This window comes from Sylvia atricapilla, chromosome 22, assembly GCF_009819655.1.
Source record: "Sylvia atricapilla isolate bSylAtr1 chromosome 22, bSylAtr1.pri, whole genome shotgun sequence".
Lineage (NCBI taxonomy): Eukaryota > Metazoa > Chordata > Aves > Passeriformes > Sylviidae > Sylvia > Sylvia atricapilla.
The window spans coordinates 4251023-4322840 of record NC_089161.1 but is presented as its reverse complement, the minus strand read 5'-3'; the positions used below and the strand labels follow the sequence as shown (position 1 = coordinate 4322840).

General features: G+C 42.4%; 2 protein-coding genes across 3 annotated transcripts; one reads left to right on the top strand and one right to left on the bottom strand.

The window, feature by feature from the left end:
- Nucleotides 1-24653: 24653 nt before the first annotated feature.
- On the bottom strand, nt 24654-38137 carry LRRC38 (leucine rich repeat containing 38). The gene is made up of 2 exons (XM_066334125.1): nt 37464-38137; nt 24654-24984 (listed from the first exon to the last, which is right to left on the bottom strand). Exons 1-2 carry the CDS (start codon nt 38089-38091, stop codon nt 24731-24733), a joined length of 882 nt encoding a protein of 293 aa, XP_066190222.1. The 5' UTR covers nt 38092-38137; the 3' UTR covers nt 24654-24730.
- A 17888-nt stretch (nt 38138-56025) lies between these two features.
- PDPN (podoplanin) lies at nt 56026-69840 on the top strand. 2 transcript variants are annotated; one of them, XM_066334309.1, is made up of 6 exons: nt 56026-56360; nt 67001-67086; nt 67514-67607; nt 67833-67868; nt 68229-68340; nt 68878-69840. In XM_066334309.1, the coding sequence occupies exons 1-6, from the start codon at nt 56291-56293 to the stop codon at nt 68882-68884; spliced, it is 405 nt and encodes a 134-aa protein (XP_066190406.1). In that variant the 5' UTR covers nt 56026-56290; the 3' UTR covers nt 68885-69840. The 2 variants fall into 2 exon arrangements, with proteins under 2 accessions (XP_066190406.1, XP_066190405.1); XM_066334308.1 differs by having other exon boundaries at nt 56225-56360; nt 68229-68334.
- Nucleotides 69841-71818: the final 1978 nt, after the last annotated feature.

Here is a 71818-nt window from a genome sequence, read left to right as displayed (position 1 = left end):
TACTTGCCAGCTGACACAACCACCTAAAACTCCTGGGCCAGGGATACCTTCCCCAAAATACTGGTGGAATCCAGGACTTTGAAGAGGGGCAGGATATCTGCAAACCACCAGACAACTGGTGAGAGCCAGAGGAGCCAGGGATGCCCCTGTGTAAACTGCTTAGGGTGATCTTAAGCACTGCTTAATATAGCTGGCTGCTGGTGGGAGCTGCTCCGTGCAGAAGGAATGAGAATTAGGTTATACAGGCACATGGCTTTAGACCAGTTAGAACAAGTTGCTGGGTTACATCCTGACCTGCAGGTGGTCAGCACTGTTTCAGAAGATATTAAATCACCGAAAGCAAATTTTCATCTCTTGGTTTTTTTAGTCAATAAATAGTTGCAGTGAAAAAAAACCAACCAAGGCAAAACACAAAACAAGTGGGATAGAACCTGAAAGGACATAAAACTCTTAATTGCTTTGCCCTCTGGTTTTGGTTTTTTTAAATTATGGTTATTTTTACACAGCTTCCTGTGAAGAAAGAGCAGAGAAGAACCCTGTGTTATTCCATAGCATGCCTGAAACATCTCAGATTAAAGCAAATGTGGGGAGCAGCTGCACATCCAAGGACAAGGTGAAGCAAGGTTCCTCCCCGTGCAGGAAGCAGGCAGACCTTGATTACCCTTGGCTTTACCCAGGGAAAGCACTTAACGCCAGATAAGCTGCAAAGCAAACTACATTAGCTGACCTTGCATTACCAGAGAGCAAACCTGGAAGAAATAGCTCTGAGGGGCCTTTCCCCCACTGGACAGGCCACCCTGAGACTTTGCTCCCATGTAAGAAGTACTGGTACAAGTCCAAATTCTTATTGCTCCAGTATGCAACTTGTGCATTTAAATCACAATTTGGCCCAGAACGGAGATCTGCAAAGCTCAGCTGCTCTTGTCTGAGGCTCAACAATAAACCTGCAGCAAGTTAAAGGCTTGCATTCAATATATCTGGAATTAATGTAATGCAATTCATTTATTTTGCTCAGGATTAGCAATCTTATAATTATTTTTAGGAACAGATAAAGCATATACCATAGTCTCGGTGTGGACAGCCTCTGGCCACGGTCTGGATGGAGTTTTACCTCTGTAACATTTTAGTCCCTGTGATTTAGGTTTGCTGTTTTCAAGGTTGGGTTTTCAAGTGAAGGACATTGATGACTCAGACATGCAGAGCAACAGTGGCACCTATTGGCAAAGGGACTCTGGCTCTGTGAGACACCCAAAACCATCTGGGAACAGCCCCTCAGCTGAATGCAGGAACCAGAAAACAGCGTCCTTGATGAAATCTTTCAGAGATGCAAGAGCCCTGGTAATTAGATAAGCATTATATGGGTTTTTTTAGGCTTCAAAGCCCCGGGGAGATCAAAGGCAATTAGAAAAAATTGAAAGCAAAATAGGTGAAAGTCACTGAATCACAGTTAGCTATTAGTGCTGTGCTATTAAACACATTCTCTTGAAAAAACATCGCTAAGATAATCCATAAAGAATAAATTACAACGGAATGAAAATTGGTGGATACAGAGAAGTGTGTATCCACAAGGAATTCCTCCATATTAATTTTATTGCCAATATAAAAAATAAATATTAGAAGGGTATTTTTCTGTTTGTTCCTATCTGCTGACATTTTTTGTGACAGAACCAATCAGGCATACACCTATATAGCACAACAGAGCCCAGATAATATCTAGAACACAGCTTAGAAAATTATACAAAGGTAGCTTAATTTCACACAACTCTAATCAGTTTGCTTTAAAATCTGCTCTTCAATTATTCATAATTATTAAATATTCATAACAAATGAAACATTTATGTTTATAATCTACTGCGCTTTTAAAAGCAAAGCTCATATATGGAAAAACCACCCATGAAATTTGTATGAAAACATTAATTCCAAAATCCGAGAGCTCCCCAGCCACAAGTCTGATCTGTTTTTATTGAGCCATTTACAATTAAATATACAACCACAACACCCAGGGGAGCCCAAGGTAACCTGGTGAAACGTGTCCTGGTGGAGAGCTCCTTAAACAGGAAGATGCTCCACCAGACAGGTCAGATGGGATTAGTGATACACAGCACCAAAATATCTCCTTTGATCTGTTTAACTTTAATTTCACCTGCAAATTTAGCCCTTCCTCACAGGTTCCCAGGCGGCTTTGTGGTGAGCCCAGCTCCAGCTGAACTCCTGGCCTGAGCTCAGTCGTGGTGAACCAAACTCCAACCTGCCCAAAACACAACCCGAATGTGTCTTTATCTCAAATATTCCACACAACAAAATTTCAGACAGAATATCTCTGATAATTAAGGTTTTCCCCTTTTTTTTTTTTCCCCTACAAAATGTAGCTGATATAAATTATTCCAGACAAAACCCACCAAACCCCCTGAACCATAGCTGAAAGCAATGCTGCAAACACACCAAGAATATCTCATTTATATTTCCTTTCTGACCATAGTGAATGGGTCACACTCCCAGGTTCTGGGCTTGCATGTCTGGTTTGTGCCCACAGGCACAGGTAGACATAGACATGACTGTTCCCAAGTTCTTCACTGCATTTGGCAGAAGTCAGTTGAGGTAAGAATGGCAGATAAAACTGAAACATTCCTCCATCCATGGCTTAGAGACACTAATTCCTGCTGAGAGAAACAGTGCTGTTTAATCAGGGACAAGAATGCCGTGGCAGAGGTTCCCTAAATAATAAATACCCTTGTTGTGTCTAACACAACATTTCCCAGCTCACTTTAATCTTCAGAAATTACAAGGACTTTTATTCACAATAAACCCACTGAAATAAGAAGTTATTTTGCCTGTGCTTTTAGAACGCATAAATCTGAAAGAATTAAGATGTTCACAGCTGCCACAGAGAAGAGGTGAGAAAATCTGAAATTTCATCATTGCGTATCTGCAACAGAAATCCGTTTATTAGTAAATAAAAAACTCAGCCAAGTCATGAAAATATACAACAGAAATTCTAGGCTCTACTAATATGTTCATTTTTCAGGAAGGGATGTTACTAATTTAAAAAATAGCATAACTTTATAAAGAAAAGACACATTTTGACCCATACACCTGATGGTAAAACCTCTTGAACTTGGAGACCTCTGAAATGTGGATCGAGTTTGGAACTTAAATATGTTTTTCTAAGACTAGTAAATGGTCATGCTTATTCTGGCCCACTCTGATGTTGTAATTAATTTGTTAACATGCAACAAACACAGCTCCTGAGAATCCTTATAATATACAGAGGGTGACGTCTTGGGGATGTGTCAGATTTATCCAAACTTGTTTTGAGAAATCTTTTTTAGTCTCAGGGTCTTGTGGTCACTCATGTCTCAAAAGCAAGAGAGCACCAAGCTCTTAAATATTTTGTGGAGCAAATAGATGTTTGGATATGTTGTGCAAATGTTCCAGACAGTCTTGATTGCAGGAGATCAGCCTCGTGTTTGAATGCCTGTGACATTAGAGAGGAGCACGGTGGCTGGAATTGATGCACGTCTCTCAGAGCCAGCGGATTTCTTGCCTGGAAGGAGACGAGTGTCAGCCTGGATGAGCTGTGAGAACAAGACAACAGATTCTTTGGACTGAGCTCCTCACTCGGGGCTGGGGCTCTGTCAGAACACACATTGTGGCTGGCAAGGGCTGCAAAACGTGGGAACTTTGGATGCCCCGTGGTGTGGACACCCTTGAATCCCTCAGGGAAACCTCCAGGGCTTTGCCCTGAAAGAATCTACCAGAGAGTTTCTCTGCTTAGGCTGGAAGTAAAGGTTCTCCCTCGCTGTGCCCTGCAGCACTGTTGCCACTCTACCTCAGACTGGTTCCCCCACTGGCCAGGTGACCCTGCCCACCCCAATTGTTCATCCCTCATTCCCCTGTAGGTTACTGCCCTTTGTACTGCCCCTGTGCCCTCAGGGGAGGGCTCTTTTCTTTATAAGGTTATGCTATTTTCTAAATTACTGGTGGAAAAGCATCAAATTCTCATTGTTAACTAGGCCTTCATAAATTTTTGTACCATTTGTTGCACTGAGCTGATCAGCTCTCCAAAGGCACCACCTTAAACCCATGCCATTGATACTCTTTTGTTCCCCCCAGAAGACCAAGCAGATTTCACTTCCCCCTGTGATGACAATCTCACTGCCATGTGGGGTGAAATTAATTTAATAGCTTCTCAAAATAATCCATATTTTATCCTTCTATTCTAGCCAGTGTGGCTTTCCTCATAGGAATACCATCACCCTTCAGCAGGAGCTGCAGCTTCCATGAGGAATTTCATCAAATACCTGAAGCAAGAGCTGCTTCACCCAGCTCTGGGCAGGGGCACAAGGACCACGTCCACTGATCCCTGTGAGACCAAATAAACCATTAAACAGAGTAAAGCCCTGCTTATTCACCTGAACAAAGGATGGATGAACTTCCCCAGAGTGACAAATTCTTTGCAGAAACATCCTAATTTGTACATCATGGTCATATTTCAAAGGAACCACTTATCTCCAAGAGCAGCTGAAAGCAACAAAATTGTACCAGCACATCCTGAGCCTGGTTTGTGCTATGAGCAGACTGATGAAGACATTCTCTCAGTTCTTTCCTTTTTTCTGGCCTTCTTGTGATTTAAAACTTACACGAGTTCAAAAGGCTGTTTGAGGGAAATTTACTTCACAAAGGAATAAGTTTGGAATACTGAAGAAGTGGTACAGAATGGAATTACTTTTTTTTTTTTTAACATATAACTGTGATGTAACTCTTAAGCTTGTTAGTGCGGAGAAGAACTGCCCTGACAGAGAGAGAATTTTGTAGTTGCAGTGATGGGGACATTGGCTCTGGGTAGAGAAGGACCCAAGTTCTATTTAACAATGACCCATAAGGAAATTGTTACATAAATACAAAAAAGTAGTTGTTTGGGAGCAATAATGTTTGTTAAGAAGGGAAAAATCTCTGGGCACAGTCACTTTAGAGGGAGTTGCTCTTTTTTTTTGTCACACACTCTTATTCTTCCAATTGCAAGAACCCTTGAGGGCTGAATCCAAGGAACAGATCCCAGAAATGTTGCTCCCAGTTTTCAGGTGGAAGCTGGGCTCATTGAGCAGAACTTACAGTGAACACACAGAGAGCCCCTGGCCCAGAGAGCTCCCAAACCTCCCAGCTCTTCAATATTCCATCAGCACATAAAAACCACCCTGAACAAGCCAGTCCACTTCTTTAAAATAAGAGCCCAGGACTGGCTGTGTAAATATGTACTTACCTGCTCCAGTGCTGTAAATATGTAATTTGGGCTGCTGTCTCATGACGCATTTTGTGTCTAATTTCGGGAACTGTGTATTTGGACAGGAGGCTCTGGATGCCTGTCAGGTAAATATTACAAGCTGTAAATTTTCACAGCGGATTTGACACTAAATTTAGTTAGCACTATGTATAAAGTGCTCACTGACCTGATGGGAGCCCTTATCCTTGGCAGTGGCCGGCCTGAGAGGAAGTTCAGGGTCCGTGAAGGAATGAGCCATGGACTCCTTTAAGTCCCAAACAACTCCAATCTCCTGTGGCAGCCTGAACATCCTTGATATCAGCACTTGCAGGTTCTGCTGCCTGGTAGGTGAGAGCCTTGTCCTCCCAGCTCAGCTCAAGGTGGGAACACTCATAACCAACAGGAAAGTGCTCAAGGAGGAGCATCTTGAGGGCCAGGCACTGCCTCAGCTGCTTGAGTGCCTCAGCCTAGCAGCACACAAGGAGAAAGTCTTGGATCTTCAGAGTTAAAAGTAAACCAATTTTCCTTTCCTACAGCGCTGCAGAAGCCATTGGTTGCTGATAACTGCCCATGGAGCCAGCTTTCTAATTTAATCTCTGCCTTGGAGATATCTAGAGGGGCTCTGGGCACCCCCACTGGTTTGTACAGACAAATCTGCGTTTTTCTTCTGTTCCCTCAAATGCTTGAGCTGTAAAACCACCTTTAGTTATGATGTAACCTTTGGTGCTCTCACTGAACAACCCATTCTCCATCCTTTGTATTATTAGTAATTTTCCTTTAAAATATGTACTTAGCACAATCCCAGGCTTTGTTTTTGTGAGGCAGGTGTGGGTGTTCTTCATCCCCTTTATCACTACGTGCTGCAGGGACACTTTGCATTCCTGCTGTTCATATAAATACTGAAAGCAGAGCACTTACCTGAGCCCCTCGGGTGTTTTTATTTTAGGCTTAAATACAACAACACGACTTCAGTAAAACCCCAGCCAGGCTCGAGCAGCCCAGGGCTGGTCCAGAGTGACCCTGTGGGTGCTGTAGGCGTGGAGGAGAGCAGCAGGTGGCAGAATTGGGTCTGCTTTAGTGCTCCTGATCCCTGGACAGTGCTGATGGGGAGATGCCAGGGGCAGCTCAGCTCAGCTCAGCTCAGGCTCTGCAAAGGGGCCAAAGCCCCCTCTGATGTCAGTCCTCCTCTTATGGAGAAGGAATTCCTACTTATTCCTTCCAACCCTGCCACATCCCTGCTCAGAGGATGCAGCTTTTCCAATGTTTTGAAATCCCTGGGGGTGAAAGGTGCCATTGGTACTATTCTTATTTCCATTAAGAGCAGAAATGGGGTCGAAGCAGGGTCAAAGTGAACTGGGCTTGATTTTATGCAACCAGCACAAAAGCAGCTAATTTCCTTACAGATTAAATGACACCCTGCCCAATTAGCCAGGCTCAACGTGGAAGCCAAGAGCTGTCCTGATGAGATTTTGGGTGTTCAGTACCCCCAGTGTTCCCTGGGCCAGGGCAGACAGACGAGGGGGCAGGAGGACTCCCTGTCCTTCATGGATCACTTTTCTCTGGCCATACTCAATGCCCTCACTAGAGGATACAGGGAACACAGCCCAAAGATGCAGCCAGCCCAGAATGACCTGCTGGGTTTTCACATGAGCTGTTTAATTGTCACACGATTCCCTGTGATTTACACACTGGCCACTTCCACCTTTCACATTCCATGCCGTAATTTTTTTACCATTTTTGCTCTATCTGAGCAATGCTGCCCTCAGTTTCATGTGATTTTTGTCAGTGATTAAATCCCAGGGAGGGGATGTGCCTGCAGCCAGTCAGCAGGAGAAACAACACAGGCATTTTCACTCCTATTTCCATATTTTAAACACTTGACTAAACTTGCTCCCTGTGCACAGAGCAAAGTGCTGTGGTTGATTGTTCAGACAGCTCTGTCAGCCTGTGTTTCCATGAGCAGAGAGGGGCTGGGCTCTTGGGCTCTACCTGTTCCCTCATTAATGAGCCTTTGCCCTGGCTGGGCATTTCACAGAAAAGGTTTATCTTCTATTTATAGTCACTATTTGCCACACCACCTCCGTGGCATTGAAATTCATAAACTCAAATTTCAAATTCATTGAAATTCAGCAAACTGCTACGGGGAAAACCATGTTCCAATTGATATTAAATGAGCAATGTGGGTTTTTTTCCTTTTTTTTTTTTTTTTTTTTAAGGGACTGATAATGAGGAAAACAAAAATAGCATCTTCCAGTGAACCAGTGACAGATCGAAGGTACTATAAGTTTAAATCTGAGCACAAAGCAGTCTCAATACCCCAAATATCAACCCTGTTAATGGGAAAATGTCAAAAATGCCTGTGAGGTTTTAGATGGCCTTTAAAAAGCAGAACACTGGCACCAAAAACCTGAAATAATGGACCAGCTTGTTACCAAGCTGGAATAAATTTCTTGGTTTTTTAAGGTGAACGTAACTTTGGCTTATGGTGCTGGTTTGACAGTCTTAGAAATCACAGGCATCTGCTTCTGCCTCGAGCTAAGACAGCAGGCGCAGAGGCAGGGAGAATTTATGCAGAGTGCTCTAATTTTATTCAGATTTGTTAGAATAAAAAACCGTACTTAGCTTCAGATGGTGAGAAATAGCAGCTTTTAAATCATGGGTTTTACAGAGATTACTGCTGTGGAATCTAAAGGGTAGAATTTGCTGGCTTCATCGTTAAAATAACATTTTTCTTTCCTTAAAACACATTGAATCTTAGCAAACTTCCAGGCCTATTTTAAGGAGACCCACTGTTGATAATGATTGTCTTTTTTTAGAATTCTGCAGAAATTATTTATTTCTTTTCCCCATATCCTTTGGAATTCCTGTGTCAGGAGTACAGCAGATGGCCTATGGAAGATAAATATTGGCATGCAGATTTACTGTAGGATCAGCCAGGGTATGACTAAGCTGAAATACCTGAGCAAAGATTTCCTCTGAAATCAGCATTTGTCATTGTCTTTATACTCTGCTGGAAATGGCATAATAAAATACATAACACAGCAGGGGCATTTCCAGGGGAAAATCAAGAATTCTGCATCATGAGATGAATTGCATACAATGTGGTCCAAACTAAATTGAAAACAGTGGAAATCTTTCAGCTGGCTGTAAAACTTATGGTCAGGCTGTTCCCACACTGTTCTTAGAACTGGAACTCCTGCAGATAAAAATAATTCTATTTTTAGACCATGATGATTCCCAAGAAATCTTTTCTTGTATTCACTTCTCCTCTTGTGCTTCCAAGTTTTGGGGAGCAGACTCCCCTACCACCCCAGTTTTATTATGTAGATGAAATCCCACTCTGCCCAATTCTCCCATCCCAACCTCGAAACCAAGACCTATCCTCAGGAGATTTTGGTGGCAGATCTCTGTGGAGCATCACCCAGTGTTTTTCCTTTGGCTCCAGAGGAAGAAGGCTCTGGTTGGAAGCTGAGTGTTCCCTGTGCCCTCTTCTCCTCCTTCCTGTAAATAATCCAAAGATGTTTTACCAAAAGACACCCCAATTGTGTTAAAGCATTTACTGGCAGTGCTGGGTGGCTCTGCAGACAGGTCACTGATGTGAGCTCAGCATTAGGAACACAGTGAATTTTAAGGAGGTTTTTTTACAAAAAAACCACTGCAAGGCTCCACTTCCTAAACCAAGGGCTCAGCTCCTTGCTAGAGAGCAGAGTGCTGAACCTTTTTGGTGGTTTTTTTAGTGGGTTTGAACCACAGACTGGGCAGCTGCAATTAGAGGGTTTCTGCACTTCCAGGCTGTCTCACAGCTCCCACAGCCTCATGTCTGGGTGCTGTAAGTAGGAACAGTGCCCACCCTGCCAGCTCCCACCCAGCAGAGAAGCATTTCCCACTTCAGCATCAGCACCTCTCCCTCCAAAGCTCACAGGTGACACCCTCACCCCATGAAAGTAAAAGTCACATTTATCCAAATCTGCTAGACATGCAAAAAGATCCCAAATTTGTCATTTCTTCCCCTTTCACAGACAGGGAAAGGCAGTAGTTATCCAATTTAGGGTACACACCTATCTATCCATTTAGGCTTACAACAAAGCTTTTGCCATCAGGAGTTTGAGTTCAGAGACAATCACCTTTGGGCCTTACAGCAAAGTGCAAAATCCATGTTTGAGGAGGTTATTTGAACACTTGTGCCACCTAGGAAACCAATTCCAGAAACACGTGCCTTGAAAAAATAGCCTTTATGGAAAGAGAGCTGTGGCTGCTCCACATCCACCCCCAGCCATTTGGTCAGGCAGCTTAAACTGTGACAGCCTCTGGCCACTGACCTGTGGCAGCTGTTTTCATCATCACCCAGATATATTCACATCACAGGGGAGGCAGAATATAGAAAAAGCTGCAGGTCTCCACTGAAGGGAGTGAAGGATCAGTTCCCTAACTCATCTGGGAAAAGTCCCCAAAGGAGACTGGAACAGCCCCATTCCAGCCAGCAGATGAGATTTTATTTGTGTGTGCATCCCAAAATAAAGATCATGTGAGTGCTCCACTTGGCCAAGGAAATTGAGATAATTGGGAATCTTTTTTTATATTGAACTATGGATTGACATGCCCTAACTTGAAAATGTGCTAAGGTGAGGAAATTGCAGGAGTTTAGGATCTTTTTTACTTTGTTGCTGTTCAAAAACCTCAGACAAACCAAAAGGCTTCTGCCTAAATTTCAAGGGCTTTTGGATTTTGTTCCCACACTTACAGCAAGCAAATGTTTTTCAACCAATATTGAAGTTGTTCCTCAGTTAGGGAGGAAGAAGGGAAAAGGAGAAAAAAAGAAATCTGAATTTGCCACACACGTAATTTTACCTGCAAGGACAACAGAATTTGCCTGAGCAAAGGCAGCTGCTGGTATTATAATTAATAAACCCAAGAAAATTAATTAGAGCTTTACCTGTGTTATCATAACCAATAATTTTATTATCAAAGTCTAGAAAAAGAAAGTAATAATCGTATTTATTCAGTAGATAATTGAATAAGACTTATTTCAGATAAGTCTTTAATATTTCAGATATTTCAAATAAGACTTATTTGAAAATATCTTGCTGTCCACAGATGTGATGAAATTCCTGCTGTAAACCAGGGCTTTTTATGCCTGCTCTTTCTGATTTTGCTGCTTGAGTCACCCCACAGGTAAGTTCAAAAGGAAAGTATTTGGGGCAGGGACAGTTTATCTCCATGTTGTAACACCCCCTTGGGTGCTGATGATAATTCAGCAGGTGGGTCAGTGGTATTTTGTGTTTTGCAGATATTCTTCTTTTATTGGCAGATTCCACACTTTCTGAGCCCAGAGATTGGCTATTTCTCCTCCCACTTCTGCTTTTGTCTTGATTTTTTGTTGGAACCTTGTTGTCCTTTTAACCTGAGCACAGAGATCTTGGCCTTTAGCTGGAATGGGGAGGCACCTGGAACCTCCTGAAGGTAAAATGCTGGAGGGGAAGGACAACCTCAAGTTCATGATCCCTTTTGAGTGAACCTCTAGCAAACACATTTCACTGACTCATCCACCAACGAGAAAAAAAAACCAACCTAAGAATTCCTGCTGATCATTTTTTCCCTGTCATTTTAGAGAAACATAATGCCTGGTTGGATATACTCAGCCAAATGTTGTCTGAATTGGGAATCTCCCAACTTTTTTTTATTTAAAGAGCTCTTGATATTCTTTTCCAGTAAGTCAGCATTACTGCAGTAAACACTGAGCCCTCCATAACCTTGCTGAGTGAGATCCCTTCTGAAAGTCACTCTGCAATCAAATGTACTGGGATTTCATAATAGTAATTTGCCACACTGTCAGAAATAGGCTTATCATGCTGCTGTCAGTGGTATCATGTGAACCTCACTGGGTGTCTGTGCCCTTCAGCTGAGAGCCAGGGCTGGAGCCAGTCAGGGAGAGAGGAAGAGGGGGAAAAAAGAGAAGAGGAAGAGAGCATTAACTCCTTGAAGTCCAGTACTCAGCCTGTGGCTGAAAATAGGAGCAGAGAGCTCCTGCCTGTGTTCTGGGTACCTCCTTAAACATCGTTGATGTTGGCTGGGTAAAGTAGTGGCATTTTTTTTTTTTCCAGTTTGCCTGAGATCTCTGAAAATCTGCTCCTGTTGTCTTGATGCCTTGGGAAGGCCGACCTGGAACAGAGACTGCACAGATCTGGAGAATAAAGCAGGGATTTATTGAAAGGCTTTGAGGATCCACCTTGGGCAGGACAGGGCCTGACCAGGGCTACACCCAAGGTGGACCAAGAATGGTCCCAAAAATGGATGACTGATCATGAGATCTTACATTTTGGTAAGTTTTGGTCCATATTGGGGTTGAATTGTCCAATTCCAGCTCCAGGCTGTGAGGTCCCATCCTTCTTGTTCCTCCCTCCAGCCCACCCTTGTTTGTGCATTTGGGCTGAAAGTTGTCCTTGGTGTGCAGCAGGAGAAGGATTTGTTTTGTGTCCCTGCTGTGTGCAGAGCTGAGTGACACTGACTGTGAGCTCAGAGCTGCTCCCCTGGGCACCACAAAACCTGAAAACATGAAAGGTAAAACTTAAGGCATCAGTCTCTCATTCTACAGAACGCGGCAACTACTGATTTCTAACACCACAAGACAGAAATTTTCTGTGCCCACAGGCTGTTAGCAGATCTTGACTGATTATTCAGGTTTGAAAAATATATTTCCATCAGTTTTTTGCTGTTTCACAGATGTTTTTGTAGTTTCTTAAGCTTTTCCTGTTAGAAGTATTAGAGATCTGGAATTACCAAACGGACCTTTATTTAAAGAAGCAATAGGTAACATTCTTCAAAAGGGGTTCCCACCTGTACTCACACAGCTCTTCTCAAAACTTTCTCCTGTAAAGTCACACACTCAGCAAACCTTTCAGGCATTTCAGTGGTTGTGCCAGTGAATCAGGGAAAAAAAAAAAAAAAAACATCATGTAGCTTAAATTGACCAAAGCAACTTGAATGATAGAAAACATGAGTGAATTTTTACAGTGACATGTGTCCCTTGCTGATGTGATTGATCTTTAAGACTGTCCAGAAGCCAATTTTTATTGGTTAAAAAGAGAAAAAATATTAGTCTGGTCATTCCATAAATTCTAGCTATAAGCATAAACTACCAGCTTAAAGCTGCAGGATTGTTGGCCTCTGGATTAGATGCATTGGGCCTGAAGAGGATATATCTTGGTGGATAAAGCTTTAATCCTCATAGTAGTTCAAGATATTTCTGCACAGAATGGGGAGGGAAAAGGACTCACTAAACCAACATAATCCAGAGCCATTATATTGGTAATGGTATCATGTCTCTGGTTATGTTTTTAAACACTTTTCTCCACAGGAACTCCTATTGTACATGAGATCTGGCCTTCAGGTCAAGAGGTAATGTTAAACTTGAGATTTAGGATCTTGAGACATACTGAAGATGTTTGGGTACCTCCAGTTTTCAGCATTTTCCAGGCAGCAGGAGAAAGCTTGGCACATTCAGGTCCCTTTCCTCAGGGTATCTCTGGCTGCACACTCAGAATGTCTTTTGGTTGTTATAAAAATTGATTTTTTAAATTTTCTGAGACACCAGTGCTTTAGCGGGGACTTCCCTGTGACTGAATCAGCAAATTAAAATTATCAAATTCATGTCACGGTTTTGACCAGTGGGGATGTCTTGTCCAAGAATGAGTAACACTTTTTGTTTAATTTAAACCTCTCCAGGCTTTTATCCGGAAACTTCTAATTTCCTAGAGTGACTCTGAAAAAGAGACATTAAAGATTGTGTGAGCTAATGATTGCATTTCCTGTGATAACTGCATAGCACATTGAGGTGCACATTATTATTTACAGACCTTATTATTTACTATTATAACCTTACCTGTTTTCAGATGGAAATGTCACAGTTTGGTCCCTGGAAATCCCAAGCTGTTCCCCATTGTTTTGGAAAGATCACAGGGGTGGTCTGAGGTTCTGAGAGGGCACAGAGAAAAGCCATCCCATTGTCCCATCCCTGGCAGTGCCCGAGGCCAGGCTGGACGGGACTTGGAGCATCCTGGGCCAGAGGGAGGTGTCCCTGCCCTGGCAGGGGGTGGGATGAGATGAGCTTTTAGGTCCCTCCCTCCCTCCCAGCCCAAATCCTTCTATGATTCTGTGATGAGAAAACCCCTCAAACCACAGTTGCCATCACCTCCCAGAGCAGAACTGCATGTCAGACTCTTCCCCTCCACTCCTGCAGAAATGAACAGTAATTACAGGTAATTACTGGTAATTTAGGGGTGGGGGCTGCTGTGGCTGCAAAGCACACAGAGTGTCAAATTTGCTTCAAAATTTTACTGAATACTGTAACATATATTAGGCAATCTGTTGAACTATAATTACTTGTTGGTTTCCATTTCCATTGACTGTTAAATATAAGCAGTTATATTTTACCATTAACATCACTTCTGAAGGACTTTATTAGTAAAACCTTGTATTTTTATCGCTGTTTTTTGGAAGTGTTGGAGGGCGTAGGGGGTAAAGGAATAACATGGAGAATAATAGCTGGTCATATTCCATGGACAATCAGCCTGAAATGTAATGCCAGAGCCCCGTGCAGAAATTATTCATACCCAACTCCCACAAGGTGTATCATTACTGCCCCTCTCAGAGCCAGGAAATCTGTTGTGTCGCCACTTTGGTGGTTATAGAAATACCTTCAGCTACATTGTCCACTCCTTCTGCTGCTGGGGTTAAATTTATTCCAAAGCCTGTGGCCAGGAGAGAGAGCTGAGCCTGTGTCAACATGTCTTTAGAAATGCATTAACAAGTTGCTCCACATGCATAATTAATAGGGACGAAGGAACCCTAGACTGTCACAAAGTCTGTTCTCCATCCCAGTACATCTCTTTTTGCTTCTTGATACTTACTTTCCTTTTTTATGTTATTTCTGGAACATTGGTATCATTCACTGTGTATCACTCTTGGAACATAATATAAGCTATACAAGTATTAATATCCTAATAAAAGTATTTTTCTTCTCGTTGTATCTTTTATACAATGAGCTCCAAGTGTTTTAACAGAGCTTGATTAAAAATTAAGCCTCTGTCCAGCTGTGTCAGGCAGGTAAATAGGATCATATCCATTTTACAGATGGTTAAACACACAATAGAGAGGTTAACTGCTGTGTCCGTGGCTGCTCACTGTGTTACCTGCACTGCTGGCAGCGAGAGCCCAGACCTAAATAGACCATCAGTTCTGGATTGGGCAGCTGATGTGCAAATCAGAGAAATGGTCTTTTCACTTCCATTAAAAATAATTTTCTTCTAGTGGCTCTTTCAACAAATGAGAGACATAAAAGCTTTGGTCGGCTGAAAAATTCAATTTTATGTAGAAGGAAATCATATCAAACTCTGTTTTTTGGTAAACTTTATGTAAAGCCAAGGTCAGAGAGAAATGTGACACTTGGAAACCACAAGTTGTTTCCTCAGGTGACTCAGTTGGAAATAATTTGTTTCAGTGGTGAACTGGCTGGTACCTGGCAGTGCTTTGAACCACAGTGTTGAAGAGTGAGCAGGGACAAGTTCTTCTTCAAGGTGACAGCATCCATGAATTACATTTGACATGGCTCATATTCAATCCACAGTGAGACAGAAGTTTTTTGGGTTGTTTTTGTTTTTGTTTTTGTTTTGTTTTGTTTTGTTTTGTTTTCTGAAGACAAGCAGCAGAAGACCTCTGCCTTGAGAGAACTTTTCCAACATCTCCAACACGAGGCTCCCAAATCTCTGCTGGGGAGCTGGGAAGGGCAGAGACAGCTTCAGGCAGGAAACAAAAGCTTCTACAGATGTTAAAGGCTGAGCGCTTCTTCCTTCCTGCTTTTGGGCCGTCAGGAAGTGTTGGGTATGAATCCCCCAAATCCACACAGGCCCAGGAGTACCCAGAAATGTGAGGATTGCATTAGAACCTTCAGAGAAACTAAAATACATAAATCCACACAGACCTGAGGTAGAAATGCAAGTTGAGTTTTAAATAAATAGAGGATTTTACGTGCCTGTATTAGCTAGTTAGAGAAACTCTAAAACCTAGTTTAAAGTTCAAGTAACATTGCCTTTTACAAAGTTAGTTCAATTCTAGTCATAACAAATATGATACACCCTTGATAGACAGAACAGATAGAGCTATTTATGTAGAATTTCTGCAAGAATTTGTATTTACCTTTGTACATCAAGTTTGGCTTAGGGTAGGTCCAACACTATTGTAAGAAAATTCGTGTAACACCTACTTGGCTGAAAATAGACTAAAACCACACTGCTCTGAGAACACAGACACACAGGACTCCCAAAACCACTGCTGCTGCTGTTGTTGCTACTGATAAGATGCTCACAGGACACAGGCTGCTGAGGCCTCTGCTGCTGCTGCTTTGCTTGGGACTCAGAGACTTTATGTCACCAGGCTTCTGTGTACTGCTAGAGACTGAGAACTTCGCCTTCGTGGGACTGATTTAATGAGGCAATAAAGGACTTCTTTTACAGCTGCCCAGCTTCTAGTCTTCAATGAGGACGTGAGGAAGTGTCGACAAGGAAGCCCACTGCAGCCAGGCAGGCTGAGTGCAGGTCTGTGCAGTGCTGACAGCCCAGAGGGAGAGATCCCTCCAGCCGAGCATCCCTCCGTGGGAGTGTGCCAGGGGCTTGGTGAGGGCAGCAAGGCACAGAAAACCAGTGCAGGACTGTGGGAAGTGGGATTTGGTGGAGTGATTAAGTCTACAGTCCAGCTGGCAGACGCAGCAGCTGTTGCTATTACAGTCCTGATAGCATTTCATTTATTTTAAAATCCGATCTTAAGGCTTTAATATCCGATCCATTTTAAATCGCTTCGTTTGAAGGTGGCAGCAGGGGGGATCATCTAGTAAAGAACATGGAGTAAAAGACAGACAAGTCTTAGACGTCACTTTATGAGACAAAGCTTCTTAAACTTTTCCATTTAAGATTGGATGTCCCTAATTTTCTAGTGCTGCAAGAGAAGGCAGACCAAAATCCAGGAGAATTGAAAAAGGCTCCTTTCTGCTAACAGAAGGCAGGTGAAGAGCAATTTCATAACCCAAAAATGATTCCCATTAATCAAGTGAGTGCCCTCACTGACACTTCCCCTTTCTGAGCCACCCTGTTATATGGAAAAATGGACAGTTGGCATGAAAGTTTAAGAATGAAGTCTCAGGAGTTTGGGATGATGGACACACAGAACAGTCAGGGAGACAGTTTCACCAGGAGCTGTGAAGGAAGGCTTGGGGAGGTTGGCTAAGTGCTGGCTTTTCCCTGTTGCACGTGGGCCAGAGTCCTCACCCCAGTCACATCCTTCAGGAGATTCCTGTGTCATCCCTCTATGATTCAGCTGGGAAACAAAAATGCTGAAGTTTGGAGCCTGTGCTCAGGCACACACAGCTCTGGAGCCAGCAGCGTCAGGGACTTTTCTCACTGAGCTGGGTTACAATCCTGCTGCAGCCTGGTGGGAGGAGATGACTCACTGTTTGTTCTGTAAGACTACAAGGAGACACCTTGAAGCAGAAAATGGCTTTGGAGTGCCAGCTTGCTTCCCAGAGCAGATGGCTGGGCTAGGCTGAGGTTAAAGATGTTCATTATAAATCCATCATCAAACTAGGCCAGCGATGGGCAGTGATTACCATCAGTGACACCTTCTGTGCCACACAGGGCTGCAGTTGAGTTTTGGGGAGTGGATCAGGATCTTTCACAGAGCACAGAGCCCTGGAGCCAGAGCACAGCTGGAAAAGATTCTGCAATCTCCAGATAATGCTGCCTACCACCATAAATAAAATTCAGATTCACCCTCCACTGCAGACCCCAGCAGGTCACCAGGACAAAGGGCCCACATGGAATTATTTCCCTTCTTTTTGCACGAGAATTCAGAGAATAACCCCCCCCAGCCCCAGGACTGCTGAGTTCCCACTGCCCAGGCAGTTTCCTCATCAGCTAAACCAGGGTAGAGCAGCAGGGAAGGGGATGGAGCTGCACCACTCTTCACCAGATGGGATCCAAAATGATTTAACAGTGAAATCAGAATTGAGGCCAACTGCAATTTCTTTTGTCACAGCATCCTCGGGTCAAACAGGAGGCAGTTGCCTACTTTGATGCACTCACAGTCTCACAACCCCCCTGGTGCTCTGTGGTGGATAATCTCCACCCCAAACCTGAAGGAATCAGCCTGGGATACTTTCCTAGAAAACAATAACCAAATTCTCAGCCTAATGGCTTCTGTTCCCACAAGGAATCACATAAATTAAATATTAGGTCTGTAGTCACTTCCTTGCCATACAGTGTAATATTAATGAATTTATGGTTCAAACACTTTCTGCTTTCATTTAAAAGCCTGCGTTGTGGGGTTCTATTTAATTTGATTGCTAAAAAATGAAAAAAAAAAGCATTCTGGACTGAAAAATCCCTAAACCAGCTTTTTCTTCCATTTTTTTAAAGAGAATTTGTTTTTTTAGTATGTGAACGGTTTGCACTCACAACATGATACCGCTCTCAGAAACATGATTTGGAATTGGATTTTGAGGATTTCCTACCTCAAGTTGGAAAGAAATACATGACAATGTATTTCTATAGCAGTTCCCTGTCACCTTTTACCAAACTCCTGAGATCAGTAAATATAATGACATTTAGGAATTGCCATAGGAAGAAATCAGTGAAATGACTTACAGAACATTCCATTTTCTTATGAAGATGGACACTAGGGGGGTTTGGTTTGGGGTTTTTTGTTTGCTTGTTTATTTTGGTGGTTGTTTTATTTTAAAATAATACAATCATAAGATAACTGAATTATTTTGGACAGGCAGCTGCTGCAGGTTATTTGTTAAGACATTGCAAGTCTAAACTCACAACCTGTGTTATTTTATAGCCAGTATTCCACACTTCCCTGCCAGTCTGTAGATTTTATCATCACCATGTGAAAATTAGGTAAGTACTCAACAAAGCAACCCAAAAATAATGTTATTCTATGAAAACACAAGTCAATATAATTATGCCTAATTTTCTTTTTTTAATGATATTTACCATACATCTCTCTCATCCTTCTGGTTGCCCCTGTATTTTCAAAGCCATCAAATGCTGTGCTTATATGGAACCTTTGGGAGCTCAGGGAAGTGTTTCCTCATTTTCATGTGTACAGTTCATAGAGATAAAAAGGACATCTCAAGGCATTTGCCAAACTCGAGGTCATATTCTGGTCATTTCCTCCTTGATCCAAATTCACCTTTGAAGCCAGGTTTTCAAAGACTAGAGGGTGATGCCAACTGTGAGAAGCATGACCAGGAGAAGAAAAAAGGAGGAGTCCAAATCTAATCACTGATATTCCAGTGATGACAACTCATGGAGGAATGACCTCACACTCTGGAAGGGCTGAGGCAAAACCTGCCAGGACCATTGTCTGGATGGACTTTTCTGACTTTCTCATTTCTGAGCTGATAAGAGATTTTTGTACAGCCTCCTAAGTGAGTGACATCTCACGTTTCACATTCCAATGAAAGCTTTTCAACGGGCAAATGGTGCTTTGGTTGGGAGCACTTCAGTTTGGACATTCCCCTGAGATGGATTTCTGCTGGAGATAGACAATGGATGTGAACTCATTCACATACCTGGGTGTGAACTGGCCAACCTTCAGAGCTCACCACTGCTCCCAGACACGGCTGCAAAAGCAGCTCTGTGATGAAAACAAAGCAGCTTTGAAGCAAACTTGGCCCTGCTGAACAGCCCTGGCCCAAACTGGTTCACTCCTTCCTTGCTGCCCACCTCCCTGCAAACCTTTCACAGCCCACAAAACCAACAGTAGAAGGCTGCTCCGAGGTATTTACTGGTAGGGGTTTTGACAAGCCCCAAAAAAACCACACTATGTGCTGCTCACCCAGAGTTACACAATTTCACATGGCTTCAGAGAGCTGTGGGTGGGGTGTGAGAGCTGCTGGGAACTGGAGAGACACAGCATAATTCAAGTCCTTTGTGACAGAGGGGCTGCTATTGCTGTCTCTCTCTCTGTCAGCTCAAAATTCAGTAGGTTGTTTTTTTTCCTACTAACTCTTTACAATAGTAGTTGGCTGGTTGGGTGGATAGTTGGACCTGTGGGTTTTTTCTGGTTTGGTTATTTATGTGGTGATTTGTGTTGCTGAGCTGAGGAAGCACCAAACTGGGATGTTATTTTAGATACAATTGTGGTGTGAAGATACAGAAACCAACACATGAAGGGGAAGATGGTGTCAATGTGAGAGTGTGAATCCAATCACAAAACCAGGGATTTTTGTGACAAAACCTCACAGATCACTAATAATGTGTTTGTGGTTTTCCAGAGTTTCCTACAGTTCTATGACAAGGCTGTACCAGTGACAAAGGTGACAGGGAGGACATGAAATAATAAAAGGTTCTGGTGGTTTGTGTGTGGCAGATCTTACTCTTACTCTCCATGAAATTTAATTTCCTGGTGCATATTTCTGGTTTCTTCTTGGAAAGACTACCCAAGTGTTGCCTCATGTTCACCTGCTTTTCACTGTTTGCATTTTGTTCTCACATAGCTTCAAGAAAACTGTGTATATTTTTAGAATTTATCTATTTTGTTCATATATTTCTCCTCTGGGAGGAGAAAGATGATTGATGGTGGTGTTCACCAACGAGGTCAAAGAGGTGGCAGCCTGTGTAGCCAATCTTTGGCCTGCTTGTCAGAGTGGATATATATGAAGTCAGGAGAATAAAGTAAAAAGCTTTCCTGCTTGCTTTTCTGCTGCCTGCTTCCTTTTTTCCTGTCCTTATCAGTGACACACAAGGATTCTGCATTCCACCATCACCTTCACACAATGAATCTCTTCATGGACTTCCCTCCACAGTCAAGCCTCCCAGTGCCCCAGGAGGTCAGTGAAACAGGTTAAACCACAGGTGATCAAAGCTTGTCCTCTCAGAGGAATGGTTGGATTTGGACACTATCAAAGCCTTGTTCCTTTGTTTTGGGTGATGTGAAATGAACTTGGATGAGGAAATAAAGTGATTTGCTTTATTGGAATTTACTTTAAAGTCATTTACTTTTATTGATTTACTATATTTACAATGTTTATCTGGAAATAAAGTGATTTACTCACAGAGCAGGTTGGCAGCAGGTGCTGGGCCAGGGTCAGGTGCAGCCCTGGGTCTGCAGCCAGCATAAAGGGACCTGGGGATGAAGGACAGGGCCAGTTCAGGTGTCCCCTTTTGGGGCTCCAGAGTTACAGCAAGCTCCAGCATTTTCACACCCCTCCTCTGCCCACACAGGTGAGTGCACACAGTTCTTCCCACAGCTGAAGGACAATTTTTTAGTCATTTCTGTGTATGCCAGGCTGAGTTTCAGCTGTCAGTGTGCAATGGGTCACTCTCTGCCGCTTGTCTAAGGTGGCCAAGCACTGTGGTTCGGATGCCTTGGGAAGGCTGACCTCAAACAGAGACTGCACAGAGCTGGAGAATAAAGCAGATATCAGGCCCTTAGGGTACACCTTGGGCAGGACAGGGCCTGGCCAGGGCTACACCCAAGGTGGACTAAGAATGGTCCCAAAAATTGGACAAGCGATCACGAGATCTCACACTGTTATAAGTTTTGGTCCATTTGCATGTTGGGGTTTAATTGTCCAATTCCAGCTCCAGGCTGTGAGGTCCCACCCTTGTTCCTCCCTCCAGCCCACCCTTGGTTGTGTTTTTGGGGCTGAAAGTTGTCCATGGTCTCCAGCAGGAGAAGGATTTGTTTTGTGTCCCTGCTCTGTGCAGTGACACTGACTGAGCTCAGAGCTGCACCCCTGGGCACCACAGGATGTGAAAACATAAAAGTTCAAACTTAAGGCATCAGTTCTCTGTGGGAGCTTCCAGAGCCACCCCTTTGAGGTATCCCAGTGCATTTTTATGCTGCTGTAAAACCTGACCTATTAATGTTCATGTCTGAGCAAGAGACACAGCAGGAGCTGCCTCAGAATGATGGTGGCTCACTGGGGAGGAAACACTGGGTTTGGACAGTTGCTTTAGGTGATCTTTATTGTAATATTTTGTGGATCAGGGCTTTTAAAGGGTGCACACTTCTAAAAGTCAGACTGTCTCAATGACATCATGCAGATTTGCTTTTTTTTTGCCCAGGTTTTGGATCCTCACACATACCAAGCTCTAGCATTTCATCAAGGAGACATATCTGCAGGCAATGTGGCAGCTGCTTCCTGGCTCCTGGAGCCTGCAACGCTTTATTTGGGTCATGCAGAGTATCTTTCCTTCCCCTTGAAGCAGGTAAAATGTCTGCTGGCTTCTGACAGTGAGAGAGAGCACCACAAAAGTGAAGCTATTTTAGAAGGGAAATTGTAAATGAAGAGCTTTGCACACTCCGTTTCTAATCAGCTACAGGCAGTGCTGCTGGAGTGAAGGGAAGCTAAATTCAGCTCCCACTTGGCACCACTGTAACTGCTCTGATCCCAATGTGGGTCACTGCAGCCTGAGCAGGGAGTGCAGGCTCACCACATCCCAGCCAGGGAAATATCCCCACAGAGGGACTCTCCCCATGCCCTAAACCCTGGAGAGGGGATCAGCTCTGTGTCACCTCTTTGTGGAGCTACAGCTGCAATAGTATTGCAGCCCTCAGGCCACTCTCTATTGCTGATGGAATTGGCTTTCAAAGTTTCGCAGGGGTCATTGTGGTGGTCACTAGTTCTGGCAATATTCCAACAGGAGAGTGTTTCGCTCACAAGATTCCATAAAATTAGAAAATCCCAGTTAGAACTAAATGCAAGTTCTGTCTCACTAGCAATTAGAGTTATGCAAAAATCAATTTAATAACTGGCAACTGCTAGTGCCTACAATGAATCAATATTACTAACTGGAGGTGTTCTGTAGTTCTGAAATGTGCATTACTTATAGGGAAAAAAAAATCGAATTTAAAAATATCATCATGGTTTCTGGTCCAGAAAAAAACCCCCTACTTTGCAAAATCACTTTGGTGCTGTGGAGTATCCAGAATAGCAACTTCCCAAATAAAGCTTTGCCAAGCCTTGCTCTCCAGCTTGTGCTGTGCTGTGTGTGGGTGTCAGCTTGGTGTGCTCCTCGCTGTGCTGAGGCTGCTGTGCTCCACACAGAAGCAGAGCTCTCAGGGCTTTGTGTTGGCTTGAACAAAAAGCCACAACCTGTAAACAAATCCACATCTTCCTTCTGAGGGCCCACGGTGGGGTGAACCTGCAGGTGAGAGCAGAGCCCAGTCAAAATAGTTGAGTTTGGTACAGGACCTGTGCAAAATCACTGAGCCTTCCATTCTGCTTACACAAAGCCATGAATTCATCACCACACACAGGGCAGATGTTGGCTGAAATACCCACTGGTGACTCCCTGGGAAGTTTTGGTAGGCCAAATCAAATTTTGCTAACGGGTTGCCAGTGTCGAGTCCATAAAAAGTGTGACCCAGTTTCCTATTCCATGACTGAACAATTTGCACAGCTCTAAATATAAAACTGTTGGTAACAGATCCGTATTTGTGGGAAAGGGAGGTGCCTCGGGAGCTGCACTGGGCAAAGTGTTTCCAACCACCCCACAAAACCTCCCTTGTAAAAGGTGAATCAGGCACAGTGTTTGTCCTTTTTTCATTCCCACGTACAAATAAACATCAAAACCCGGGTTGAAATTATAAATATATTCGTGTTGTTTATAATCATGGCACTACACAGTGAGAATCATGTCATTTCATTTCTCTTGAAGGAATTGCAATAGAAGAAGACAGTATTGATACAGAATAGCCTCTCACTGTCCTGCTTAATTCTGTCCCAGTGCGTTTTCAGGAGGAAGAACCCTATCAAAGGGAAGCAGTGAGTGCATTGGGCACAGGAATCAACGCTCTGCTCCTGGCTGTGAGCTCAGCACACCCAGGCAGCCTGGTCAGGGAGCAGGGCTGAGCCCAGGGACAGCCCGGCCACAGCTCTGCCCTGCAGCCCCAAGCACTTGGGAGGGATGAAGTCGGGCTGCTGCTCACGCTGGAGGTCCTGAAGGAGGCAGAGTGTGGGTTTGCTGAAGGCTCCAGCTGATCCCTGCTGGGTGGGGATCTCTGGGAGTGCTGATGGAAGGTGTCTGCTGGAGCCTGTCACCCCCGGCCACACAGGGGGATTCCCTCCTTCTGAGCAAGGCAGTATTTTAACCAAAGAGTGCTTTTAAAAAGAAATAATAGCATTTACAGTGGTTAAACAAATGCTACTTTTTATCAGCTCTACTTGATAATAGCATACAGTCCTTATTTGCTTGCTTATTAATATGTTGTTCATTACTTTAAGCCCTCACAGCTACTCTAGATAACAATTTAAATACACAGAGCTTTAAAAAAATATTTCCATTACAAATATTTTAAAAATATACTTATCCTAAAAAGCTGTCCAGCACTATTCCAAAAATCTCTTGTAATAAATGTCTTTTTAAATTTTAACAAAAATATCTACCGTCATATAGAAGAGCTCAAGTTTCGACAATTCTATAATACAGTCAGAGATATGGTGGGCCAGATTTCACTTTTGTTTATACAGTTGCCAATTTGGATCATGGTGTTCATCTCATTTGGGTTATTCCAGTATAACCAGGAGCAGAATATAGCCCTTAGTGCTTTAAAATAGCTAAATGGACTGGATGCTGCAACAGTTACTGGTGCCGAGCATTACGGGGAGGGAAATCCTTTACTTCACTGCATCTAAAAATGCAAAAGGATGTTATATTTAGTATTTGTGCCATGACCAAAGAAGTGCCAGGCATCTGCAGTGGATGACTCAGACCCAGAATCATATTCACTTACAGAATACATATATATTTTTTTTTTTTCCTGAATGGTGCCTGCAATTGCTTTCATTAAATGGAGAGTGAATTTTTCTGGAGAACATTTTTAGGGGGAAAATGCCAACCTTCCTCTCATACTTTCTACAATCCTAGGAATCATTTTAGTTGCATTTTGTGTGAGTTTTAAGAGAATCTCCCAGTACTTAGATCTAGGCAGGATACTATTTTGAATTGCTTCTGTATTTTCAACCTGAAACATCTCCATTCATCCAGTCCTGTTCAAAGCGTATCTAGAACAAGCACTTCAAGCTTCTTCAAGCACTTATAAGAATCTGCATGTCATCAGGATAATCTGGAAACTCATCTTTTAAAACACTGGAACTTTTTTTTTGCTTCCCCCCTCCACCCTTTTTCCTTCAGTGTTCAAGTTTAAATGCAGTGTTTGATTAAGGACCATGGAAATCAACCCAGTCTGATTGCAGCAGGGCAATGTGCAAGCAGAGGTGACAATCTCAGCTCTGCCACTCCTGCCTGTGATCATCAGTGGCTAGAAGGGGTCCTTACACATTGTGAGTTTAAGTCATGTTTAAAGCTTTTTGCTCTACTTTTTTTTTTTTTTTTTCTTTTCCTCATAGACTTTGGCTGATGATCTGGTAACTGATAAACCAAGGAAACTTAAGGATTTTGACTGAGTTCAGTCCTCACTGTCATCTTCATCATCATCATCATCCTTGCTGGGAGCACATCTTTGGAAGCAGTGCACCAGGGTGGCCAGGAAGAAGCTGGAGAGAATTGCAGCAATGGACACGGCAACTCCAGAGAAGATGATGATAAAAAGGTCTGTCAATGACAAGCTGAATTTGCATTCACTAAAGCTGATCTCAGATAACTCATTCAGGAAGATCCTCCTGTTCTCCACGGGCAGGGAACACTGGATTTCATGGAGACCTGCAAGGAAGGGGAAAGGGGGACAAATCAGCAGACTGTTGATGAATTCTTCTGTTTGTTCTGGGTCAGAGATTGAATGGCTGAGGAAAAGTTTTAGGGTTAATTCCAGGTTTATGAACTTGTACAGTATTCAGGGGAAAAGTGAACAAAACCTGTTGCTATCCAAAAGGCATTACATAGCCCCTTTGAGCATCTCCTCAAAATTATGTGATTTCATCTTCCAGGGCTCGGGTGTGATCTAGTACCATGATTTGGAGGAATTAAAACAGTGAATGTTGAACGCTGGATGCATTAAACCTGGAGACCTGAAAGCAATTCCCAACCACTCTATCTGAGCACAAACTCTGACTCCAAAACAGGGGAAGAAGGATACTGAAGTTCCCTCCACACCCTTCTACATTACCTTTCTCTGTGTAGTTCCAAATTAGAGCTGGGTTTTTTTCTGGTCAAACAACAGTTTGGGTTTAATGGATGCTTGTTTGTGTCCTGCTTCTACCTTTTCTCCCTGGCTGTCCTGAGGCCATGCAGACTGATAGATATTGTTCCTCCTGCATTACTGGAGAATGCCCAGAGCTGGGTTCTTTGTAGTGAAAGCAAAAACCCCCAGATTGAAGAAGTGCTGAGGACACATTTGGATCCTGGACAGTAAAAGCACACAGTTCACTGCACATGCCCAGCTCCCTGTCCATTCACCACGGGGGAACATCAGAGAGGGTATTACCAGGGCCAGAATGGAACCAATACTGAAGTGAATTAAGTCTGTAGAGCTGCTGGCAAGGCAGCTCTGTCTCCCTGTTAAGGACGTGAATGTAAAGGGGAAATGTAAGAATCGTGTGTTAATGACATGAGAACTGCTGCTAAGTTACTTGATCCACTTGCTCTCTGCAGATGATCCCGGGCTGTTCTCCCTGCTTTGGGCTCTGCCTTGCTGGGTGCACACAGAGTCACAGAGTCCGTGGCGTTTCTGTCCCTGATGTCGCTTTAAACAAGGAGTGCTGATGGTCAGATTCCCTCTGCGTTTGTGAATCCCGGTTTTCCTGTGGCATGGGATGTTTTACTGCTGAACCCGGGCTCCTGGGGTTGATGGGGCTGCCCTGAGTGATGGCTGGCTCCAGCCCAGCCCAGCTGTTGTGTTGATTTGAGAAGGAGTTTTAGTTAATTCCACTGTGGAACCAATTATCACCCTGACCTACTTGACCTTGCAATGACGACTGTATTAAATTTTGATCCCTAAAAGCCATCCTGTATCGTGTTTGCCTAAAGTTCTGTGCCTTTCCCTCTTTCTCATGCTCCTCTGGGAGCTGACAGGAGATGTCCTGAGAGCTTCCCTGCAGTGTCAGCAGCCAGCCTCTCTGCCCAAATCCACACTGGTTTTCCGGAGCCCAGAGTGCACTGGCCCTGCACAGCAGAGGATGAACAAGCACAACTTGCTCTGGAGATCTGTGAAGCCTCCTGTCCTCAGAACTGACCTGGAAGAGAAGGCAGCTACATGATTTCAAACATCCTCTGAGACTTGTGGAGATGTGACCCTGTGATGTTGCTGTCTTCTGCACGAGCTGCTGCCCTGGAGCTCCTGAGCACACAGAGTCTGAGGAGATGCAAACCTGCCCCCTCCAGCCTCTGGCTGAACTCCCTCTACAAACCTTCCTGCTGAAACAGCTGAGAGCTGGCCACCGAATCATGTTTTCATTTCAGTAAGGCTTGGAAGTAGCAGCTCCAGGCATTAATCAAAGTAAGCAAAAGGGGGGACAGATGGATACCCTTCCCTGCTCAAAACCATGAGGAATGAAGTGAAAAGTTATAGGCTGGAATTTCAACACCTGTGTCTTTTAAAGCAGATTTTAAAAAGTAAAGATTTTTTTATTATTATTATTTTTAGTAAATTAATATAATCCTGATAGTAATTAAAGGAGTTACATGACTGCCACATATTGAAAATTCATGTGGAGAGGAAATTCCTTGCTAATAGGGAATCACTGCAGCATTTTGGCAGGAAAACCTCAACCAAGTGAATACAGCACCTACACAAATTTCATTTCACTTGTAGCAAGCACAAGAAAAACCAAGTTTCTGTACAACTGTGTTTCTGCAAAAGAAACCAGTCTAACAGAGGTTGAGACCTCCTGAGAACTGCTGTTTTCAGAGCATATGAGTCAAGCTCCTCGGAAGAAAGAGGCCACAGGTGACCATAAGCAATTCTACCTTTTAAAATCTCTGTCCAACTGCAAAATGAATTCTCAACTGGCAGGATTTGAAATACTTCTGTGCTGGAGTGATGGGATGGAATACCAGGTCTGGATAAGGGAGGAAGTAGGAAAATAATATATTGAAAAAAAAAAAGAGAGAGCAAAGAAGACTCCAAAAGAAAACCCTTGTCCTGAGCAGTTGGCTTTAGAGATAACTTACCATGGCAGCATTTGCCCAGGATCCCAGACATGGAGAGGAACTCACTCTTTCGTTCCCAACTGCAATTCTGGCATGGATCAAAGCTGACCCTGTGAGCTGTGAGCTCTATTCCTACTTCCCTGATGCTTTCACTTCACATCACAACACACAGAATGCAAAGGATCTGCAACACACCAAGGCACTTAGAGGGTATTTCTTGTTATGAGAATCATTGTACTGCAAGGATTTTGGGACTCATTATAAAGTAAGGAGAAATAAAGATGCTCATCTTCATGTAGCCATGGGTACTGGTATCTGGGTCATGTTCTCAAACCAAATAGATTAGATGGGAATTTACTCCTTGCTTTATTTTGTGACAGCCCAACAGGCTTCTGTGGCCTTGAGCTTTTAGTTATTGGGAATAACAGATGCCAGTAGATGAAATAGAGCACTACAGAGCAGGGGCCAGTGCAGGGGCCTCTCTGGCTCCCAGCTGTGCCTTCAGCCACGCTGTGTTTGCTCCACGTCTTCCAAAAGACAGGAATGAGCTGAGCTCTCCTATCCACACACAGGGCTGCCTCCTAAAGCTGGCAGCAGCCTGGCAGGGTGCAGAGCCTGGTGGGAGCACAGGGCAGTGACTGAGGGAGAGGAACATTGATCAGTGTGTCCTGTTGGGTGGATGCTTCTCTTCACTGGGTCATGACACTGAGTTAAGAGTGAAGATTTTAGTTAAGGGGTAGAAGCGATTTGTATTGATTAGGATTTAAGTTAGAAGAGTAGGGATGAGTTAATAATTAGATGAGTTAATAATTATTAAATGCTGAAGCCAGAGCGTGTATTTGCTTGTTTTAGTTGTGTTTGTAGAAGGAAATGAGATAAATGGACCATTGTAATCATTGAAACCGTCATGGCACCTGGACACAGAAACTGTTGGAACCAACAAAGAGAAGATTGGACTGTGCCAAAGGGTCACATCAGCCTGCCAGCATTTACAAAGGCAGAAAGGTCACTGTGAGGAAGACTCTCTGACTTCAGCTTTCAAGACCACTGACCCCTTTCAAAGACCTCCAACCCAATTTGAGAGAAGAATTTCACAGGCATGAAGGACCCTGGGCTCATTTGAATACAAAGTGGGGAGTGGGAGGTGCTGAGATGATGCACAGGGACCAGAATTTTGAGTATGCAAGACTTTGTAAATAAACAGAGGGCTGGAGTTCTGTGATTCACACACATGGACTTAGGAGATTACTCCTGCCCCCAACGTCACCATCAAACATGAAGACACCACTTTCTAACTTCAGCTACTTAGAGGGTCCCTGTCTGTGATTTTACCAATTTAATTTGAGTCAACACTGTTGAAAAACCCAGCACAGCCAAACAGAAGCTTTTCTTTGGACTCCAAAGAGAATTTGGAACGGGTTGTTCATTTGGAACAGTCAGCAGTAAGAATTTCCTCTTCCAAAGCTCATGCAGTGGTTGTTGCACCAGAGCTTCCAGCTCTTCACCTGAAAATACCTTCGCTTGCAGTTCACACATCTGCTAAAGATGAGAAATGGACAAAATCATTTCATCTGCTTCCTTCCACAGAAACACAGCCCTGGCTTTCCATTATTTACAGGTAGGTTGTTATGACATGACAGTGCAGAGAACTGATGGTCTGTGCCCCACCCGTCCTGTTCCACTGCTGCCCAGCACTAGATCCATCTTTGTTCTTTCCTTGGGCAGGAAGGAATTCCAGGCCATTAAACACCCTCTGCATGAACAATGAACTAAAAAATGGTTTGTAGCAAGTTATCAGTATTAATTATAGGGTGTGGGTTTTTTCCTTTGTGTGATTCTGTTACATCTAGACTGGTTCAGTCAAATCCCTGTCCCCACACAGAACCTACAGAGGACAGAAGATGCCAATTAACCTCAGAGCTCTGCTTTCACACACTTTTACTTGAAGGGTATTAATTTTTATAGTTTGTTTGGGGATAGGTTTCTGTATTTTTTTATTACTTATTTATTCTGCAGAATTTATTCTTTTGAAAGACCAGCCAAGTTTCTTGTAAAGGCCATCTCAAAGCAGCTTGGTATTTAGTGCTTGGCTGCAGCAAAAGAGAGCCTTTGATGACAGTTATATATATCTACCTCATTGCTCCCACAACATATTCAAGGAGTTGCTTCTTCATACCAAACAAAACTGTAAATGAAATAACAAGTGTGAGGGTGCTATAAATACACAGCTTGGGATATTTTGGTCAGGGCCATCCCATTATCTGTAATGACTCCAGCTGTCCCAAGGACAATGTCACACACCCTGTATCCTCCTGCTATGTCATCAGAGCAGCAGATGTATTGCACTGGTGCTGATTGCTTTGAAGGGCCAGGCAAGGCACAGGAGCTGGACTCTAACCAGACTTGTCCCAACTCTGGAAAAATGAGGATGAAAATACAGGTCTGAGCCGTAGGGAGTAGATTGTCTAAGTAACATGGGAAGTGAAAATGCTGGAATTCCAGGACCATAATGTTAAAAGGAGAGGTGGGTTTTTAAAAATAAGAAAAGGAAAGTGTGTTCATAAAGAAGAGATGCAGGAGGGTTCCAGGTAGAGTTATTTCAATGACATTCCCAAATAGGTTTCAGAACAATATGACTTTGAATGCCTTATGCTGGAGGAGTACAACTCCACCAAGTGCAGCACTTAAGCCCTAACAATAAATCACAGGCAATTAAGCTGCTGCTGGATCCTAAAAACAACTTTGAGTTTGTTTCTCTTCAGGACTACACCCAGGATGAAATCTTTCCCTGTAAAACTGAACCTCCTAGAAAAAGGAAGCAACCCAAAACCAGTCTGCATGCAAATAATGAATTATTTCCTTGCAAATTACTGAAAAAAGACCAGCAACTCTGTAATGCCCCAAAGTTATAACTGGATCTCACCATCTCAAAACCCCCCCAAAAAGCCCAGGGCCCTGTTTCATCTGAACCATGCTGGGGGTTGGTAGGCATAACCCAGCCACATTTCTCACAGGTTCTTGTGCTCAGGAATTTTTAACCCATCGAGTGCACTGACATTGCTGCTCCTGGCTGTGCCAGGGGTTTTCTCTGGATTTACTCACTGCTGCCCTACTGCACTGTGAGTTTTGGTTTGTACATCCCCAGCTAAAGACAAGCACCAAGGGCATCACTTTCTCCAGGTCCACTTGACTCTGTTTTGAAGGACTCCTTGTGTCTTTCTGTCTCTGCTTATTTCTAATCCCTATGCTAAATACGTCTTTGATTGGATAACCTCTGGAATTCATTACTGTTTCAATGCTCTGGTCTGTCTGTTAACAGACAGAGATTTCCCAGCTATAATTTTGGATGCTGAGTTTAAAAAAAGAAAGAAAGAAAGCTTCTTTTGGGGTCTTTTAGAGTTCACAAAAAGCAGCTACCAGGACAAAGAGCTTCCTACCATTCAGCAGCGGACAACAGGATGAGAAAATGCAAAGGCACACTGGGATGTGCACTAGGATATATGGAAATACATCCACAGAAATATCTGAAACCATAAATGTCTGAATAAGCTGCATGCACACATGTTCCCTACTACAGATACAGTAACTATAAGAGCACTACAATAGGCTTTTTTTTTTTTCAGAGTAAAATTGGTATTTGCCCTTTTGGCTGGAATTTAGCTCATGCTGCCTTGTGTTGCTGAATGCAGTTGACACAGATTTGAAATGTTTAAATGTGGCATGTTGTTTCTTGTGTGGTATTTTGCTCCCAGCTATGGTTTGCCTTAGTCTCCTTAAACACTGTCACAAATGTCTGAGATGTATTAATAAGCAATGAGAGAGGCATTGCCTCTGAAGTGAGATTTCATTGAAAATAGCCTTGAGCTATCAGAACAGTAAAGCTTAAAAAACTTGAAGCCTAGATTTAGGCCCCTAAGTAAAACTTGTATGGCCAAGTGCCCTAAAGATTTGCAGAACAGCTTTGGAGGGTACTTAGCACTTTGTCTCAATGCCTAAATATAAAGTTCAACATCAGGTGTTCACATCTGCAAATGCTGTCCTCACATCTTCAAATACGTGGAAGATGGAAGTACTCCAAATAACCTTAGGATGGAAGAAACAGAGTGAAAAGCCAGTGGCAGTCAGATCATTTTACTGAAAATGTCTGGGAGATCAAATTATATATTTATATACATATATATATAGAAACAGATTTGATGTGCTTGTTAAGGAGTATAATTTCTGTGAGGAGTTTCTGCTTGAGCGGGATAAAAGCTGCTGAATGTGTGAAATGTCTTAGGGCTTTTCATTCCTTTCCAGACACACAGATCTTCTGTTCTGTCCTGGTGATGTGGGAGCATGTGCATGATACTGGGGGAGAGCTGATGGTTGCAATGGACAGAACAGCCTGTCCTTTCTAGCTGCTGCTTGCTTGGGTTCTATATTGGTACACCAAGTTAAGGAGCCTTCTCTCCACAGCAGATGAACAAATAAGTGCTAATAAAGACTGATAAGTCAAGAGGACTTGTAGAATGCTCCGTTTCTTCGCTGGCTGTTGGTTCAAGTGTTAAACAAAACCCGTCCTCTCGTGTCACCGTTTTGTTTTGAAGAAGATATTTAATATTTTCTGTAGAACCCATTGAAGGCCCGGATTAGTGAAATGAGGGATGGTTTAATTTATGGAATAAGTTATGCAGTAGATCTCAGATTGGAATGGGATGGTAGAAAGAGCCAAGAAGCAAGGGATAGTAAGCTCATGGCAGGGAATGTTTGAACAGGCTTAGAGAAACCATTCCACTCTCCTGGGTCTAGAAGGGTCTGCAGGGCAGCTCCTGTGAGGAGCAGCTGAGGGAGCTGGGAAAGGGCTCAGCCTGGAGAAAAGGAGGCTCAGGGGGGACTTTGTGGCTCTGCACCAGTCCCTGACAGCAGGGGACAGCCAGGGGGCTGTGCTACCAGGGAACAGGGACAGGAGGAGAGGGAACTGCCTCAGGCTGGGCCAGGGGAGGCTCAAGATGGACACCAGCAGGAATTTCCCCATGGAAAGGGTGGTCAGGCCTTGGAAGGGGCTGCCCAGGGAGGTTTGGAGTCCCCATCCCTGGAGGAGTCCAGGGAACACCTGGATGTGGCACTCAGAGCTCTGGGCTGGGGACAGGGTGGGCATCGGGCACAGATTGGACTCAGTGGCCTTGGGGGGTATTTTCCAGCCTAAATGATTGTATTTATCATTCTCACTACACTGATTCACTTCTGGATTTCTCTTTTAGGACTGAGTTCAGTCTGAATTTCCTGCTTACAGCCTCACTGTCACCTGCTCTTGGTTTTTTTCCTACCCCATCTCTCTGCCATCCTTCTCCCCTGGTTTTTGCATAGACAGGCTTTATCTGGAAATATACCACTTTACCAGAATTTATTTCTCCATCTATTCTGAAGAGGTCTTGAAAGCTACAGAAGCCTTCCAAGTAGCTAAGCAACTTCTGTGTCAGTACTGACACTAAACCCTCTTGGAATATCTTAGAAACTTTCCAATTTCCACAACTTTCCAAACTGGAGCAACAGTTGATCAAATGAGCCCGAGCACCATCCTCACCTCAACTTTGGCTACTTCAATTTCAGACATTCAGAACATCTATTTTATTTATCACAGCACAAATCTATTTGGAATTCTGTCTCTGGCCACTTCTGAATGAGTTTTTCCAATGTCCCTGGAAATACAAATGTACAAAGGCTACGAAAAGACTCACCCTAAACCTTTGCTGAAAGTCTTTCTAGTATTGTTTTTATGGAGAGCAGCAAAAGTTTTAATTGCTGCAAAGGGTAGTGAGGAACTTAACTAAACAAATGAATTAATTGATTCCAGAAACTGTATACAACTTCCCAAAGATACAGGGGAGAAAGGGAGTAAAAAGCAGAAGAGGGCAAGATGGCAGAAAGGAGACACTACAGTCACTCTTCCAGGAATAGTTAAGCTCTAATTAAAAGTAATGTTAAAAATGCATTAGTCATTAGCAAACAAGGTCACAGGCTCAGCTGCCCAAAGCATGTTCACAGAAAAATAAAAATCAGCAAGGGGAATGTCAGCAAAGCCCTTCAATGTGGCCATTGCAGATTATTTGTGTTGCTTTGTTACATTTATCTGAATCCAGCTCCTTCATCCTGATGGGATCCTCAGAGAGATTCAAAAAATGTCTTTTGCGCTAATTTTAAACAAGATCTTTCAGCAAAAATTTGTTCCATCAAAGCCCTTTGTATTTAAACACTGAAACTGAAGGTTCATAACCCTCTGTTCTGTGGGTCATTTGCACCAGTGACAGTCTTTTCTGGCTGAGCCCTGAGTTTCAAACAGTGTTACTAACAGAGCTAGGTTAAGAGATGAGGAAAAAAAAGAAAAGTGCATTTTTAGCCAAGATAAAAGTGATGAACAACAAGCTCTGAGAGCAGAAGAGAGCCTGGCCAGTACAAGAACTTGCCGAGTGTATTTTTGAGATCAACTTAGGCATTGGTTATTTTAATGTGGGTTTTTTTTTTGTTCTATGAGTTTTCATGGCCCACATGAAATAAAATCTTCTATGAAAGTTTTCATACTTGTCTTTTTAGGGATAAAGATCTAACAGCAACTCTTCTATAAAAAAAAAAAATCCTATATTTATAATATCCATACTCCTCCTGATGGAAGGCTTTAGTATGTACCATTTGCCACCAGGTGCCATTCAGGTGTAACAAATGTCTACAAAACCAAACATCCTTCTGCAGAAAATCTTTGTAAGTGTTGCACTTTACCATTGTGACCAACAGCAAACACTGTCTTCTCCAGGAAAAAGAACTTTTCTATTTTCTTTTTGCACTTATCACCATCCCAATTCTCTTCATATTTCTTTTGCCTTCTTTGCACTATGCTCACTGATTTGTTTTTAAACAATTACTAACCAAATCTGAGGAGAAACTGGTAGTTTTGTTTTGCAGTATAAAGAAAATGCTGGGTTTAATATCTCTTCATGGTAAAAAAAAAAAAAAAAAAAAAAAAAAAGAAAGGCATTTGCTGTTCTAAAGTGCTAAATTCAATCCCAAAATTTTTTGTGCAGTTTTTTAATGTCTGCCTGCAAATTTGCCAGGATGAGGGTGTCATCTGGGGAGGGTGTTCACCTAATGCCAATTAAGCTTTTATTTAAAATTTAGGCTGGATGAATAAATGCTGAAATCTGGGAAATTATTGAAATCCCAGCTGTTTGTGGGAAGCCACAAGTTGGATGAGCAGAGGCAGCTCAGCTGGACAGAGCCTTTCCAGGCAGCTGGGCAGGCAGGTCAGCAGAAGTTAGAACTTTACAAGCTATTTCTGGTCCTGTGCCAGGAGGAAAATGGACCTGACTCCTGCAAAACTAATGAGTTGAAGCACAGCTTTTGTTCAGATCACTGAGTCCTCCAGAAACCTTAATTACAGAGGGACAGAGCTTCAGGATCAATTATCCAGATTGCAGTTCACAGAGACGAAACTCCCCTTTTTAAATCAACTTGGTGTTTCTTTTGCAAAAGCCAAGGGCAACTTGGGCTGCTGAGTTCCCTGCAGTGCTGCAGTGAGAGGTGGGGCAGTGGCCTGGTGAATATTTCAGTTTACTGAGGAGCTGCCCTCAGACAGACACATTCAACTTCTTTAAGTGTCATTCAAAGTCAGGAACCTAAATGAATGCCCAGTCCCTAAATGTGTCTGCAAATGTCCCTCTCCCAGCCCTGGATACACAAACTCTTGGGCTGCTGCAGAATTCCAAAGCAGAAGCAGCCGAGATCTTTTCTTGGGCCCTGGAAATGCATCCTTGTCTTTGCTCCTGTATTTCCAGACAGAAAGCCTGCTGCCCTACTTATCCTGGTGTGTTTGCTGCAAGAATCCTTCATCTCCAGCTCTACAGAACTATCAGGAGCAGCCAGGGAGTCTGAATGCTCAGTGTTTGTTGAGTTGCCCTTCCCACTATTCCCAGGAAAGGCCAGGCAAGTGTGGTCTTGGATAAGTAAAACCAGACAAGTAACAGTAATGTAATCAGTTCCTAATGGGAATCATGTTGTGATATCATTAAAAACTGGAAACTGGGTGTAAAATGCAGTCAAATCAAAATTCTACGCAATTTAACTCTGACTTTCCAGGAGTTGTTTTGTAGGGCATGCAACTGTGGCCATGTATTTCAAAAAGTCATCGAGACAGACTTTCCTTTTTGGGGTTAGTTTTGCAGCCACCTTGGTGAAGAATGTTTTGGTGCTTTATTGAAGGAGACAATGAGTGTTTTTGTGGCAGCAGCTCACAAGAAGCCCTGATGTTTTCCTGCACCCGTGCACATGGCTGGGATGGCTGGGTGCAAAGAGAGGGAACTCACTCCAGGCACCAAATCCAAATCCTTACAGGGCAGCTCTGATCAAATCAACCCCTTGAATATTTGCTCCTTCCCTCTTTGTCTTCCCAGCCCAAGTCTTAGTTAAAGTTTGGAAGATCTGGATAAGCTGTAGTCATTTTTCAGCTATTTGGCCCAAACATAGCTATGCATGAGAGAAAATGCTGTGGGAAACATCTCTGAGCTTGGAGGACACTGGGAAGCTGGCAGTGCTGTGGGAAAGCTCACTTACTTGAGATGTCCAGACATAAGTTCAGATACACTTTAAAACACTGAGGGGGCAGCAGAGGAAGGACTCAAAGAGAGAGAGTAGGGCAGACTCAAACTGAACAGATTCAGGATCAGGGGGAACAACCTGGGAGTTCAATAAAAGTGAACTGCTGTGTGAACTCATGTTTAGCATTAGAGACAGGCAAATACTTGATTGAAATGAAGTAAACTTTCGCTAAAGCATCAGGAAAGGTGGGATAATAGGTTTGGTTTAGAAAGAATCCAGATTAAAGTTTCACTGAGACAGAGAAGGAAAAAAAAAAAAACAACACTTCTTCCTCGGATTACTTCTTCCTTAAAACAGCTGACCTACAACTAAGAATATTCAGGACAATGTAGATGAGAGTATTAGAAAGATGCTACCCAAGGTCACAAGCATGGGAAGAACCTGAATAAGTGACTGCAGAGTCTGAGCCTGGAGTGCCAGGACACAGGAGAGCAGCTCCAAAGTGACACGCAGCAGGTTTAAATAAGACATGAGGAAAAACCCCTTCCCTGTGAGGGTGGGGAGGCACTGGCACAGGTTTCCCAGAGCAGCTGTGGCTGCCCCATCCCGGGAAGTGTCCAAGGCCAGGTTGGACAGGGCTTGGAGCAGCCTGGGACAGTGGAAGGTGTCCCCTCTGGGCCCTCCTGAAGTTTCCCTGCTCCCAGCAATCTGCCTTTGGGAGCAGCTGGTGCTGCTCAGTGGCAGGAGTTTATTCCCTGGTGCTTGCTGGGAGACATGAACTATGAGATGATCCCCTGCTAAAGCTGGATTAAGAGAGGCTTTGGGGTCTGGTGGGACCTGTGGAGCAAGAGTCTGGACTCCCTAGACATGGCAGTCTTAACACTTTTATTTTTCCCTCCTGTGCCTTTCTAAAAATTACTGGCTCAAATATCAGGATTATATATCTTGTATTTTGGGGGTTCTAAAGCCACTTCAGTTTATTTCCCATATTGGAATCAGTGCTTTTTCAATGAAAAGAGCCCAAATCGAGATGCTGAAGTGATTCAAACATGAAGAATCACAACAAAATATTTCCAGGAAGGGGCTGACAATCACAGTTGCATAAAATGGGGAATTAACTCTTTTGTAGCAGCTTCCTAACTGAGCAGTAAAATGAGGGGGAAACCAGTTTTCCTAAGGAGCTGCCACAGAATATTTAGCTGCTCAAAGGGCTTATTGTGGAAAATATATTTACCAGAGAGAAAATGAAGTCTGGAAGAGAACCAGCCCTTGGCTGAATGGATTTGAAAAGCCTCTTTCACTGCCTATGCAAGTTTAGTCCATAAATCAAAATTATTAGGGCTCAATTCTTAAATTTTATTTCTTTAGTGGGAGGAGCTGCTGCTAAAAGAAGCCAACACGGATTTCACGGGCTCGTTTTGCTGAAAGCATGCAATTACAGCCTGAGCAGACTGCAGGCAGCACACAGACAAGGGGAGCAGCCACACACAGACACACAGACTGCACTGGGAGCCACAGAGCTTTACCTTTCTGGAGCTTGGATGCATTGTCCTGGATCCAGCTGAAAAGGTTGGCAAAGTCACAGTCGCAGACCCAAGGGTTGCCCTCCAGGCGGATGGTCCGCAGGGAGGGCAGAGCTTCCAGGGCTGCCACGTTTAGGCTCTGTAAGTTATTGTCATTCAGTTCCAACACTTGGAGCTGGTCCAGGTTCTCAAAAGCAGCCTCGTCCACATCCACCAGGTTATTGTTCCCCAGGCTCAATTTTATCAGTTTCTCTGCTGATTTGAATATCCCAGCATCGAGCTGTGTTAAATTGTTGTAGCTTAAGTCTAAATACACCAGTTTGGTAGAACTGCTAAAAGTGCCCTCTTCTAAAGAGGTGAGGGAGTTATTCCTGAAGTCCAAATAGACCAGGTCTCCATAAAATATAAAGAAGTCAGCTGGTATCTCCTGAATGTTGTTATCAGCTATAAGAAGTTTCCGTACATCCAATGGAAAGGGATTGGGAACACTGGGGAGTCCTTGATCCCGGCAGTCTATGGTGTGGTAGTCCATACAGCTACAGACAGCAGGGCAAAGATGACCCCCGGGCAGGAAAAGCAGGCAGGCAAAGCCAGCAAAAGGCAGGAGGCAGGAAGGAAAGCATGGCAACATCGTCAAGGCTCTGAAGGCTGTGATGAGCACCACTTCTAGGAGAAAGACATTTTGCTCAGCTGAGCAGGAGTGCCTGGTACTTGTGTGTGTGCCTGATTGTATCCAGGAGATCACATATCATCACAGATCCGATAGCAGCAGGCTGCAAGGGGAGGGAGGAGAGAGGGAGGGAGGCAAATGTGAGGATTTACACTGTCAGAATATTATGATGCTGCACAGGGTGAGGAAAGCGATGATTGGGTACCCGGAGGATCTTTCAAAGGACTCCCTTGCTTTTGTGAGCTAAAAAAAGCCCGGAGCCTGTTTGAATATTTGCTGTATATTCCAGCGAAGGGGAAATCACACCTGATCCTGTGACTCTGACAGCAACAGCTTCTGCTTAAAAAGCCCTTCAGGTAAAAATCCCTGATGAGATCACTTACTGTGTTTCCTAGGAGGAGCCTCCATCAAGGTGACCAACAGCGATGGAAATGCCAGCGAGGGTCAGGCAGGCTCCTGAATGCCTGCTAAGGACAGTTTTCCCTTTAATTTGTAAAACAGAGAGCAGAAGGGGGCAGCCCAAAGACAAGGAACTCTGCTTTGTGCTGTTTCTAGATTCCTCAGCTCTTAGAGCAAGCCTTATCTAAATAATGTACATTGTTTATTTTTAGATCTAATTTATTATTATGATTATATCTAAATTATCTACATTATCTAAACATCAGTGTCTTTTAACCAAGAATAACCTACAGCAGTAACAAGGAATATGGTCTGCAAAGTGAGGAGCTTTTCCTTCCTGTTTTAATGACCCAAAAAACCTAATTTCTACTACAGCACCAGCAACGCCTGTTGGGCCACATAAACGTGCAAAATGTGGATCAAATCTTTAGCTGGGTAAAATTGAACTGGTTTTCATCATTTTCAGGGGGTTGAAATACTTGACACTCAATCTGCCTGTGTCCTGTGAGGCAGCAGAAATGATTTTGCAATGAGGCATCTGTGCCTTCGTGACATCCTCAAACCCACACCCACAAAGGCAAGTCCTCAGCCAGCTTTGAGCACACTCACACTCAGCTTTGAGCTCCATCCCTCCCTCTTGATGCAGGGTGTGTAAGAAAAGAGGCTGCAGAGCTGGGGTCACACCTGTGTGCTGTGGTGGAAGATTTTTCTGGAGACAGATGGTATTTGGGTGCTGTGGTGGAAGGTTTTTCTGGAGACAGATGGTGTTTGGGTGCATGTATCCTGGTGAGAAGAGCACAAAGTCAAACACCTTTGGCAAGCTCATTCTTAGGTCAAAGACAGGCCAGAAATTTCGATTTAAGATCGTATTTTATAACTGGATTTAGAATATCTTTCATCCAGAATAGGGGACAAACATTTCCTTCTCAGAAAGCCTTTCCTCCAAGATACCTGAACTCAAACAATGGAAGCAGGATCCCTCACCTCTCCTTTAGTGCCTGCCTAGAAACACTGAACAAAGGCAGGGAACAAAGAGGGAGCCAGACTGTTCTCAGCAGCACCACTGACAGAAAAAGATGAAATGGGCACAGATTGAAAACCATCTGAACACAAGGAAACACTTCTCTTACTGTGAGGGTGGCCAGGCCTCCCAGGAAGGTTGAATATCACCACAAAACCCAGCTGGGGAGAGCCCTGGGCAAACTTGCTCTGACTCTGCTTGAGCAAGGGACCAGAGGTTCCTTCCAACCTCAGCATTTCCCTGCACTTGTGAAAAGGAACATGTCAGGGGTTATTTGAGCACCTCTCTGACATTTTGCAGCACACCTTGTTTCTAATTCATAGGTCTTTTAGCTAAATCACCTTGAGACAGCCTCTAGATCCCTTGCATAAAGACACATCCTGCTCCAGGTTCCTTTCATGTCGTAAATTACTTTGAAAACACCACCCAGAAGGAATGGGCACAGCTGCCTCCATAAACCACCAGGGCAAAGCCCAAATAAATTCCTGAGGTGATTATTTAAAATATTTACCTTTAAATTACAGAGGAAGTGGTAGTTTGACAGGCTACCTCCAATTAGAAAAACCCAAACATGCAAAATTTGAGTCAGGATTCATTGAATTGGCATCAAGAAGTGATTGCAAGAGGTATTTCTCATGCAGAACTGGTGCTTTTTAAACTCTTAAGGCTGTGTCTTGCAAAAACAATGACTCCTGCTGCAATCTGCTGGTTTTCTGCCCCTAATTTAACTAAGGCTTTAGGTCAGAGATAAAGATGTTTCTAACACAGGAAAGCAGAACTGATTTGATGTCTTTAGCAATGTAATTTTCTGTGCAGAGATTCAGCTCTCTATTAAGAGCAGGTATTTATTCCCAGGGTTTAAGGATCTCTGTGGCTCCTCCCCTGCAGACCTCCACTTCTTCTATCAAGTGCACGGAATCAGGATGTGACATTTTCATTTCCAAGATGCCTCAGCCTTCACAGATGGGAGACTACAGACAATAAGGCATAATTTGTGAAAGTTCCAAGAACATGCAAGTGGCAGGGGTGGAAAAGGACTCAGCTTCCCCAAGAATTCCACCAACCTTTGCTAAAGTTGCCACTCCTTTCTGTACAGAGCAGACCTTCCTTTTGCTCAGCTGCTCACCTGTATCCCTTACCTGTTGCCCCTGGAGCCCACCCCACCCTCCCAGGGTGTTCTGCACACTCTGCAGCTGGCAGTGTCTGCACAGAGCCCGGGCAGTTCTCCTGGCTGAGATCTTTGTCAAGGCCTTGGCAGGAGATGAGGGATTCCTACCAGGCTCTGGATATTTTGGGACAGGTATCCCATAGGTTTGTGGAGCATCAGCTGCTCCCACAGCAGCCAGGGAAACAGAATTTCTCTGCCAGTGTGTGACAGCTCTGATCTTGTGCTGTACAAGCCCAGCTGCAGTGTCTGCCATGGGCTGATGCCTTTCTTTGCTGGCTTCGATTTCAGACTTTCTTCCTGACCCATCTTTCTCTGTGCAACATTTCCTGTTTAATTTAAACTTTTCCAGCTTCTGCTTATTTCTGTTTCTCAGCTGTTTCCCTCACAGCACAGAAATTCTTTTGAACCTTTTTGAAGCTTCATTCACTTGCCAAACGTTTTGTGCAGTTTTGACTGGCAGGAAGAAAGCAAAGCTTTCTATCTAAAAAAAAAATAAATAAATTAAAGCTTTCCTTTTAAAAATGGTTTGTTTGCCTCAGTCAGTGACAGTGACCCGGGGTTTGGCTGTGATGTGCTGAGTGCACAGCACCCTCTTGTGCCCTTGGACACTGGGCAGCCACCACTGCTCTGCTGCCTTCTGGTGAACTATTAACAAGTTTTTACCACATTTCTGCAGTTTGCCTGTCTCTCAGCTTCCCTTCTTCCTCTTCCTATTGAAGAAATCCCAATCACTCTGTATAAGAAAATAAAAGACATAAATCAGTGTGTTCCTATGTACTTCAGCTGACACTGTGGAAAAACACAAAATTGCTTCAGTGAGTAGTCTCAGAAATAAAGGGTTTTTTATAATCTGTGCTTCTTCAGTGCTCCCAAGCAAAAGCCCACAGCTTTTCCACCTTTTTTCATATTTCTGTACTTTTTCATACTTTCGTACTACATTTCAGTTCATACAAGTTTCAGAAAGCACAAACTTCCCAATTGGAAATTGATGCCCAACAAGAACCCCAAATATTCTTTCAAGGGATCCCACCTTGAAAGATCCCACCAGATCAGAGTTTGACTGTCAGCTGATTTATCTGTGATTCTGCCTTCCAGGCTCCCCTAAACAGACAGAATGGGCTTGAAAAACATGCCTGTAAATCAGGGTAACAATTCCAGTTCTAACTGTAGAGGAATTCAGTTTGAATCGCTCTGTGGAGAACAAAGAAGGAAAACCAATTTCTCTCCACACCTGCCAGTAGAGGGGTTGGATAAGCACAGCACTAGGCAGGCTTTGGACTAAAAACAATGAGGTGCATTTCCATTCTTTCATTTTCTATTCAGGATACTACCAGGAAGGCAGTGACGAGGCACACTGCTCCTGGACCCTTGGTGTGCTCACAGTGTTGTATCACATCAAGCAGTTAGAAACTAAGAGAAAAGACATTTGCTCCTGACAGAGTTTTCATCTTTCTATTGGAATCTTCCAGCACACCCCTTAAAAGTGCTCCTAACTTCCCCAAGTAATTGTAGTAAAGGAGTTAAAAAGAAAGAGCAATCTCTGTGCAGACACATGTGAAGGATTCAGGTCTCAGCCAGTAAATCCTTCCTTACCAGAGACTGAAAACTGTCCATCCTCATGCACATTTTTGAGCAGCTAATTGAGCATGTTTTTCCATGAAGGAAGTTATTATTCCAGGCTTATGCTTCATTGAGTTAAGGCACATGTCATGGCCAGGCTGCAGTACCAGGTGCACAGACTGGTCACAGAGGGTTTTCCTCCTTAATACCAGACCCCACAAGGTGTCCTGGGCACCAGTGCTTGGGCCTGAGTGACCAGCAGGATGTTAATCCAGCAAGCACTGACACCAAGTGCTAAGCAGCATCTCTGAACAGAAATACCATTTTTATTCACATCTTTACCGTTTGGCATTACTATTGTTTGTTTTTTTTCTCTTGAGAAAAATTTTCCCCTGCTCTGACTGGGCAGTTTTATCAATGCAGCCAAGGGGTACCTCTGGGCTGTTTCCCCCTCTGATCTTATATCTAAAAAGGGACTGAAAAAGCAAAATTCTTAAAATTTATGGGATGATAGAAACTGTGAGCTGAAGCTTTGTGTTACAGCTTGCCCAGTCCTTCTCTACTGCTGCTGCTGCTGCTGTGCCACTGGGAGGGAAATTGCATCAAAACTAATCAACAGCAGCAGCAGTGATTGAATTTGAAAACTTCAGACATGGCAGTTCAGCAGCCAAATGAGACCAGCCTAAACCCATCAAAAGTCTTCCATCATCTGCCCCAGACAGCGTGGCTCACACAGACGTGGTCACTCCCTTAGTGCAAAGCATTTAGTCACTAAACGCAGTCACAAGAGATTGAAGAGTGTGAATTGTATTTGCTTTTCCCCTCAGGAATGGGTTTGTGTCCAGCTTCTGCAGTGTAGTCTGCTTGCCCTCTAGACATTTATGCACTGGTCCAGAATTACCAGAGCTTCAAGCAAATTAAATAGAAGTCCTCCTAAGATACTGACAGAGATATGCTCATGATTTATCTACTGCTACTGATGTATTCAGTGAAAGGAGGGGTGGAATCAGGACTCCTCTCAAATCACAGAATCATCTCACTTGGAAAAGACCTTTGAGATTAGATTTCTTTGGTCAGATTTACCAGGGGGTCTGCTGAGGTCTGAAAAACCTCATGGAGGTCAAAGATCCAGGATTTTCTAAAAGCTCAAAAGCTTCTCTAGTAAAGATTATGTAAGAAATCCAGCACAGGATTTCTTGAGGAAAACTTATGGAAGTCATAGGCTTTAAAGCTGAAGCTGGAGCTGAACACAATGTTCATATCTGAAACTTGTTCCAACCTGCACCTTTTTCAAGCACTGAAGCTGAAGAGAGATGGAAGTTTGAGCAAATTCTCAATGCCTCGAGGTACCACAACACTTAATCCAGCTCTGATGCAAAGTTTAATTGACTGGTTTTTTTAACCCATGATCACCATTATAAACATGGTCTATTTGCTTCAAAAGACAGGAAACCCTTAACCCTTGAGAATTGCTTTCCTAATGGTCCTTACCTCCAGCCCTGCTGGAGGAAACAGCTGCTGAACACCCACCAGAGCACAGGAGGCTGAGCAAAGGGCAGAGCATCACCAAGGAAAACGTTCCAGCGGAAAGGAGGCAAATTCTCCTTTGCTGCAAGGAAGGAAAAACAGAAATTACCTTGTGAAATATCTGCGAGCCAAGTTTGTGTTCTCTCAGGAGGGAGTGTAGAGGTTTAATTTGTCCTCTCTGCCCCCCTAGAAAACCTTTTGGGGAGTTTGCTCTGTTCTAAGGAACAGCAAATGGATTTACAGCAATTAAAGCAGTTGACTAATGTTTTTAAATATGCCACATGAGAATTGTCTGAGTATAAAGCCCCTCCAGATCATGAGGTCTGCATGGTACACCAGAGACTGTAAAAAACCACAAACCCCAAAAAACCACAAACCAACCCCCCAACTACTAAAAGAACCCCAAAACAAAGCAAAAAAAGAACTCAAATTATTTTTCTGATTAATACTGTAATGTTGATGGGCTAAATTTTTGACCAAAAAGGATGGTGCACTTGAGACGATTTTATGCAAATTAACACCAAATATACACCGAGCAAGAAAAGTTCCATTTACAAAGGGGCTGATTTAATTGAAGGTCAAGGTCTTTTAGTGACTCCTCAGTCTGCTTTGATAGGGGAATTTCACAAAGACATTCTGTGACATGTCTTCTGTGGCTGTATTTATTTAAGTTATATGTGGTACAAGCTATTCACAACAGGAGTTATAAAACAGGCTGGATCTTCTAAATCTTTTTTGTACTGCAGAGAAAACAACCCCAAGACAATCATTAGTACTTCCTTCTCTTCTCCCTTATTGATTGTTGCTGCTTGCACTCCGTGGATTTAAATATGCAGAAAGCATGTTTGTGTCAGTGGGAATTCCAAGTATCAGCCTAGAGGTAGAAATAATGGAAATAATTATTACACCCTTCTCTTTACCATAAAAATACTTCAATAAAATTTAATTAAGTTCTTAAAAGATCAGACTACTTTCAAAATAGGACTTGAAAACTGCCCTTCAATGTGCATCTCACACTCATTAAATTATGTGCACTGTTCCCAGAAGTGCACAATTCCATATTTCACAGGTTAATTCTGGACAAGCGGATTTCTGCAAAATAATTACTGCACAAAAATGCATCCATCTCTGCACTGGAGCCATGGAGCACTCCAGAACACAGAGGGACAAGCAACAGTAGATTAGGACTTGAGGCAAGATGAGGATCATGAGATTTTGCACCGTGTTCAAATGGCAGTGAAGTGACAGGATGAGGGTGTGCAAATGCGTGTTTGTGGCCACGGGCCCTTACACTTGAATTTCAGAGCTCTTTCTGTGGACAGATCTGTCACCCTTTTCAATCCCACATTAAATAAACCGAATTCCCACTCTAAAGGCAAGAATCCCCAGGTTCTTTTATACTACGTGAAGAACAAACCCAAACAAAGCAGTGACAGAGATCCTTGAACCGATGGGATGAAATCCTGTGGTGCAAAGGACTTGTTTTCACCTTTGAAATATAAAGCACATGTTGAAAACTCCCCCCTGCACTTTACTGTATGCAAAAAAAAAAAAAGTCTTCAAGATGACAAAAACTCCTTATCATTTTTATAGTTTGTATATATAGTTATATATACACTTTTATATATAAACTTTTATAGCTGATGTATAACTGAGGCATCCACAGTCCTGTTCATGGCTGATGGTCCCCGTTCACTTATCTTCACTCTAAAGGCATCTTTCCATCCTCTTAAAAGTTTCTCTGGCTGTGCAGAAGTTGAGTGTCCCTCGGGGAAGGCAGCAGGCATTGACTTGATGCCTTGTGACATCTCCCTGGCTCTGTTAATAAGCTGGGTGAGATGTCAGGTACAATCTCATCAGCGGGAGCAGCGCTGCCCCAAGGAGGAGCCGCTGCCTCTGGAGCTGCTCCCCACACACAGGCTGAGCAGCAACGCTAATTATTACAATGAGCAGCTCTCCTAATTGCCTCAGGAACCACTCACCTCACTGAAAATGGACTGGGAGTGCTGCCTTAAGTTTGAGCTTTTGTGTATTTCAGGTTCTGTGGTGCCCAGGGGTGCAGCTCTGAGCTCACAGTCAGTGTCACTGCACAGAGCAGGGACACAAAACAAATCCTTCTCCTGCTGCACACCAAGGACAACTTTCAGCCCCAAAAACACAAACAAGGGTGGGCTGAAGGGAGGAACAAGAAGGATGGGACCTCACAGCCTGGAGCTGGAATTGGACAATTAAACCCCAATATACAAATGGACCAAAACTTATAAAAATGTGAGACTTAGTGACCAGTTATGCATTTTGTGGCCATTCTTAGTCCACCTTAGGTGTAGCCCTGGTCAGGCCCTGTCCTGCCCAAGGTGTATCCTAAAGGCCTTTCAATAAATATCTACTTTATTCCAGTCTCTGTTTCAGGTCAGGCTTCCCAAGGCATCAGGGGAACTCCTCTGGTACTTGGCTCTATAAAAAAAAAACCTCCTGAATTTTATTACAGTCCCACCTGCTCTGACACAGGATTTCTCAGCCTGTGTGGTGGTGCTACAGTGGCATGAAGGAGTTGGAATACTGGAACAAGCAGAGGTAACTCAGTGCCTGTTTTATGGTTGTGATTTATGTCTGCATAAATCCTTCCTACACCTGCTTATACTGCCTTCTACAATCCTGGGGTCTGCCTCATTTCAAGGATCCTAGAGCTGAGTAACATCACCAAAAGAAATGTAAACCCCAGAATTTCCTCCCTGGGAAATGTGAGTGAGGTTAATGGGCACTGTGCAGTGTTATTCTCAGGCATCACAACCTGAGATGGTTCTACTTACTATTTTTTCTTTTTTTTTCTTTAGTTGCATCAAAACCAAATCCATCTCACAAGAAAGGAATAAGTGAAGTCTCTTAAATCTCAAATTTGAAGGGAACACAGAAGAGAAAGTAAGTTTGCTTCAGGCTCTTGTAAATTTTTCAGAAAGTTAATGGCACAAAAAAGGAATATGGTAAAAATATTGTCCACGTGGTAACATGTGGAATGCACTGTCCATTTTCTCAGGCAGTGCTACAAGCAAAAAGACATTTTTAGGGATTGTGGAATGGCTGCAGAGTAAAAATAGAGAAACCAAAAATGTCTCACAAAACATGTTCTATAAAAAAAATAAAATTGAAAATTACTTTTTGTTACATTGTTATTCTTGGGTGCCTAAAGGTACGACCTTTCCTTTTCAGCAAAATGACAAAGGAAGTCACATATTATCCAGAAAATCAACTTTCCCCTGGCTACTATCCCAGCCAGGTATTAGATGCTGTTCCATGCATCAGAGGAATACAGTTAAAAATTGTACCAATAAGTGTTTGATGTCCAGTTTTTTGAGTAAGATGAATCAGTCACTTTTGATGCTAAAAAAATTTCATCCAGTAGAAGAATAGCCATTGCAAATATTCGAGAAAGCCTTAATGATTTCTAGTTTGTTTTTTGACTCGTCACTTTTCAGAAAATCCAGTTTACTGAGAGATACTGTCACCAACAAGGTGGCACCGGGTGTCACTCAGAGCAGACAGTTTATTGTTCCTTTTCAGATCAATACCCTCATCATCATCCTCATCATCATCCTCATCATCACCATCATCATTCCCTGCCCTGACAGAGGCACCACGGAGCCAAGAATTCCTGGGGAGCTCTTGGGAAGATTTATGTGCACACATAAACGTCCTGTACAGTGATGAAGTACAAAGTCAAACTCCATGGATACACATTCTGAGGTAAAAAAATCCATCTCAAAGCCAGAGTTTTACCTTAACTTACACTTAGGGTGTAATGCCTTGGGGCCTCTCTTTGCCCTTTTTTAAAAGGGAAAAAGGTAAAACTACTCTCAGACTTTTGGGCTATAATGCAAGGTACTTAGATCTAAGTCACCCATTATGGGAGTAATTTTGTTTTATATGAAAAATACTGAATTATCTGTAGTGCTTGCAGGCGATTAAAACTGTCAATATTCTTTGTACTTGGTGTACAGCTGTCTACGCCTACAAATCCATGAATCATGGTCCTCTAATTCAGTTTCCTGCAGTGAAATCAAGATATTATTAACATTCCAATGAAGAAAAGCTTTCTTAATTCAGTGTTTGTATTTAATGAATTGATTTATAGAATAGAGACAGTATTGGCACTGGAGAGAGAATTTGCAATACTTATTTCCACTCCTATCTACTGTATAACCTTGGGAAAGTCACCAGAGTGCTCAGCACCTCAGTTTCCCCACCATTTCATATGGAAATAACTCGAGGCAGCAACAGGAAGGAGCTTTAAAGTTAAATGAGACTCACTGCAAAAGCTTTCAGCATTTCCATGTTAAAACGCTCCGGCTTTTAAATATTTATTTTTTAACAACACAATAGTGCCTTGATCTGAAGATGTGTGTAGATGGCTTGGGGCTATTAAAGTGCTGAGCAGGCCTCCAAGAGTGCAGCTATCTCCTTCTCCTTTGTGTCCCAGGATTAGTTTATGCAAGACAAGTCTTGCAAATACAGAGCAAAGCATAAAACATTCAGTCCCTAATTTAAAGCATGAATTAACTCACCCCTTAGATAGGAAAATCCTGCATTTAAACTGCCTTCCCTTGTCTCCCTGGACTGAGAAGCTGCTGTCACACAGAGTGATCCCGGGCAGTGGTTTGAGTAATGCAAAGATAAAGTCCATCTTTGTGAACTCCTTTTAATCCTATTCCTCGAGGTCCACTCTCCCCTCACAGACTGGCACTACCCACTCTCAAGCCACCACTTCATTTTATCCAGACATAAATGATTTATGGTGTAGCCCAGGCAAAAATCAAACTCTGAATCTGATAATTGTTCCAACTGTGATGATGATTCATTAAATATTTTGGTGCCCTCTGTTGCTCTTGTTCCCACTGCCATGATCCTTATTCACTTTATTTTTGAGAAAAGCAGTGCAATATTATAAACATTTGGCAGAAATGTTTGCAAAGCCGTGCTCTTGGTCTAGTATTTCTCCTAGACAGAGAGTCCGCAGTGGCAGCTGAGACCTTTTGTTAAACTCATTGGTCTAAAATTTCATTTTAAGAGATTGCAGAGCATGATTCAGCGACACGTCAGTGCAATAATAAGTGAATGAATCCAGATTTTGCCAAACAGCTGAAACGCCCATGATCTCTGCCCTGACTTCAATGCTTGGATTCATTTTCAGTCGAGGTGTGCTTTGCTCCTTAATAAAATCCTCTGCTGCTCAACCAGTCAGAAGGTGAGTTGGGGTCACCACGACCGTCACTCGAGACAACCCCTGGTTTCTCTGCCTTGTTTCTCTCACCAAACCAGGCATTTCCATCTCCATCTGGACATGCAGCTGGGGTGGAAAACCATGCTGCTTCTTGAAGGTGTGGCCAAAAAAAAAAAAAAATTGCAGTTCAAACCTTACTTGTCTGGAGTGCATTTCTAGGCTCAGATTCCTGCCTGGGATTAGGCAAGCGGTGGAATCCAGCCCTGCAGTGCGGGAATTTCATCCCAACCAGGACCTGTGAACATCTCACTCCCTCTCGTGGCCGCAGGTACTGTGGAAACGGGCTCTTTGTGTTGATGCACTTACATCGTTTGCAGATAAACCCCAGTTAGAGACGGGAAGGGCAACTGGAAACCACCATCCTGCACTCCCTCCTTCCCCACATTCCTGAGCCTTCATCCCCACACGGACCTGCTTTTCTGTTCCTCCCCCTTTAAAACACAACTCTTCTTTCCACCAGCCTTTGTTCATTTGTGCTCTCCCTCCACAAAGCTGCTTATTCTTGGGAACAAGCTTTGTATGCAGAAAGGCGGCAAAGAAAAACCACGTGATTTTAGATGTGATTCCTCCCTAAAATCCGAGTTGAAATGGGAGTTTTTTAATGGAACTTCACGGAAGTAGTATTTGTTATTTATTCATTCACGTGCATTTCATTTCTTCTCAAAGAGTTCATTCAGAGAGACAGTCATTTAATGAGGAACTGGCTGTGCTCTTATCCAGCGTGTGGCTTGGTCTCTCTCCCTATAAACTCAGGAAAGTCCTGCTACACCTTGAAGGTGCCCAGACAGCTCCTGGCTGGCTGTTAGGACAAAGCTTGGCTTCAAATAGTCCAAGGACTGCCCCAGGTTCTGCTGAAGTTCCCAGCAGGTGTGATCTCAGTCACCTTGTCAGGATTTCAATGTCTTCACTTGCTAAATTTCCAGCACACTCTCACAATGTGTATTTAAAAAAAAAATTAGGGCATGTAAATTCCTACTGACAGGCATTTGCTTTATCTGTATAAGCTCACTCTCCAAGCAGTGAAAGCCTCTGAAAGTATTAACAAACTCTTAGGACCACTCTGCAATAAATGAGACTGAGTACACAGACAGTGTGTTTTCTCCTTCTGGCTCCATCGCTGTGTTGCTTTCCTTATATATCTGTTCTAGTTAAAAAACACTCCTGACCTAAGAAAACCTACGTCAACCTTATAATTTTTTGTTAAATACATGGTGGTCAGTGACAGGTTTAAAAGTAGTAAAGAGTGGGCATTCCATATTTAACTCTGAGTCACTCCATTGTGTGTCACGTAGAGACAGCTGCTGGCAGGCTTTGAGAAGGCTTTTTCTGGATGAAGTCCTCACTGACAGAAATCCCAACTCCAGGGTGTCCTGAGGAGCATGTCCACTCCCTACAATCAGCTCTTGACCTGTTGAACTCCATCAAACTTATGTTTCCAGGACTGTGTCCCCTGAGATTTTCCCTGTCTCTGGAGAAAGCCTCATTGAGGAAGCAGGTGAAAGCCCTGCTCCAGGGTCCTTCCAAACAATCAACACTCATATCCTCCTGAGAAAGGCACTGCACAGCATCTACCAAATGTTTCCTCCTCTCTTCACACCTCTGTTTTCCTTCAGGTGGGCAATGGTGTTATCTTACAATATAATTCAGGCTTTTGTGTTAAATGGCCTGAATTCATCTGCTTCTAATGAAAAACCATAAAATATGAACAAAATCCAGTTTCAACTTTGAAACTTCAACATCAAATGACAGACTTTGAAATATCACAGAGAAATCTTGCCATTTGCCATAGACCAACTTGCTCTACACGAAACTACTGTGCAGCCCCCTGTGCCCTTTCCGTCTCCCAGCATATCTTAACCACCTCTTTTCAGAGCTGACTAAAATGCCATCATGGAGAACAGCAACTTGCACAAAGAACACCTGCCCATAAATCTCAAATGAAACTATTTAAAGTGTAGAGACTTGCTTCTTTCTCTTTAAATGTATTTATTTTGAGAGTCAGTTGGATACATCTAGATTTCCTGCCTAGGATGGCACCTGGCTGCCCCAGAATTTCTCTCTCCATCAGCCCCCTGTACAGCCTGGAGGCACTGACTTAGTGTGTGCCCATTTCTCAGATCCTAAAATATTTTTGGTTTCCTCTCTGCTCCGTAGATTGGAGGGCTGGTTTGTGAACACTGGTACCTATGGATTTTGGTGAAATTGATTTATATCAGCTGAAAATGCAGCCCTAAAATCTCTAAAACTGACTGACAAATATCACTGTTGTAGCTGAAGCACTCCAACCTCAAGCATTGTTGCAATTTTCTCATTCACAGTCTCTCTTCTCCACATCTGACAGCTTGGGCTGCTCACTGCTCTGTGCATTTATTACACTGTCAGGAGCACAGATGGTCAAGGAACAGGCTTTGATTTATAGCTGCTTATCTTAGAAAAGCTGCCTGATATGCATATTTGAGTTTGTCAATGCTGAGACCAATCCCTTCCTACAGGACACTTTTACTTTTCATTCTTTATTAACAAGTCTGCCTTCATATCACAAGTGGGGTCTCCCTGTCAGTCAGGAAATGCTGCCTGAAACACAGCCAGGGTGAAAGCAACACTTTCCATTCTCCCATTCCCTGACACCTGCCCAGTGAAAAACTCCAGGGTTGCCATTTGAGCAGCCAGAGACTGCCTGGTGTTCCCATCCCCTGCATTCCAAAAATCAGAAACTAAACCCCCAGTGACTCCAACCCAAAAGCTACCACCAAGTGATACATCTTTAAGAGTCCTTAAAGCAAATCAGTGACAAGATATGATGAGTTTGAACCCCAACACTTTGGGAATATGGGAAGGTAAAAGCCATTCCTGATGGCAAGGATCTGTAGTTCTGCAAAAGCTGTCTGCAATCCCACACAGCTTAATCTGCTGGAAGATCACCTCACTGTAAAACAAAATGCCCTCATGGAAAGCAGATAACAAAAGTTGGAGCTGTCACCTGGGGACTCCTCCTCTTTCAAGTAATTGAACTTTTCTTCAGATTGAATCGGGTGTTTCTGTGTTTCAGCACCAAAAGGGGTGGGGTTGGCTGCAAAGGGAAAACAGGAAATGGCTAGAAAATTAATAAAGCTTGCAGAAAGCAGCTTTTATGCTTCTGACCAAATATTGCAGGGCCCACAGCTGCCCCCAGGGTGCAGAAACAGGAAATTTGGCAACAGAGAGAGACAGTATTTTTTTTAGTTGCAGACCAGATTTGTAAAGGATGTCATCACATGGAATGCTTAATTTACACTTTTCAAGTGTTTTTACTGAAAGAATAGGAAGAGAAAATATGGATTTGCTCTCTATGCGTAGGAGATGTTGTGAGCTAGGATTTCACTCATGATGATGGATGAGATGGTTCCATGGAAAGAGAAATTTTAGCAGCACATGCAGTTGCACATTCAAGAAAAAAATTGTAAGAAGTCAGGCAGAAGCCAATGACATTCAAAGGTGTCCCCATGCCACAATCCCAGCCCACTGTGAGGCTGGGGAGGGGTAGCTGGGATATTCCTCTGTGGAAAGACATTTGTGTCCCTTCCCTGTAGTGCTTTATCTTCTTTTGCCAGAGTCGGGATTAAATGCTTGGGACGGTATTTCTTGTTTGGACTCAGATGTTTATTAGTTCTTATCTATATTACAATCTCACAAGCCATGTGCTTTACAGCACTTGGAGCTAACAAAGTCAAAATGGAGCTGTATTTCTCTCTCTCCAAGGCCTTTTAAGGATAAACTGTCCAATTGAGAAATGACACCTAAATTCCAACACCTTCCTAGTGTGTGTTTGAGAGAATTCATCCTCGGGTGTAACTTTGTAATAAAGTGGACATTAAACTGAGGGTAGATGATTATGTTCTCATCCTCTGGGTTATTTACATGAAGTCAAACCCTTTTGTGATGGGGGATCTCTGACTGAGCTCAACCCCTGGGTTAAAACAGTGACACTGGGTCAGAGGAAAACATCCTCCCACACAGCTCTGCCTGTGAGGCACAACATGGTGCAGGTCACAGTCACCACTTCTCTACTCCCCCAGCTCGGGTTCATTCCTGGCTCTCACTGGACCAGAGACAGTCGAAGCCTCCCAGAAGACTCTGCAAACCTCTGATACAATGAGACAGACAGGACGGATTATGAAATGAAAACAGAAGTGCTGAGTGTACTCAAGACCCTTTCCACCTCCTCCCCTAAGCCACAGGGATCAAAAACACAGACCTGCCTGGCAAAAAAAGGAGAAAGAATGACCCATGCACTCATATCCTGGCAATTTGTGGGAATTGTCATAACACACCCAGACCAAATTACAACATCCCTGCGTAAAACTAATATGCATTTCATGCCAGCATTTGGGCACACGTGTAGATCCACTGCAGGCAGCACAAACACACACTCGGGTATGTGCTCCCTCCTCTTCTGACACAGGCACAGGACTAGGTGCTGCTTCAAATGCAGGTGAATTGTTAAATCAGGACCTGTGGATAACTCCTTTCTTGTCACAGAACCTGTTGGCTTAACAGAATTTCAAACCTGTGAACCACAGTTTCATTAAACCTCCTTAACCTGGTACAGTTCAGAGGAAAACTCTCCCTCATCTCCCAGATCCATCCCCTCTCCCAAGGGCATCTTGGCTCCTCTGAAAGGATTCTGTTGATGTTTTCAGAGGGCTCAGCAGTGTCTCCCAGTCTTAATCTCCTTGACAGCAGCATGCTGCCCCCACGAAGGCAAGTTCTTGCCCCTGCTGTCCTTCAGGAACAATTCCATCCCAAGATGACAATTACTAAGACTATTCTAGCTTTTGCCCCATCTTCTTTTGCATCTCTGGGCGCATTTCTTGCCCTTTGTTGCTCTATGATATTATGTTAGAAGATGATTTTATTAAATTCTTCATAGTTCAATAAATTCATCTAAGGAGTTTCCTTTTCAGGAGCAGGCTGGAACAGGAGAAATAGGCTGGTATAGAAGAATTTCTTCCTTATTAGGAAGAATAATAGAACTATTAAAAAGTGTTGGAGTAGGCACTGGGACGTGGATATCTCCAGTTCCTGAAAGCTCAAGTGCCTCAACTCTATACCCAGAATACAGCACAATTTAAAGTGACAATTTAAATAATTCAGCAAAAAGCTTCTCCTTTAGAAAGACTTATTCCTAAACATGAGAAAAAATTGTTTATATGAATAATCAAAAAAGTAAAAGATCTTCTCAATACTTTTGAAAATTGAATGGAATTCTAAACATCCCTTCTTTTTACTCTTGTTGAGAATCTGTTAACATTTAAAAGTCACTGTTTGTTCTGGTTTATCTTTCATAGTGTACTGCATTAAATTTTTCTTCTGAAGATACATACAGAATTCCAAGCATTCCATTCTGATAAGGTAAAAAAGAATTTGTTTCAGTCTTTCAAAATAAGTTCCATTACAACTGACATACTCCTCTAGCAAGCTTCAGTTTCCTCTGAGGAACATTTCCCCAACAAGCAAACATTCTTTTAAAGAAATTCGAAGCAGAGTTATCAAGAAATAATTAATCCCAGATTCTAAGATGCTGAAACATAGCAATATTTATTTTGCTGTTTTCCTGAAGACAATCAGCTAATATTTTCTGTTGTTTCTTTGCATTGGCACCAACTGTTCTCATCCTACACTCCTTTTCATCACAAATAACACAACTCTAGCACCATAATTGATAGCTAACAAATTCCTTTGACACCTATCACTTCCAGAAGGAAAGAAAATCCCCGTGGAAGGTGTTGCATTCCCCATCTGCAGCCCTTTTAAACATCACTGCTTATTTTAGACTTGTTTGGGGCCTTCATAGCACCAAGTGTTGTGGGGTCTTTAATGACAGCTCCGACTCACATTCCCTGAGCAAAACAATCCAGCCCTGGTTTAGGAGTTTCTTTTTTTGCTTGTTTGGTTGAGGGGGATGTTGTGTGTGTATGTGTATTTAGAAAAAGACAAAACCTCTGCCGCAAGTCTGCCCCACTCCTCTGGCAGAGGTTATCCCACAGCTGTGGGCAGAAGGGAAATACATCTGGAGCCTGGTGTGCTGGCACTGCAGGAGCTGGGGGAGAAGGTGCCACATTTCCTCACCCAGTTCTGTCACTGGGACACTCAGTTCACACATGAGCCCTGGTAAAAACTCACCACACTCTTAAATAGATGTAACTCAGCAGATTATCCCTTGCCCAAGGTGAGGCAAGGTTCAGAAAAGGATTGATGTAAGTCATTGCTCCCCGAGTCCTGTTCAGCCCCAGTTTTGTGTCTCACAGCCATTCTCAGTCAGCAAAGTCTCTCTTACACGTGGTGGGGGGATCCAACCTCAGGCCCCTGCCCTGCAAAGCCCAGAAACACAGACAAGGGAAAAATAACGAGCCTTGCAGAGGCTGCTGTAGGGTAGGGGCTGCACTCCTAACATCGCACATTAAAAGAAAAAAATCCTCTCTCTGAAGGGTGGTATCAGCTCTCTGAGGCCAGCAAGGCTGTGGGCAGAGAGAAATGGTCAGATACAGCCAGGATGTCACTTGAGGACACAAGCTGAGAGACACAGACACACAGGAAAATTCAGACACTATTTACTGCAGAATTAAATAGCGTGTCCTAAAAACTATTTCAGTACCCCTAAATGCACATTCAGTACCACAGCTGCTTGGATAAACATGGGGGCTCACTTTGAAATGAAAAAAACCCATCAGTTCACTTCTGCAAATAACAAGAAAACTGTCCTTAGTGCTGTTTCTGAAGGATTTTTTAAAGACAGTTTGCAGAAGGGAGGGAACACTTCGCTTTGCCTAAATTCCTTTTGCCTCTTTGCTAAATAAAAGTCTTCTGAAAGCCACAACAGGTCCTGTAACTTTAAACCTGAGCTGAGATCATAATTTAGGTCCTGACCAAACAGCGTGGGGAGGGCGGGCCTGGCTGCTAATTGAGGACCACTCCAGCCTGCTCCCATCCCTTGGCTAAAGAAAATAGTTCTGACTCCACTCAGTTTTCATTTACTGCTCAGTTATCATCTGAGAAAACCTCCCCTCTTTACGCTACAGCAGCTAAAGGAATATTTGGAATACCAAAGTACTTTTTTTGCAGTGATTTCTTTTATCATCTCAATAACTCCACTGCCTCTAAAAAGAAAAAAAATCGAATTTGGATCCGACTGGTTTTAGGATTGGAAAGCGACCCTCCTAGCAGATCAAATATGTTTCTAAAAGTTCCATTCTTCATCTTCATCCTCGGGAGTGTGCCTTTTGTAGCACTTGCTCAAGAAGGTAAGGAGAAAGCTTGGTTACAATTATTTCCAGACATTTCCTGTAATTTAACAGTTTCTGTGCTCTCTCATGGGTTACATGGTTATTCTGACCAGTTTGTTAAAACTTGCTTTGAAATTCTGCAACTAGGCATCCACTACTGCTGTGATCTGGAAAGAAACACAGCAAAAATTTTGATGGGCTGAGTTTGACTCTATTAGGAAAGAATTTTCTGTGTGTCTGTAAGGGAGGGAGAGGGGTGCAGGCAGGTAGGGGAGGAATTCCCCCCACAGCCCTTGGAAATGGCTCCAGAGTCACTGGAACACTCACAGCGGGCTCTGCAAGCAGTGATTTAGTTTAACTGACATTTAGTTAAACTAAATGTTTAATCTAACTGACATTTAGGGGTATAACTCCATGAAAGTAACTTGTAAACCCGTTCATTGAGGAGTTCAACTTCTCTGCTTAGAGACACTTCAGACTCTTAGAATTTGAGCCTTATTCAGGGCTTTGCTAAGTTTAACTTGCCATAAGCAATATATATACAAGGGAAACTAAAGCAGGGGGGATTATTGCCAAACAGATATGAAAAGTGTGATGTACCAAAGGAATTAATTTGGAGGGTTATGTATTTTGAATTTTATAAGAAAGATACAATATATACTTTTAGGTGAAACAGATGTTGAAGTCTCTCTACAGCTAAAGGAGTCTGATTTGTTAACAGTAAATCAGAATTACCCTTGACCAGTACTTGATTCCAGGAATGGCACTTTGCAACTCAGTCTTTCTGAGAAGTATTTGACTCATGGTGAATGAATTGGCCACAAGGCAATGTGATTTACAGCTGCCATTGCCATGGAACACGTTCCAAGCAGCAGCACAGCAGTTTCAAGAACCACTGCTCTAAATACAGTAAATTTAAACTCAGCCCACAGCTCTTCCAATAGATCTGCTCATCAGGTTTAGATTTGGGGACCCAAAATGAAAAACACTTACCTGATTTTGGCCTGGTAACAATCAGTAGCATCTTGCTGGAAAGAATGGAGCTATGCTGATACACACTGCATCTGGATGTTGACTTGAAACTTCTAATGTTCTGTGTGTCAGAATACGAGCCTGAAATTTGGAGATATGGTTCAAAATTTCACAGAGAAACTAAAATCAACAGATATTAGGCAAGTCACAAAAGTTGTTTTCTACGCTCATCCAGCCACCTTGTTCTTAAAGAGCATCTATATTAAATTTACCAAAAAAGCATCTATATTAAAAGTACCAAATTTTAAAGCCATTCGTAATGAAGCAAAACCACCACTATTTTACAGAATTACCTTAAGCAATATAAGATACCAGAATTACAGGTTAAAATGTTCATCTTCAGGCTTTTGAGAAGTTTTTAAGCATATTTCCTCTCAACTCTGAGAGGAGTCCAGCAACGACCAGGCTGAAATCCTACTAGTGATAAAAAATACAATATTTCCTGTTTCCAAAATCCTACCTCTGCTTTATTACCTGTACAGTTTGCATTGAGCTCCAGAGCTGGATCAAGAATGTGGTTTACAATATTTAAGTTTTCTGTGTCTGTTTAGGGTTCGTGACTTTTTCTTCACATGGAGCCAGTCATTTAGGATAACTTCCAAAGGATACACCAGGAAAATAGACTCCAAATAAAATAAGTCTGGAGTATTTAGTGTCTATCACTGCTGTTTACTGATAACCATCAGCAATTACAAGTTAGAACAGACATGAAATGGCAGTGCCACCCTCAGCAATCTCTGCTGGCTGATGGGAACCACGAGAAGCCTTGACTCGTACAGAGCTCGGTGAAGTGGCTTTACCCAGAACCTCTGGGGAGCACAGTGTGGCCTGAGGGTCTCAGAGGAAAAAAGCCTCCTGATGATACCTCTTAACCTGGAAAAGGCCATAAATAAACCTGCAGCTATTCTTTTCTTATGGCTGGACACTCAGGATTATGGACTGAGACTAAATCAAGAAAAGCAGCTTTGTTTCCACCAGAAAGCATATTTCCAATTTCCAAAAGGATTATTATTATTAATAATAATAATCATTGTCATTATCACATTAGCAGGTACATTTTGGCCCTGCTGATCTCGTTCAGCATGTCAAAACTCAGGCCAATCTTCACACACAGAATCTAACCAAAGGAGCTGAGGTGGAAGTTGGCCTGAACAAGCATCCAAACCTATGTTCTGCAGAGGCAAAGCATTTCCTGATTCCAAACCTTTCTCGTGGTACTGTGTCATTGCAGGGAAGGAGATTACTCCGTTGGCTGTCACATAACATGAACAAAAATTAACATGATTGTTTAACAAGATACCACATGTCCCTTGGGCTGTATCAACTGCCCATGGGCCTGATCACACCTGGAGGCAAATGTTAGATTATATTTCCTTATGCAAGGCAGGTTTATACTAGGTCATGCTACATTTGGTTTGAACTGAAAGTAAGAACACAGACAGCAGGATAATTCAGATAAAAATGTTTATAGCGTAAGAAAGGAAATTGAAGTTTACAGTCAGCTATGAAAGACTAAAAAGGTTTCTTTTTTTTTTAAAATCACAAGAAAAGATTGTTTCAAAAGAGTCCTGATTTACCCAAACTCTGTCACTATTTCAGTGGCAAAACTAAACAATAAAATCAGGCAACTCTAAAACCTTTTGAAAATCAAACCCTGTAACTGCTGGTTGTAAATAAAATGTCCAGACAAATGGAACAGTCACATCTGACTCAAAACGGACCCAGTTTTTTACTAAATAAACACTGCACAACCTTTCATCCTGCATGAAGGGTGATGAGTACTCTTACACATGTCCCGTCTATGCCTCTTCATGATATGAATGTAACTCTACATGTCCAATACCCAAGGAGATTATCACAGAAAGGAGAAAATCATCACATTAGTGGATCTGAATTTTTCAGCGTCTTTGTGGAAGCCCAGCAGAGAAGAAATAAAATTCGATTTCTTCTCAGCTGGGCAAGCAGAGAGGTTTGCACATCTGTATCCCAACAGTTAGTTTTTGAATCTGTAGCTTCACTAACAAAGAAAAGAGTCATATTTAAGGGCTTACAAGTGGACCTTTCATTAACTTGGGCTGCACACTAAAACTGGAAACAGAGAGGCCAGATTCTCAGCTCTGCAATTCACCAGTTTCTACTGAATCTGTGCATTCACCTCAGACCAAGGACTTGTAAATCATCTGCAAAAAAGAAAAATAAAACCGAAGCAGCAAAGAACCTGGAGAGCATTTAGGTAGATAATGAGGCAGTGCAGGGAGGATTTCAGGCTGTGAGGCTCCAACAGGACCGTGTGGTGTTTCTCCATGTGTCACTTGAGGTGAGCCACACAAGAACCACAGAAATGCCCACTGCTGCTGCTGGCCCAGCTCAGGCACATGGGCTGGCTCAGTGGCACATTTATTTTGTTGGTTTGTTTGCTTTTTGTCTGGATGTGGTCAGGGACTACAGGATGGAACCCAAATGCTGCCAGATCCTACCACTCAGAGCCTCCCAGATCCTCTCAAAGGGCCCCTCTGATCTGTGTGTGCACAGACCATCCTCTCCACGGGGATTAAACCCACAGCAAAGCTCCGAGCTCTGCAGAGCACAATCTGTTACACAGAGTTTCAGAAAAAGATGTGGGATTGGGAGTATAGGTATGCTGGGATATGCTAAAGAGAAACAAATGAGGAAAAATACGAGACAAATGCACTATTGATTTCCAACTCTCCATCTCAGAAGCTTGGCCAAAAACTCTCAAAGGACATAGAAGCTGATGCTGAGCACATTCTCATGTTGCCTTATGACTTCCTCATGTTTTTTCCATCCTTTTATTTGTTGATTACAAACACTGTAACATCCAGCACGAACTGCATCAGAATGATCCTTTGTGTGCCCCCCCATTTAGCTGTTACACCATCATCATTTTCAGCAAGCAAGTACTAAGTACTCTGTTAGCAGAGCTTGAGACTCCATTAAATCTGTAACGGGGACACACTTAGCTCCAAACCCACGTTAAAATGTTTTTATGGCTATGAAACCCATGCAAACATTAGCCAGTCTATTGTTAGTGGAGTATAAAACTCAGACTAAACACATTTGAAGGGAACTTACCTGCTGCATGGCAATATAAAGGAGGTAGCCAAAAATCACTGTGTGAACGGAATTAACACCTAAGAGTTTCCAGTTCAGCGTCTGGCACGAGTATTTCAAACAAATGAGTTGAGGGATCTGCAAAATGTTCTGCTTGCAGATACAAAGGGTTAGTAATCTACAACAAGACAACTGTGAAAAGACACACAGCTGTAGCCTCAGAGTCCAGGGAAGGAAGTAATTTAGAGGAAAGTTTAATTTATTACTGTAGTAGAGGTAATTTCTTAAATCCTTTTGTTTGCATTTACATATCCCAGTAATGTGCACTGATGTCTGCTCTGTGCTGCACATCTGCCCAATTTGCTGATCCCTTAGAGCAAATTTTGTACTTTTCCTGTCTTGGCTGCAACTCCCCTGCCTCGTCAGCCACGCAGCAAAAGACTGAAAGTTCTGTGATTCTGCCACTTTATAGCAAAGTACAGGAGACATTTACACCTTGATCACAAGTCTAATATTTTTGTTCCATCCCTCTCTGCTCAGAGGAAACAATTAGACTGTTAGTAAAACTGCAAACAGGGAAACGGGGTCACGGGGCAGCAAACCTCAATAGGAAAGTAATTTTATCCCATATTCATGGGATAGCAAATCTGAGAACAGTGCACTTGGTAGACAAGAAAGCAGAGGTTGACATAGCAACTGTTGAAAGCATAAATTTGGAAAACTCATCTCTAGTTCTGCAAGGAATATTTTAAAGGAATATCCTGTAATGGGGTTTGTCATTTCCTTCCTAATGCCCACAGCTCTGGGGCTGATTTTACCATGCAGAAGACAAAGCTTAGGAAGTTTCCAGCTTTTCCTCTCCTGGCTTTGTTTTGTGACTCTGGTTGGGGGTCATTACACACACCAAGCTCTTGAAGAGCTGTTGCTCCTCTTGTATCTGCCCGGTTAAAGTGAATTGTGGTTTGCTTTTCTGTCAGTAGAATACCGTAACATTCACAAGACATGTGATCTGCTTGGGAAGAAGCCGAGTGGTTCTCTGCCACTTGGCACTGTCGGTTTAAACTCTGGCTTTGTTCCTTTGGCTAAGCCAGCACCAGCAATAAAACCCATCTGTGGCAGGGTGTGGTGACCAAAGGAAATGTTTCTGACTATTCAGCAAAGCATTGTCATCACGAGCTACACGGAATACCTGACCCAAGTCAGTCATACTCTAAATAAGGCTGAGCTAAATCCTTCCTTGTGCTTGACCATTTTCCAACTGCCAGATCCTTTCCAAAGTCTCTGGTATTCTGTCATGCAGCTTCCTTCGTTATATATAGCAAAGCTGTCAGTCTTTGTCTAAGGAAACTGCAGGAAGCACTTCAGGATTTAGACAGTACATACTTTCTCCTGGACAACAGTCTAGACACTTAAATACACGCCAGGGGATTTTTAATGGCATGACAGATCACTCCAACTTCCAGAAAGAATTAACAGAGAAAGAAAATGCCAATGTTGTGGCCCCAAACAGGCCAAGGACACAGACCTCTCTGGATACTGCAGATGTGATTTTGCAGGAGCCCCAGGTACAAATGAGAATTTCAGCTCTCATTAACAAACTTCCCTATTTTTCTGGAGTTGGAAAATTTTAACTGTCCAACGATTCAAGTTGCAAAATTCAAACTCCAGAATCCACTATATTATATTCTTCACACTCTTGCATTTTCAAAGTACAAAAAATCTTACGGCTTGGATTTGGCAGTGTTGAATAATTTCACAACAAAAGAGACACCTGTATAGTTTTTAAAAATATTCTAAAGTATAAAAATAATGGAAAACTATTCTCACACAAAATAAAGGGAATGTTGTAGGTTTTGGATATGACTCTGGAATACACTTAAACTGAGGATGAAGCCAAATCACAGGCAAAACTGCTTTTGAAAATTACAGAGCTGCTGTATTTAAAAGGCAGATCCTTTGCAAATCATCCATTTTTGTTAAACCTCCACCACCATGAACAGAGGTTTTCACTGAACTACAACAGAACTAATTCCAATAATGAGATACTGACTAAGACTGAGTTTGCTCACAATTAAATTAAGGTCTCTAAGTGATGAATGCTTCCACAGAAAGAGAATTCCTGCATCAGGACATAAATGCTGAATAAAATGCAGTCAAAACAGGATGGCCAACACGTACATCCATACACAGCCCTTCAAACAACACCACTTGGTCTGGAACAATTCCGGAAGCAGAGACTGAAAACCATCAGTCAGCTCCAGATGTTTGCTCAGTTACATCTCCAAAAGAAAAGTGATATGTCCCAAGTGAGCTATCCTGCTAAACTCTCTGCTAGCTAATATTTTTAGCTGTTATAAATAACTGATGCTCATTTTATTTTTTTAAATGTTTTTTTTTCATGTAGAAGAAGAGGGCAATGAGGAAAAGATTATTCCAGTTCTTGCTAGAGGGAATCATTTAAGGTTTGCCATTTTTATCTCCTGGTCTCTTATCAGAAATGGAAACATTCTATTTTGAGGGCTTCCTATTTCAAGGACTAAGCTAAAATACGGACTTACAACTGCCTTTACCCACTAGTGGTTGGATTTATTCGGGTTTATGCAAAGAAAGAAACAAGATCCTACAATATTTTTTCGTCTTCAGAAGTATCTTTGTTGGTTTTGGAGATACCTGAAAGAAATGCTAATGAACAACAGTTTTACAACTCCCTCTCCTTTCCAACACAACCACTGTGCTTTGAAAGCAGCCCTAGGAGGCTCCTCTAGTAAACTGTCACTCTGTGCACAGGAATAGTGAGCTCAGCTTCCCCTAAGTGAGTCATGGGATGCTCAAGCATGGGAGGTTTTCAAAGCAGTATTAAACTTTTAAAGACATCAAATTTTGTCCTGGTGTGAGAAGCTGCAGCCTGAGAGCAGCTGGGACTTTGAACTGAAAGGCTCCCAGCTGGAACTTTGGCAGGAAGGGATGCAATGATTAATTCACATCTGCAGCAACATATAGCTGCAAACAGAGGAGGCTCCTTGGAGACAGCCCCAGCACTGTGAGGTAACGTTTTTATTTACAACCTCCTCTAACATAATATTAAGAACACATGCAGAAGCACCACTTAACCCTGACTCTTACTATATTTGGCCCACATCAGATGAAACCAAGAAATGACACCAGCACACACCCCTTAAATCCCATTTACATTCCCCTTGATGTCAGTGGTGCAGAGCCTTGTAGTGGGTACGGAGAAAGAAGCTTGAAGTCCAGTAGTGTCCCCCAGTTTCATTTCAATATTTAACTTCATGATTATGTTCTCTGACAAAGAGCTGTCTAGTATTCAGTGTCCCCTCCTACAAATGCAGAACACTGATAATAAATTCCCTCCCAATCTTTCTCTGGGTGATAATTTGGTAGTGTCTAAGCAGCACGCAGCCAGCTGCACTGTCAGTCTAAAATGAACCTGGAGAGAGTCCAGGGACTGTTCTGCATCAAATACAGAACCTCAGCTTGAACAGGGCTGGGGCAGGACCTTCAGACTGACAGAAACCAGGTCAGTCTGAGCTTTGGGCAGTTCATAGGGAAGTCATAGTCCAGTTTCCCTTTGCAGCTAAGGAAAGGCAGCACTACCAAGGATGATTCCAAATCTCAGGTGAGCTGAATTATCTTCTAGAGGTATTTATTTTTCCCTACAGACCATAAAAGAAGATAATGGCAAGCAGACACTTTATTTAGGTGCCTTTATTAAGAACCTAAAATTAGGCAAGATTAATCTGGGCCACCTCCTTCTGTCAATCACAGTACTGAGAGGGCAAAGGCACTGGAACAGTTTTTCCACATGCCACTCATGGCCAAGCCTCTGCAACAAGTATCACACACAAAAAAATGTTATGTTTCTTTGTGACATTCACAAACCCTAATTTTCTACACCTTTGCTTTCCTTTCCTGCCTTCACTATCAGCCAATTTTCAGGGCTGAAAGCTACTGCCATGCCAGCACCGTAAGCAGCTTCTCCCAATAAGCTGCTTGTTGTTAACATACAAAATTTATTTCACCTTCTACTGGGGGATTTTCCTCTAGTAATTGGTTTTCTCCATCTGTGCTTACTTTCAACTAGTGAATAAAGGATGTTTCTTCAGTTCTGACTGGGATTCAGATCGGGTGAACTGGTCCATACACATTTGTGTTGCTGAGTTCTATTGCTATTTTTTTGTTCACACATAACATTTACATAGCCATGACTGTACATCACAATATTGTATTTTAAAGATATTATTTTATAAGCGAAAATAAAGATTGTAAAATAATGCTATATCTGAAATCACACTGATATTTAGAGAGTGTCTAAATATACAACAAAACCTCAGCCCCCTTTATGCTACTTCAACAATACCTGGGGTATATTCAATCAAAAATGACCAAACTATTATTTTTACCATCTAATTTGGAACTTGATTTACCCTGTTCTAGTCTTTCCATGGATTATACAGTGATTTCTGGGACATTGACTGGCTTAATTAGCCACTATGTTTGGCCTCATGAATATAGTTTCTTCATCTACTCCTTTCTAAACTATGCCTGCACACCCCTTTAGCTCCTAAATAGAAACTGCATCTGTATTCAGGCTTATAAGGATACGGAAATATAAAATTCTCTTTACTTCAGTACACCTGGAATTAGAAATCTAAGTTTAGTTCAGTGTTTGGTCTCTTGGCAATGGAACAAAGCTCTCAGTCTTACATTGGTGGAGATGGATAAAAATTTTCTAGTTTGATTCAAAAAACTGTTTTGTGAGCAAAGGAAAAATATTTGCAAGTTTCCAGTAGAATTCAAATGAGAGTTTGAGCAAAACCAGGGTTGTTTTTTTTCTCAATGACAAATCATTCATCCTCTGCCTGAACAATTTCCTTTAAGCTGCCAGTACATTTTTTACAATTTTTAAAATTAAATATTGGCTTTTTTATTTGAAATAACATTTTTCTATTAAAAGGGGCAGGTAAAAATGTACAAAATTTAAATGGAGCTCACAATATAAGAAAAATATTTTCTTGAGTGCTACCTGCACAGCTGATCTAAAGAAATTCTGCCTTTTTTTTTTCATTTTTGACTGCTATCAAGCAAAATGCCCGTCCTTTCTAATTTCTGTCACAGAACAATAGATGTTTACTTGCCTCTATATCATATATAAAATGAGTAGGGTGCTTTTAGGAGTAGTAAAGTTTTCCATAAGAAGTATTTGGAACAAATCTAACAATTCAGAAATTGTCTAATTTCATATGAAGAGGAGATTAGAATGTTTTTAGGTCACCAAATAAAAAATGTAATTAGTAGAAATAGTGTTAATAAAATAAGCAAAGAGGTTGTGTGAATATTTATTATACCTAAGATATTCAAATGGTACAGGCATTTTCATTTTTTTAAAGAACTCCTGTCAAGAACTGTCCTTTTTCTGATGTGATTGCTTTGATAAACAGTCAATGGAAGATCCGAATCCAGGAAAGAAATTTTCAGAAGGTTTTGGTGTTTTTTTTGCCTCAAGTACTTGCTCAGAACATCTGCTATTAGCTCTTTGCTTAAGTTTCAGCAGTGGTATCTGGAATTAGCAGGACCTTCATGCCCCAGGCAGCAGCAGGACAAGCAGCCCTCACCTGCCTTTGTAATCACCAGGAATTACAAACTCCCAGGAGCTCTCACACCACATTAACATCACACTCTGCCTCTCACAGGTTTATGAATCAGCACGAAATTGAATTAAGCGATACTTGGGTTTTCAGCACACTCTCGGTACTGCCAGTTATCCCCACACAGCTGTGTCCTTCCTGTTCTGCCTTGTTCCAGCTCATTTCCCTACTGATCAGTTCTGGCTGTGTTTGTGAATTAACAGCACTTTGTGTGGGTCAAAATCTAGATATCCATTTTATCAATGAGCACAGAGGAACTAGAGGTCTAGAATTTAAAAAACCAACCAACCACCACCAACAAAAAAACCCAAACCACAACCATTACACTGTTATCTAAAAATTGAAATTATGGCAATTAAGGTTTGCATGTTTAGGAAAGCCTCAGGACTGATTTGTGTAGAAATATTTCCAAACTACGAAACTCTAGCTGCACCCATAAGCATTGATGGCAGCTCTAAAAATAAAGGTTGCAGCTGGGGCTGAGCTGAAATATGAGAGAAAGCTTTTATTATTTTAGAAATAGAAGATGTTTGAAGTAATCTATCCTAATACATAAGCTAATTCTCAGCTCGAAATCTGGAATCATCTCATCCACTTTGGCAAAACTTGTCTTCATAAAAAAGGAAATATTGTCTTGGACTAAATGTTGGTAACCAGTATGGTTCAAGGTTGTACCAGAGTTTAGTGATGGGTACTTCAGCTTTTTGTCCTGCTGCTTTGGACAAGAGAATTCAAGCTTATTCCAAGTAATTTCCTATTCCCCTGTGTGCAAGGTCAGGGAGACAGAACACTGCACAGAGGCCACGTTTAATGAAGTTTTGTGTCAGAGGAGCCAGAACATGTGACTACCAAGTAAAGTCCTGACTCATTTTCTAAAATTTTATTCAGCAAGCTCAGTTCTAGAAGGAGAAGAAAGTGCAACAATCGATTTCAGAGACAGAAATGACACCGAATTTGAAGAATTACCAACAATGGTGAGTATATAATGCTAAATAAAAGATCCTTTATGCTAACTTCTTATTCACTGCCACCTCCCACCTCTTCCAATTCAGTATCACTCGCAGTTTCAGTGAAACTAAATTCAAAAACTACTTTACAAAAACCCACCGAAAAAAGGCAGGTCTGCAAAATTCTGCAGCCTCCTACACCTTTTGCAGTCCCACCAAGAGATCTGATGTAGAAAGCCTCCAGCTGGGAAGACAAATCAGCTATCTTGGTCTGGTTTGGTCACTGTATGCACGTGAAACATGAGAGGTGACAGCTAAAACAGCATCCATGCCTGACAGACCACGAAATTGAAATGCTACTTTATACATGTAGGCTGAATGTGATGAGGTTTTCTTTTCCCCCTAATGCTTGTCATTGCCCACAAGACTACACAATGTAACAAATCTTTTGCAGTTTGGAGAGCTGAAGACCACAGAAAGTTCCTTTGTCGTGGATGGAGAAAGTGAAAATGCTACTGCTTATGAAGTTAACACAGAAAGTGTTGATGGTAAAAATCCCTTTCATTTCTATTTTTTAGTTCTTCTGCCATCTGCTAAATAATATCTGGAAATCTCAAATACTCTCTCAAGCTTCATTTGCTCCCTTTCAAAAGCACAACCTCAACCCATTGTGACAAAGTCAATAGAATTTTCCTTGGATATAGCCTTTCAATTTGGAAGGCAACGCTCTGTACAAAGCAGAGTGAGTAATTATTGTCTTTTTGGCTTTACAGGTGAACGGAGTGGGGAATCAGAGAAAACTGATGAAGGTATTAAAGTGAAGTTTTGCTTATAAAGACAAGGGGGAACATAATTGCCAGGCAATTCCCCTTCCAGCAACCCTTTCTGTGCCCATGCCATTAAGTAGAAGTTTCAGGGGAGTGACAGCCTGCTCCCTTGGCTGTTTTCCCTGGTTCACCTGATCACTGTCTCCATATGCACACCCACATAGAGCCCTTCAGCCCAAAGTCATGCTTCAGGCTGCTGAACATTAAAACCTCCTTCAGAATTCACAAGATAGTAAGAATTTCCCTGAGGAGTGGGATGCAGCAGAACAGCAGCAGGTCTATCTGGTCTTGTCAGTGGTCTCCATGAAAATACATACTAACCATCCCAATTTCTTCTTTCAGGTGGTCTGGAAACAATCGCACTGGTTGGAATAATTATTGGAATCATTGTTGCAGTTGGAATCCTTGCAGGAATAATAATTGCAGTTGTAAGGAAGATGTCAGGCAGGTACTCGTAAGTAAATTGCTCATCAGGCTTTTTCTTCAACATCTTCCTCTGAGCAAGGTCGCAGGAATTGCTTGGGAAATTTCCAAGGTTTCTATTTTGACAAAAGATCCTCTTTTCCTGTTACCCAGTGCCTTAGAGAGAGTCAGCAGGAGCTGCCAGTGTGGTGTGGGGTCTGCATGCCCTCATGTGCTTTGGAACAACTTCCCACATAGTGTGCACATGCTGTTACAATATCAGGTTCTTGGGGCTGGGGTTACTCTGGTGAACTGAGTAATTCACTAGGAAGTACTACAGGACTAAGTTCCAGAAGTAGGGGATAATATGTGAACTCTACTTCATTTTTTGGTGACATACGAATCTAAACTCTGAAGGAGTTTCACCCCAGAAAAGTGAACAGATACTGTGCATGAGGAGAAAGCAAAATAGGAACTAGGAAGAGAAATAAAGAAGTGATAGGAAAGACAAAGAGAAGGAGGAAAAAAGATCATGTAACTTACATTTGGGTAATGATGAACAATAAAATGTCTACATTTTGTTTTCTAGGCCTTAAACACAGTTGAAACAAGCAACCATGCCATTCCATGCTGGAAAATACAAGTGCTTCTCATTTTAAACAAACTAAAGACTGTTCCTGTATTTGTGTGAGAAGATGATCCATGGAAAATATAATCAAAGAATTTCAGATCTATGGGGATACCACACAACTCTAAGGACCACCCTCACACCTCCCCTTGCACAGAGCATGGAACATTTCATGGGATTTTTCACTAACCAGAATTTTACTAGAAGAAAAAGATTTTGCAGTAAGAAAAAACCCTGCAGCAAAGATGTACATCTGAAATGTGATTTGCAGGTATTATATGCTTGGGTTTTAAATGCTACCAAAGATTATTTCACATTACATTGTATGTATTCTTTTAAAACAAACAAACAAACAAAAAGTGGGTTTGGCTGGTTAAGTGCTCCTGGCATGTTTATCTACCACATGATGTATCAAAAAGGAGCAACTGGTCCAGTGAGAACCGGTTATTTACACAGTAGGAAAATACTGGATATTGGAAGCTAAAAATCTTCCACTACTGATACAGATTTTCTGCTCTTGATACTTATGTTATTTTGTGGCAAAATATGGTAGGTCTGGCTGGAACTGATCTACCGACTGAAAGCTTGCTCATCTGACTATGGCATCAGGAATTTCCTGCCTTCTCTTGTTGCAGAGACATGCAGGAATTGAAATACACATCCTGAATTAAGGGGTGCTTGGCAAATACCCAGTTTTGATGGGTCACTTTAGAGCTTTTGGTTTTGCTTTATGCCTGTCCCATTTTCTAACTGTACAGTCGATTCGTTTGACAATACGTGCAGCACCAGGTCAGAATGTGTCACTGAGGGGTGATGCAGCTTTGGAGTCTGCAGCTTTTCTGGGGCATATTTAAAGCAGCACAACCTGGATGCACAGAGCTCAGAGCAAAGGCTTTGCATGTCAAGAGGCTGCAGTGCATTAGGTGTCCTAAATTTTATGGCACTTCAGTGTTTGGTGTAAAAATCATGATAATCAATATCATCATCTATTTCTAAATTTGTCAGCTTATCTGTGTTTGCTTTTCAGTTTCTTCCATGTGCCTTGAACTATCATATCAATCCAAGCTTTGGAAATAAAAATCATAATATAAATTGTATTATTTTACAATAATTCTTCTTGGTTTTCTTTTAAAAAAAGTAAAATTTCTTGAACTTCCTTCAGTTTTCCTGACTTGTTTTGCTACTTGTCTTATCAGTGCAATGTCTACAACCAACTCATTTGACACTGATAAACAAAACTATAATCAAAAACTAAAGATATGAGAGAAAACGAATTCAGAAGTCTTTAGTTAGTTCTGGAGCTGATGGGATGAGACCCTCAGTCTGTGACCAAGGAGCAAGCTTAATCTTCATCTTTGTGTAAATTCATGTGAAAACAGGAAAATTACAGGTTTTTCCTTCTTGCAGTGAAAGAATACTAATTCTGTGAGCCTCAATTTAACAATTTCTTATCTGTACTGGGAAATACCCCATAAGGTGCTCTGATGCCTGCTCAAATGCATGGCATATGGAACTATGAATTATTCACCCATTGGAGGGAATAGCACAGATGTCACCAGTTTCTTCTGCATCAGCTCAGTCACTGCTAATTTGCAAATACCAAAATGAGGAAACCTTTCTTATGCCACCAGTAGTAACAAGCCCCTCATCTGAAAAATGTATAGCAGAGAACCTTTCTGGGCAGTTCTGAGTTTTCTTGGATCATGGACAGAACAGTTGAACAAGCAGCATTCTGCTCAAGGACACTGTGCATTGCTCCTACTCCAGAAGTTATTTTAAATTCATATCACAACTACTTAATTTTTCTGGTCTTAACTGTGCCTTTATAGCCTACTTCCTTGTTTAAGGTAAGGGGTTTTTTTAATCTTAGGTAAAAAATGAACCTTGACCAAATGGCCCATGCTCCACTGAAACATTTAGGGGGCTTCCAGCACTGGAGACTCACTACTAAATATTGTGCTCTACTAAATCTGACCAACAGAAACATGAAGGCAATTTCCTTCTCATTATCAGTTGGAGTCCAAGATACTCAGTTATGGCTAAAGAAAGCAAGGACTCTGAAGAACCAGAAGATGTCTCTTATTATGAAAATCCAGCAACTGCTCCTGCACTGATACATTCAATATTCTGATGATTCACACACCTTGCTGCCTAGAAATCTCAAGTGCAGAACATTCCGATCAGCTGCAAACAAATTTCAAGAAACAATGGAAAATTCATTAAAATCTTGCACATTTTTAACGTATCTATGTGTTACTGAATCCTGAATTTAATTAATCTGCGATTTCATGATATAAACGTTTTGGAAATGCAGACTGAAGATGCAAAAAGAGGTTTGTATTTCACATGAATCTACAGTTCTGTGACTGAGCTGTCATTGACTTGTATTTTCCATCTTCCTGTTGCTAGTTCAGGCCCTCAAAGGTGGGTTGAACACAAGCTATGAGTGGTTTTGGTAGAATTTCTGTGAAAGATGGGACCTTTTCTGCTTTGTGAGAAGTCAAACAGCACATTGTCCTGGGGCATAACCTTTCTGTGACTGAAATGAGTGATTGGTACATGTCTGTTCAACCAAGGCCAAGGTCAGGAGAATTCCTATGCATGAGAACACACGAGGAAACAACAGCTCCATGCTTTCACCAGCTGGCCAAGCCTGACTTTTAGTCACAGGGAACAACACTCAATAAATCAACACTTGCCTTTAACTTAAAGTCCTCACTCCTGATCATATTCATTCCTTCAGAGTTAGTAACAATAACCTTTTGCAGCTTGGCTTTGAGTCATGAATGTGGCTCCCCCGAACAGACAAGCAGGCACCAGGCTTCCTGTGAGAACGCCAGATGTCACTAAAAAATATCATAAACATCGTTGTCCCCTTGCATTTGCGTCTGTGGGGAAGATA

Excerpts from the sequence above, each read along its gene's own strand:
- LRRC38 (XM_066334125.1), bottom strand. The coding sequence starts at position 38,091 with ATGTTGCCATGCTTTCCTTCCTGCCTCCTGCCTTTTGCTGGCTTTGCC. Across the intron at positions 24,985-37,463 it reads TGCATCCAAGCTCCAGAAAG|GTCTCCATGAAATCCAGTGT; the intron begins GTAAAGCTCTGT and ends CCTTCCTTGCAG.
- PDPN (XM_066334309.1), top strand. The coding sequence starts at position 56,291 with ATGTTTCTAAAAGTTCCATTCTTCATCTTCATCCTCGGGAGTGTGCCT. Across the intron at positions 67,087-67,513 it reads TTGAAGAATTACCAACAATG|TTTGGAGAGCTGAAGACCAC; the intron begins GTGAGTATATAA and ends AATCTTTTGCAG. Across the intron at positions 67,608-67,832 it reads TAACACAGAAAGTGTTGATG|GTGAACGGAGTGGGGAATCA; the intron begins GTAAAAATCCCT and ends TTGGCTTTACAG.